The sequence below is a fragment of the Tamandua tetradactyla genome, chromosome 12 (genome assembly GCF_023851605.1).
Source record: "Tamandua tetradactyla isolate mTamTet1 chromosome 12, mTamTet1.pri, whole genome shotgun sequence".
NCBI classification, from domain to species: domain Eukaryota; kingdom Metazoa; phylum Chordata; class Mammalia; order Pilosa; family Myrmecophagidae; genus Tamandua; species Tamandua tetradactyla.
In genome coordinates, this window is record NC_135338.1 from 21,221,002 (window position 1) to 21,289,348 (window position 68,347).

General features: G+C 42.7%; 1 protein-coding gene across 1 annotated transcript; it reads right to left on the reverse strand.

Moving 5' to 3' along the window:
• Positions 1-30,811: 30,811 nt before the first annotated feature.
• On the reverse strand, positions 30,812-60,723 carry LOC143651861 (neurexin-3-like). Its single transcript, XM_077122685.1, has 2 exons — positions 60,168-60,723; positions 30,812-31,034 (listed from the first exon to the last, which is right to left on the reverse strand). The coding sequence occupies exons 1-2, from the start codon at positions 60,301-60,303 to the stop codon at positions 30,835-30,837; spliced, it is 336 nt and encodes a 111-aa protein (XP_076978800.1). The 5' UTR covers positions 60,304-60,723; the 3' UTR covers positions 30,812-30,834.
• Between the last annotated feature and the right edge of the window lie 7,624 nt (positions 60,724-68,347).

Below are 68,347 nucleotides of genomic sequence, written 5' to 3' on the forward strand. Positions count from 1 at the left end.
GTGGATGACTAAGCAGGGACACAGCCCTTTCCCCAAAATTATTCTCCTCTTTTGCACAATCTGGACGTTACAGTCCCTCTGTCATTCCCAAATAAAAAAGAGACTCTAAATCAAGACTGAACACTTGGAGCAGAGGTAGACAGCTACAGAAACTTCTGTAGGAAGAAACAACAACAAAACCTACAAAATATGAGCAGCGATTTTGTGCATTAAAGAGGAATGTAGCACAGAATGAGTTTGAGCTACTTGTTTAAGAACATGAACTGTGGAATGAGAGTGGCCTTGGATTCATGTTCATTTTCTAGACGTATGCCCTTGGCGAGGTCACTTATGCATGCCTCAATTTCCTGGCCTAAGGAATGGAAAGAATAGTTCCTGCTTCTCAGGGTTATTTTGAGAATTAAACATGATAATGTATGTAGCCCTTTTTGTCTTCGGCAAAGTAAATAGTAAATGTTTATTTACTCAGTAAATAAATGCTCAGTAAATAGTAGCCATATTAATCTTATGATTTAACATGTATCATTCCAATTCCATGGTGTAAATGTAGTTATTAGGAATATCCATGCATCCACACTTATCGAAAGAGTAAAGAACTCTATAAGAATTCATGTTACAGAAATGAAGTACTATTTTTAAGTGAAGCTGTTAATCTATAAGTAAGAAATTTTAAAAACTGATCCTACTATGGCCTAAAGGCTGAACAGCATTTAAGATAGACTTTCTGAAAAAACTGCTAAGATAGACAGGTATTTTAAAGACATTTTTAACGAAAAAAAATTTACTACAAGAAACAAAATTAATAGGATTAAAGACTTTGCTCTTGATCACAAAGCTTCCATTCTATACCCTTAATAGCAGAGACAAAGGGGAAAGAAAAGGTTTGTCTTACTCCTATTTTATTCACCATAGTAGTCATTCTATATCTAATATGTAACATCTGAGCTTCATCAGTATATCTAACCTAGATCCAAAATCACTCTATAATTAATATTGCTCAATGCAAAGTTCACTTAGCCTTCCCCTTGGCTTCCAAAACAGATATTTAGCCTTAGGCTTCAAGAAATCAACTTCAAAATATGCTGCCTAACCCAATATAAGTCTCCAAATTGCAAAAGCAAGATTTAACAGCTATGCAAATATCTATTTTCTGGAATACTATCCCGTGACATATCAACTTGTGAAAGTAGGTCTTCCCTAAAGGTTTAAGTGCAAACAATTGAAATATTTCAATACAAGATTGCATCAAAAACAAGCCCGAGGAACAGAGCCTTCAATGTCTGAGGCCAGAGAGGCTTCTAGAGTAGCTCCTGTCTCCAGGTCTAGAGATGGTAGGGCCGGGAACAATGGGCTCAACCACAGGTAGGTATTTCTCAAAGGACACTTGCTTTTTCTAAAGGAATCCAAGAAGGGTGTTATATGAGAGTGTTCCTTATTCATATTAAGTAGGCAACATTCTCAAGAGGGAAAAAACCACAGAAGTACAGAATCAAAGGACTGGGGCAAAATTTTTTCAGGTTTCACCTATACACTAGCTTGCCAGCTGCCAGGTGCACTTGAGAGGCCCAGAGTGGCCATTATTCACAGTCGGATCCCCATTAAATCCCCAAATCTATACAATTTCTAAACCCAACAAAGAGGGCCTTAGATATCAGGTGGAGAGACATTTCTTTTCCTTTTAATAGAAACGTGGCTGCTACTTCTAACCCACAGGTCATTTGCTCCTGAACTGAAAGGGAGGGAGAGCTCAGAGTCAAGAGTAGAAATGCTGTCATTCTGAAGAAGCCATTGCAAATCAAGCATCCTAAATAAGGGGGCAAAGAAGGTGCAGTTGCAGGCTCCCTTTGCATTCCTGTTGCAGGTCTCCTTATTTCTCACCCATCCCCCAGTCAAAGCTTCTTAGTTAGGGATGGGGGTGGACAGCAGATGGCGATATAGGTTAACAAGTTAGCCAAAACAATGACTTCATTGAATCCAAAAAGAGGTTTCAGGGGAGACAGTGGCTGACTACTTTGTGGCCGCTGTAATGTTCCATAGAGCTCTCTGCAGTACCAAGGAAGGAAATGTAGATCTCCTGCGGGTTGCAGCAAAGAGACGCTATCCCTGTCGATCCAACCAAAACCTTTGCCTCTATAGCCAATGGTCGGCTTGATTTTAGCCAAAGCTGCAAGTCTCTGCAGTAATGGAACTGTCCCATTCACACCACATGGATGATACATAAAAGGCAGCAAATCGTGCAGTGAATTAAAATGAGACAAAACTGGACATCGTGAAATAAACGTATGCTGTTTTCTGTTCCTCTGATTTTCTTCTCTTCCTGAGGATTCCAAATTGTAGCAATCGCTTGGGAACATGATATTACTAAATTTTAGATTAGAGTTTCTCTAGATGTGGGGCCCAGACAACACTGCTCAGAAACACTGAGCATGTTCATTAACATGCACATTCTCTGGTCTCACCCTACGGACCTAATCAGATGCTCTGGGTGTAGAGCTGAGAAAACTGCATCTTAGCCAGCCCCTCACTTAGACAATAAAATTGTTCTTCGTATTGTATATCTCACTGAGCAGCTTACCAAGAAATAGGTGCAATCACTTTTGTCTAATTTCATATTAATTTGCAAGGAGACAGCAGAAATTGGGATTTATAAGGAGAAAGTTAATTCTTCCTTTTTATCCCCACAATATGACAGATAAAAGAATAAGTAGCATTCTCTTTCCTTTTTTCCTATCTTGTCTATTTCCTGAAACTCCCTGATCTGGAAAATTTGTAAGCATCTTAACTTTTTCAAGTGCATACAATTCTAATACTTAGGTATCTTGCACGAAATAGACAAATTTTGGAAGAGAAATTAAAAATGGATTAAAATTTGGTAAGGGATGGTGGCGATGATGGTACAACATTGTGAACATAATTAACAGCACAGCATTACATATTTGCATGGGGTTTAAAGGGGGGAAATTTGAGGTTGATCATACGATACCAGAATAAAAATGAAAAAGATACAAACTGAAACCACGGACTGTAACAACACAAGAAATGCACCCTAATGTAAACCAAGGACTATAGTTAATCATACAATTAGAAAAATATTCTTTCATCAATTGTAACAAACGTACCACACTAATGCATGGTGTTAATAATAGGGTAGTATGTGGAAACTGTTTTTATGCATGATTTTTCTGTAAACCTACAACTTACCTAATACAAAAAAAAAAATGGATTCCAGTTATAGTCTGTCTAGGAAGACCACAAACTTGACAACTTGTAGGGTCATCGCCACAGTGCTTTGGGGGAAAAATGAAATGAGAAAAAAAACAACTGTAATTGGAGGTATGGTGGCTGGAGGAGACTTCATTATGAAATTCTGAGAACTTATGTAAGGTCATTTCTTTCTGAGGAGGAAATACACTACATGGAGATAAGAAACTTCACGTTTTCTTCACAAGAGGGGCTTAGCACCTTCGAGGGGTGGGGCTTTTTATTAAAAGCTGCATTTACTTATACTACATTATTATACCCAGCGTTTTGAGGCACTGGGTATAATAATGTACCAAGAGGCACTTGGTAAATGATGGTCCTGCATTAGACCAAAGCATTGTTACAAGGTCGAGAGCTTTGCAAAGCTGAGTTCCCCCAAATGAAGGTACAACAGAGGAAAAAGCTTATGGATGCAGTGAACTCCAGCAAGGAAAAAAAAAAGACAGACACACAGTGGGTGGGAAATATAACCACTTCTCATCCCTTATCCCTCCACCTCATTCAAAAAGAAAAAGAAAAAAAAATTAAACTGGTTGAAAACTTCTCAGATCATAGTTTAAAACAAACGCAGACAACCCACAATGTGGGGGGTCTTAATAGGCTGTGATGAGTCTGATCTCCCGGCGTGGGAGTCGGCCATGCGCCAAGCCTGTGGCATCCAATTCGTTCTCTGAAGGTGTGGTCGGCCCACTGCCGCAGCCACCAGCCCCCACCAACTGCGGGAGCAGCTGGCCGAATACATTTCAGCAGAGAATCTTAGTGAAGTGCGTAAATCCCATACGGAGAGGCTGCTAGCAGAGCTACCATCAGCCTGGCAAAGCTATTTTTGGAATCATCTTAACTGATTGCCGCCCCCCTCCCCAGCTATTCTTTACTTCTGCTTTCCTTTCCCAGCCCACCCTCCCTCCCAGCCTGAGACATCCAGGATTGAATGATCAATAATATGATAAAGAGCAGACAGCCCAAGGGAGCCGGTAAACAACTGACAGAAGTAGATAGATTTAGGAGTGGTACACAATGCAGAGAACGTGATTAAGGCTGGGGTGTCTTTAGACAGAGAGGCTGTATAAGAATCAGGCATCACAGATGGGCTGGAGGTGGGGTGGGAGAAGGGAGGGGAGGCTCCAACACACAAAAAATGTCTTAACGAGGTTTCTCTCTCTTTTTCTCCCAACACATGCTGTAGGTGGGTTTTTGATTTAGCAGGACAGGGTAAAGTGTTCAATGGACACCTTGCTCCTTGTCTTCTAAAGCATATTACTTTCTGCACTGTTTAGCAGGTGCTAGTGGGCCCCGCAGTGGCCAGACCGTTTAGGTTATGAGCAAGAAGAAAGAGAAATCAGCAACCGAGCTTCAGTAGACCAAAAACCAATGGACTCTCCTCCTTGCTCCTGGGGAACCAGAAACAAAGCTTTTCTCTTTTCAGCAGAATGTTTTAGGTAGGAGCCTTCTCATCATAACCTGACAGAACAGGGGTTCAACAGCGACACTACCAGGACACCCAGGCTGTGCCACTCAAAGGCACCTGCCACCCACTTTCCAAGGAGTTGGTGCTCACTACCCTGTTAAATTCTCCTACAATAGTGGAACCTGTGACTTTAGCTTTTTACAGTCTGATTTCCCTCTCCTCTCATCATCTGCCTTCTTTCTTTCCAATCTCTTAATAAGTATTAGGAAAAACAGCATGGCGTGCTGGCAATAGGTTGAAGGCAGAGAGACCTAGGCTTGAGTATCAGGTGAGAAATCTAATCCACTCCTTTCTTTATCTTTGTCCCAACCTCACCTTGAGCAACAATCTCTTTGTGGCCACACAGTAGCTAGAGGAAACTTTGGAAAATGTAAATGGAATCACATCACTCTTCCACTTAAAACCTGCTCAGAGCTTCCTATTGCTCTTAGAATAAGATCCACCCTCTTTGTCTTGACCAACCAGACCCTGCCTGGCCCTCTCCTATTTTCTTATCCCCTTCCCTGCCTAATCATTGTCCAGCCACACATGCTTTCTTTCTCTCCAGCAAACACACCAACATGGCTTCCCACGTTTACACTGACAAAACCCTGTCTGTATTGCTTCTCCCTAGATCTCCACAATGTGGCGTCCCTTTCCTCTCTCAGGTCTCTGTGCAAACGGCTCCTCCTCAGGGACAGCTTCCCCAGCCACCCTCCCATCCCCACACATGCTCAACACCATCACCTAACCTTGATCTCTTCAGACCACATTACCCATGAAATTAGGCTATTTGTTGACTTGCTAATTGCCTGTCTCCCCTCTGTGAAATATAAGCTCTTTACCCCAGTTATATTACCAGCACTTAGAAATATGGGTACTCAATAAATATTGGATGCATGTCATTGAATGCGTTTAAGTTTCCTCATCTCAAATGGGAATAATAGCACCTCCTCAGTAGGGTTGCTGGGAGGACTTAAGAGAAAATAGAACATAAATTGTGGACCACAGTGTCTGGTCTTAAAATGTCTGGATTTTTTCCAAGTTATTTTAATGCTTTTCTTATTAAAATACTCTAGAAAGAGCAGCAAGTGAAAAACATTACTTGATTTGTTCAGATCACATAAGGGGGCAAAGCCAAATGCTCAGTCTAATATCCATATGGCCATGCATGAAGGAGAGATGGACACACTACAAGTTCCCCTATAAATGGTAATAGGGAATGTGGAAAGGAAGGTTCTATAAACCTCATAAGGCTAGAAATCTTGAAGCTTCCTGACATTTACTGGTGAGCTAGACTGGAGCTCCAGGGTTTCCTGATAAAGATATTTACTCAAAACACATGAGGTCCTATAACAGACAAAAATAAAAAATAAGAATTGTAAACTGTGGGTAACGAGGAGCATGGTTCAACTTACAGTGCACTGATTTCAATTTTTTTTTTTTGAAGAGAAACCATTTTATTTACGAAGTAGCAGAAACAGCAGAACTTGAGAGAAAGAAGCAGAGACACAGCCATTATTGGCACGGGGATGGGAGAGAGCCGTGGCTTCACTGAGGTCCATTTCCAATGGGTTGAATACAGAGCTTCAGGGGCAAAATATTTCCCTCTTTCTCAGGAAGCAGTTTCTTGTGTAAACCTAGATTGTAAGTTCCACATAGGACCTGGAAACTACTCTTGTATCTTACATAGTCCTCAGTGCGTCTTCAGTGGGCCTAGCACTTTACAACTGATGTGTGGACTCCATTTCAAAACCCTACACTATAAAATAGTTCTCATTTGTCTTTAGTGATGAGGGAGAAGCAGCAGCACTAAAATCACTAAATCATGTAAATACTAAGAATACCCAGTTTTCTCAAATTCTGATGTTTGACGTCATATTCTTTAGACCTACAGCTGAGGTGCCTTAGTCTTCAACGCTTAGGGGAAAATGTCCAAGGAGGTGCCTCCTACACTAACCCTCATGTCTTCCTCTCCTTCTCCGCTGCAAAGTAGGCTGGTATCATCCACGGTTGTATATCATGTCATGGAAGGAGCTTGTCCAAAGTAAATAGTCGCCATAACCTCATTCCTACCTGCAAAATCTCATGTCATGTGCCATCTTATAATCAGCTATTAGTTTATCAGTAATTATGAAATATCTGGATTCTGTATAATTATAGCTATTTTTCATGAACGGCTGTTTCCTTGTAAAGTAAAATATGCAGCTAAGTAGTAACACCTGGAATCTGGAAGGATCATCTTTTTTATGGTAGGAACAACCACACAGAACAGTTGATTGTGTCCATACCTTGTGTGGGCATCTTGAGGCTCCCCTATTATCTGTTAAGCAGGCATGATTACATGCAGCAGGAAAGCTTGATAACGATTTTTGATTCAGGAGACAAAGCTAAATATCCCTCAGTTCGAAACAATTTTCTGAAATACATATTTTAGTGGAATTTCTAATTTCAAGGCCAGGGGAGGTAGAAAGCTGTCTTTCATAGCAGCAATGTCATGTTATCCTGAACAAGAGCAAACAATGAGAAAGAGGAATTTTACCTATGTAAGTGATAGCCCCATTATTTATAAAAACAATCAAATGTAAATATTACTAATGTAATTGCATCAGTTTTTGCTCACCATCGCTATAGAAAAAGAGAAAGTGAATCGTGACTGCAGCAGAATTCCAAGTGCCAGGACTTCTCAGGATACCGATCAACAGCAATCATATTCATTGCTGAAAACAATGCTGTAATTGCAAATAAGTGAAAGTGCTAGTGTCCTATCCATTTGCAGAGGGGACTTACTTCATCGAGTTTCTCACACCTGTCTGCTTGAGTTTGGAGATCAAATGGCTGAGTTTTTTCACCAGCTTATGCCACAGGAGCAAATCATATGGCCTGGGCCTTGCACATAGCTAGTGGGGAAAATAATTTCTCCACCATTCTGTTCTGCAAGAATGTGGCAAGCTGCTCAGAAAGTTACTGGCTGACTCTCCTTCCATGTCATATCAAGATCTATTTCTTACTTTTTTCATCACATTGAAATTTCCAGACCAGGAAATACTCTTCAAAGTGTGATCCCAGATTGTATGAATATGTGAAATGTTTTAAAATATTTGCTATGCATTTGATGCTATTCAATAAAACTCCTATAGAGTCTAAAGTAGCATTATTTTATAGCTGTCAGATGAATGTGTTGAATGTGGCATATCAAATGGAAACTCTGATGGATATGGCACTAGATGTGATTAAGATCCATATTTCAAAAATGTTCCCTTTATAGCAGTTGCTGCTGCCAAGTCTTAGGGAAGAGATTCGGGATGCTTTGAAGGAATACATTATATCCTCTTAGTAAAAGGGGAAAAAAATAAATGGAGTCATCAAATAATATTTTATTGTTCAATAATGTTCTCGTATGCTCCCAGGTAGGTGGCATTAGACTAGTTCCACAGAAAAACATCAGGAAAGAATAATTACATTAATCCCGGGTTAACATTTTAAAAATTAAATTAAATTAAAAAGCCTAATCTTGTGCCAAGACAAAGTAGAGGAAAAAATGCCCCATGCTACAAAACGCTTCTACCCTTTACATTCCTCCAACTAATCAAGTATTTGGAAATCCTGTAAATACATTAGCGGAGATGCTGCATTTATATTTCTACTGGCAATAAAATGTTATAAATTTGGAATTTGTAGCAGAATCTATGTTGAAGTATACTTTTATGCTACCCTTAAAGAATGGGTATCAGAACTAAATTAAAATATCTAAAAGGATTTGCTAAGCTCATTTACATTGCTTATCAAAAACTTTTTAAGCATGCTACAAATAACTTAGAACAGATATTTTCTTTTAATCAAATAAAATGCAAATAATAAGCCAGGCTTATATAGTCTCTAAGACATTTATTAGGGTGGAGCTATACAGCACACACATACACCCACCCCACACATATACCTTAGACTAGTTATTGTCTGTATATGAGAGAAATTTTATTTTGAAAAGGTGCACAACTTATTCTTTCATTATTTTAGGCTCATTTCCCCCTCTAGGTATCTGAAATTCTACCATGTTACTACTCACAGTGTTTAAATCTCTTCTGCCAATACTTAACAACACTAGACTTGTTTAGCTTTCATCTGAAACATTGTTATCAAACTCCATTGCCTAGAAAACTAACTTGTCTTTCAAAGCAAGACACTCTAAAGCCTGAGCAGGACTTACTCTGTTGAACCATTTTCTCAAATCCTACTTAACTGAGGCAAGGACTTGATTTTGAGTCAAATTAACTACAGATATTTTATTTAGATAAAGGCAATTCTGCTTGGGTTAGTGTTTTCACAACCCCAAACAACAGTGGTGGATTAAAAATAATTTCATTTTCAAAGCTTTATAAAATCACCATACAATACAGGACCAGATGTACTATTTTCTGTAAAACAGTTGATCTTTTAGGGTAGGATAAGAGCTATTTTTCCTATTCTACCAAATACCATCAAGTGATTAGCTTTGGACTTCTAAGCATACATACTGAAATTCCTACTATTCAAGCTGTTTTAGCCAATAGAGTGAATAAATATCAATTACTACTGTGAGATCCTCTCTCTTGCTCAAATGATTAGCCCTTTGGAGCTGATGTACGGCTTCCTTAAGACCCCAAATCATATCTTTAAATATGGTTCCAACACTGACTTAACTATCTCTAAACTGAAGCACTGGCTTGCTTCCAGTTTAATAATAGTGAATTCATAAGAGTGAAAATATAATTTGTGAAAATTATATTTTGATATCAAACACTTGATGGAGGTAACTGTAAACTGCCCCTCCAAGTAAATAAACAACAATAAAACAAAGGATGACTGTGGATCATAAAGAGAGCACCTTAATTCACAAGCACTTTTCCGACGGCAGAGTCAAATAGCCACGGTAGCCACCCTCGTGCCCACAAAACCTAAAATATTTACTACCTGGTCATTTATAGAAAAAGTTAGTCAACCCCTGGCTAGACTTTTAGAATGAACTACGAAGACCTCAAATCTTGATGAAAACACTGAGATGAAGTTTGTTCAATGCCACGGACCCTCATATTTATTTAAGGACCTCATTATATTTAGTTGAAGTAATATTTTCTTCAAAAGAGATGAGTCTGAAAGTTAACCTGCCTCCCAAACACATAGCTTACCACCAACAGAATTACTCACTGGTAGCACTTGGATCAATAATAATTGAACTATAAAGTAAATGGTGATTTAGAAGGGAAAGCTAAACCAACATGTAATCACATAAAAAAGGTGATGAAATTCTCCATCAATAAACATTTGCTGCCTTCAGGTAATTGTAATGTTAACAACGGACTGAGTGCAAGGCGTCCAAGTTAACTGGTTCTTGGTTAAATTGATTTGAGTGCAAGGACATCACCGCTCTCTCTTTCGGAGAGTAAATATGTGCCTTCAAAGGTGGTGACGCTTAAGTATGTTGCTGCATAGAATGAAGTATACTGTAAGAACAAGGAAATGCTTTCCCATGAATACAAATACTACATGCAGCCTAACTCAATTCCCCGAAGGGAAGTTGTCATCCAGTCTGACATTGTTTTGAGTAAAAGCTTGCCGTGAAGCTGAGATGGCCAAATAGCTCCGCATGCCAGTTCCCATGGCAGTGCCCCAGATCAGAAAGAAGGCAGGGACAAGGCAAGCCAGCAAAATGACTCAGTGGAAGCCTACATAAATTATTCTTTCCAGCAAGACGTTGAAAAAATGGCATGGCCTGGCAGCCCTTAAGAACAGAAGTCATTACAGCCACAGTGAGTGTTTCACTCTCACTTATTAACTGGAAACTAATTTGCTTCTGCTCTGTTCCAAACATTCTGTGGAGCTGGTTTCAAAGGATGGAGATTTTCCTTTAAAATAGTCTGTCCCTGGTTTTCTGACCCAGTAGCTTTCGCCTTGTCCATTTTCTTTGGAGAGGATTCACTTGATTTATCATCAGTCATTTTGGTAAAGTTAAATCTAGAATAAATCAGAAACCAAGTCTTTGGATACCATTGTTCTAGAGATGGTAAGTGGGCAATTATTCCTGTAATGTTCTTTCCTTTCCCCCCTCTCAGCTGACCCGAAGGATTTCCATGGTAGCTCTGGGGGCCCATTATCACACATTAGTGTGACAATATCTCAATGCTGTTTCCAGTTGCTGATGATCCATTAGAGAAATGAATGGTAATTTAGACCCTTGAAGACTGAAGTTCAGTAAAACTGGACAAGGATTTTGACATTGTTCATAACTGGGTACCAGAGGAAAATAATCTCTGGGAAAGGGAAGTGTAGACATCATGATATGAACAAGGGTAACTATTTAAGATCACATCCACTCAGGGAGAATGTATTTTGCTAGCAAAATTACACTAGTCATAGGCTCCAGGCCCTCAAATATCAACGTTCAGAAATAAAGCATTTTTCTGTTGGCCAGGAAAATGTGATGGACCATCTCATGTCATTTTGCCACACATTAAAGGAAAAGTAGTTTATAGGAGTCAAGATTTGTCTCTGACCTCAAGGGAAGACATCCAGGAACAATTTGGAATTTATAAAATGCAGTATTCAAAATCTACCAAAATTTAGAACAAGTCAAGTTGTATATAATAGGCATAGTAAGTTTTAGTCATTTTGCAGTGGACCAAAAACCAAAAACCAAAACTTTGTTTCTGGTAGTTATGGTTTCCTCATCTATAAAATTCAGATAATAATATTGGGTATAATAGGGTCAAGGCAGGCTTCAGAGTGCTAAGACTAATGCAATAGCCTTGAGGGCCTATGCTTGGGGTTAATGCTTTGTAGCTGCTGTTTTGAAATTCTTAAGAATGCTTTCCTTGAATTTGTGCTTTAAGTGAAGTTTAACGGGACAATAGAGCATGAGCCAAGGAAGTGTTGCCTTGGTCCATGAGTAGTCTTGCTTCCCCAGGGCTCACAGCTTCATCCCCAAACACGAAGTCATGGGGACAGGTCCTGGGTGTTTGGGAGGGTCTGTACTGGCCCCATGAGTATCCCTATGTTTGAGGGAGCAAGACATTAAGTAGCAAATATAAAACATCATAGCAGGTCAAGCCAGAGACTGTGAAAGAAAGGGAAAACCTTTCTTTTTGTCTTTTGAGTAAGGGACTTGCATTTCTATTTTGCACAAATCCCCACCAATTGTGTAGTGATCTCTGCCTACTGTGCACAGTTGTTGTGAGGATTAAAGGGGATGTTACATGTAATAACTGAGCATATCAATTGGCACACACATGTTCATTAGATGTCAGCCAATGTTAGTTCTGTTGTTTCTTCTGCCCATGTCTCATCATGAGCAAAGACACAAACGCATGTCACTCATACATTCAACTTTACCAAGGATAGCTGAACCCCTCTGGCATTGAAATCCTGTGCCTTTGGTAGATGAGGATACTCACTGTTAATGCAACCTTATTTGGAGTGAAGCAAAAAGCCCTGAGTTCCTTCCATACAAGATTCTAAACCAGCTGCCATAACCTACCCCCCACCCTCACTAAGACACTGAACGTTATCTCGGGTACACTCAACATTGTCAAACACTGATTCCTGTCTTGTCTCCTCTGAAACATCTTACAAAAGAAGCAATTCCCTTTGACAAATCAGAAAGGTCAGACAAGTATCCAGGAGGCCTGGGAAAACTGATGTTTCTATTGCCCATGTTCAAATGATCAACAAGGAATTCAGTCTCTGAGATGTGAGGGCCAGCCAAAAGAGAGCCCATGGTTTTGGGCACCTGTTAACTACTGGGTGGTGATCACATGGTCAGGATCTAGGCTGCTGTTTGTATATATTTTTTCTTCATCAAATTATGCTACAGCTATTGGCATTCTAATGGTGGCTTGGGGAAGTTGCCTCAGGACCCAAATCTAATTGTGTTTAACTGAACTCAAAGGTTCTGTTCTTTCCACCGTACCAACTATGGTGGTGATGGTGCTGCTGTTGGTGTTCATTTTTCTTTCATTTTTTTGGATTTGAATCATCTTTTTTGCTCTTCTCCAGGATCAGGCTGAAGCTTAAAGAGACCCATAAACATAATACAGAGATAGATATAGAATTCTATGCAGGGTGGGTGTGAAAGAAAACCTACCCAATTTTACTTGTACAGAAAAATACTGCACAAGGATGAGATGAAATGAGCCTTCCGTCCTGTTTGAATTGCCACCATTTAGGCAAAAGAAGTATCATATTGGTTTGAAATGAAATATTTCCTAATATTTAAATTTAACCTTCTATCATGGTGACATTTGGTTTGGATTTCTAAAAAAGATTTCTCTTCAGAAGCTGGACAAATATCCTTATCAGGATAATCCATTGCATTTTTATCTGATCTGCTGAGAGTGCCCTGTTTATTAACTTGGAATAATTTCCTCCTACTAAGAAACCTGTATTCAGGCATCACTTTCTCCTGTGGACTCACACATTGGAGTCATTAAAATGACAATTATTAATTAAGTCACTCTATGCCTGACACTGTGCTAGGCAGGGAGAATAAAAGGACATAATCTCTAAGCATGAGGAGTTCAGAGATTAGTGCAGGAGATCCAGCTGGATGAGCGCTCTGCCAGGTGTGCATTCCAAGCACTATGGGACCTTTGAGGTGGATGGGCCTAGATATGCCTGTGGAAGGTGGGTGAGCTTTGCACAAGTGATGACCTCAGAGATGTCCTGAAGGATGAGGCGCAGTTGGCTATACAGGCCCAGGGAAGAATGGTGTGCAGGCCACAGTAAACCATGGTGCAGGAACAGAGATGAGCAGAGCTTGGGGACTTGGGGAACCACAGCAATTTGCAAAGTCGAGACCACTGGGACTTAAAGGGAGTGAAGCAGGAGAGAAAGAACACTGATATCACCAAGGGAAGGCCAATAAAGCATGGCCACGGGGAGAGTGATTCAGCAATGAGGAAGATGAAGGCAATTATACCCTCTTCTTATCAGCTCTATGCCAGGAAGAAAACTCTTGATTCATTCTCCACACATTCCTAAATGCCAAGTACCTTTCAATCACAGAAATGCACAGTGCCTTAGAGATTAGGTACAAACAAGAATAGGACACTACTATGACTAAGGAGCTGAGCTGAGAAAGCCTCGCTTTGGAAAGGTCAAGGTTTTGGAAGGATTTCTTAGCGACTAGAAGTGGTCTCTTCCTTGAGAACCCTCAAGCACTTATCCTGGACTGTGTTGGATTGTGTTCACTTAAGCACCAACATGTTCAGCATCTGAACAGAAGAGGAGTAGGTACAGTGATTAGGGGCTTGGGTTTTGGAATCAAATAGACAAAACATGAACCTAAAATGAGGATAATACCACTGGCCTTCTAAGATTGTGGTGAGAATTTAACAAGGTAATGCAATCAAACTGCACAGCCCAATCAATGCCTAGCAAACAGAAAGCACTAGCTCGATATTCACCGTTATTTTTACTGGAATTAGTAGTCATCTGTAGAGTCAATGCACTTTCTATAACAAAAGCAAAGGTTGTCAATTATCGTAAATGCCCTCATGTAGGGGCTCAGGATCCAATTTTTTGCTGTGACAAAGGAGGGAAACGGTCCAGGGAAAAATTAGGGGAAGGGATGGAATACTTACTTGGTGTTTAATTTAATTTTCATGCCTTTAAAATGCAACTCATGAGGTTTTTTTTTTTACCAGGTATGCAGAAGTGTGATTAAACAGTTATGGATAAGTATCTGTGTACTTATCTAGTCATTATGGGGATACAATGTCTAACATTTCTATTTCTGGCAATTGTTAACTTTCTTTATTTGGTTCCTTTATCAAAAAGGGGTTTGCTTGTGAATAACAATAAGTGAACTCAACAATTAAGTTAAACATTCCAACTATTTGCAGGCATATTTATGCAGTGTGAGTTTAATTTCAGCCATCAATTTCTTCTCATAAGGAGATAACTAACCCAATGGCCTCCTCTATTTTCTCTATCCATCTTCCTTTGTGTTTCTTTTTCTCTGTGGGACTAGAAGCATAACAAAAAGTTTTTACAGTAATAAAATGCATTGCTACTCTTATGGCTTTGTGGCTATGCTACAAATATTTGTTTGGGCCCCCTTTCCCTTTGTCTTTGCCTTTCTCTCTTGGTCACATTAGTTCTTGCCATCTGCTGTTTCTGCTTCTTTTGTGTTCTCTCTCTTTGCTGCTCTAACTAACCCATTCCTGTGGCTTCCTCTCTCGGGTATATGAGGTAGTTCCTTTGGTAGGTGAGGTAGTTCCTTCCCCTTGGGTTCTGGGGAAGAAATGAAGGAAAGGGCTTCCTGACACACTGTCACAGGAAAACCACTCACCAGAAATAAACAGATCAGTGTTGGCATTTCCTTGTCTTACTTCTTATCATCCCTGGAACATAGAAGTAGCACTCTGTTTTTGCTTTAGATTTTATCCTGCCTGCAACTTGTGGATAACAACAATTTCATTTCTTGATCACAAATCTCATTCTACTTATACTGCTGGACATCCTCAAAGTAAAAATTTAGGCTATAATATGCTCTCTAATTTGGTGCCTTTGTAATGATTCTCATTTCTTTTTTCAAAAACTAATTTTGAAGAAAAACATCCAATGTCATCATTGAAAGATGGTCTGATTCAGGTAACAAAAGACTGCTTATTGACTAGAAATCAGAAAACTAAATTCATGGTCATACAGCTGCCACTAAAGACCCTGAGACCTTATGCCACTCATTTGGCTGCCATGAGCCTTGGTTTCCCCATTCATAATATGTGGATAACAAACAGGTGACACAACAGTCCCGCTGGGAGGATCCTGAGCTCATAAATATTCAAAGACTTCGCTTCAGGGGAAATGATCTCTATTACATTTTGCTTCTCTTTTGGAATCCGTATGCCTTTTAATATTTTTCTACTGCAATGTAATTTCAGCCTCTCAGAAAGATGGACACTTAGGTTATCATAACTGACTATCACAGCTCTTGTTTGCACCCCTTGCTGTGCCCTATGGCTTTCCATTCCCTACCTGAGTCCCTTGCATTAACCATCAAGAGCCATGCTGCTGATAAAGGGTTGGCATACAGCATTGAGGATGACAGCATAATGATTCTGCATATAGATATTACATATTCAGGTCTACCCTGAAACAACTTCACTTTGAGAAGGAAAATATGTAGCTATGCTTAAGGTATATTTCCCTAACTTTCAATAAACCCAGAGTTAGGAACCTATATGATTCTAGCCATCCAGACAACTGAATGGCCAGAAATTTCCTGCATTTCTTTAGAAGTAATGTCCCCTGGACATCATGTTTTCTTCCCAAAATTGATTCTAAAGTTTAGAAAAACTATGCTTGCTGAGATACCCTGAATCAGTTGGGAGGCTTGTACTTCATGGTTAATTGTTCTGGAATCTCTATAATTCAAATTATAATTTTATTCTGTATAAAATATGGATGAGAACTTCTGAAATATCAAAAATATGTTATATGTAGAATGCAAAATGAAGTGCATTCACAGCTGCACTTATGTTGTTACCAAACAGAAATGGAGAGTTTGGGTTAATAATATTAGCTTGTCAAATGTTCTCATGCCACATCTATATGACAAAGTGGCCCCTCTCAGTTTCCAGAATACAAACAGCTCTTAACACTATTACTTATTAAATTTGTCACATTGCAAATCTGACTATGGGAATTAGACAAATAAAATGGAGTAGAATACATAAAGAAATCTTCAAAGGGTAGAGGGAAAAACAGAAATCCCACTTTTTACCCAAAATTACACTGCCCAAAATATCATCTATTGAACAGAGAGCAGGAGCTTGTGTGGCTCCAAGCAAGTGGTCAGGTGATGGAGGGGAAACAAACAAACAAAAAGAAAATCAGGAACAAGACATGGCTCACATATCTTAAAGAAAGAAATCATATTGGTCTGAATGTGAAATGGACGAGGCCTGACTAAAATCTGAAACTCATCTGACTTTAGAGATGCATGCATAAGAAGTCCAATTTCTCTAAGAGAAACAGGAGATGGGGGAAATATAAAAAGGACTGGGTGTGGGGAAAGCTGCCTAGTATATCACTGTTTCTGCATTTTCTTTGGCAATTTATAGTATAAATCCCAAAAACTGATATACAATGCCTGGAAAAGTATTGATTCTCAGTTAAATTTCATGAAATAAGTAAATGAAGATCAAGAAGAGTGACAACAAGTAACATTTATTGACACACATTCATCTCTTTTCATGAAATTTCCCTGATTCTAATTGTTCTGCTTTGCTAGCTGCCAGAATGCAATATACCAGAAATGGAATGGCCTTTCCATTTGGAATTCCCTTTAAAAAAGGGAATTTAATAAGTTGCTAGTTTATAGTTCTAAGGCCAAGAAAATGTCCCAGTTAAAACAAGTCTATAGAAATGTCCAATCAAACACATCCAGGGAAAGATACCTTGGTTCAAGAAGGCTGATGAAATTCAGGATTTCTCTCTCAAGTGAGAAGGCACATGGTGAACACAGTCAGGGTTTCTCTCTCAGCTTGAAGGGCACATGGCAAGAAAGGCATCATCTGCTAGCTTTCTCCCCTGGCTTTCTGTTCCATGAAGCTCCCAGGGAGGTGTTTTCCTTCTTCATCTCCAAAGGTCGCTGACTTGTGAGCTCTTTGCTTCTTGTGACTATGTCATTCTGCTCTGCTCTCTCTGAATCTCTCATTCTCCAAAATGTTTCCTCTTTTATAGGACTCCAGGAAACCAATCAAGGCCCACCAAAGCCCAGAGATCAATTTGAAGCCCCTGAAAAAACTGGTTTAGCTAAAGTCACTCAAGGGCAGATTTCTTCTTCTGTCCATATCTCTTTCATCCTGCTCTCAAAGGACATTCTCAAAAGCTGGGGATGAATGGTACTATACCTCTAACTGCAAATCATTATTCATTTCCTACATTGTTGGGTATCATGTATGGATCTGATGAGGACTGAGATACCAGCATATGCCATGTATAATTTCCATTACCCTGAAGAGGGCCAGGTATGAATCTCTTAACATACTAACTCGGCATATAAATTATGCTTCCACAAACTGAAACTGAAATACAAGATCTCGTGAGGACTAACCCCTTCTCCTCTTGATGAAGTAGGCTTCCTTTCTCACCATGTCTGCATGAACTTGGTGACTTTTAAAACCATAAGCACAATTGTGCCAAGAGAGTCAAAAAGTCAATAATGTTCTTAGACAAAAGTCTACACCCTTCCTGCAGAAACTCTTACTTGTCTGCTTCTATTTTATTTTAGTTCCTATTTAGACTATACTAAGCTAACATTAGAAGGTATTAAAGTCACAATACGATGATGCCATCTAATCAGATCTGTGCATTTTAAAGATGATATTTTCATCTTAGAAGAACTCCTGAAGTCAAAATGTTTTGATTAGTTCCAGGTTAACCTCAAGCGTTTGTTTATCATATTGCACTGAGGAAAAAGAAATCCCAACATGACCTAAAGATGGTCTCATCAACAGTTTTTTTGGAATGTTACTGATGCAGAGACTGCAGCATGACTGTGATGGTCTAGGAAGGGAGTCTATTATTATTACTCTGAGTAATTGACTGGAGAAAACAGGAATGCTCATTTCTTTGGCTTCTATTAAACCACTGACAAAGAATGGTTCTAAGAATATATTGCTCTCTGCTCTTGAACAACTATAGCTCTCAAAAGAGCATCTTGTCAGTTAAGGTACTTTGCTACTATTCTTCATCATCATCACCATCACAGATTTAGCATGTTTTATGTGGCAGGGTCTGTTCTTACTCATAGAGAAAGGCACAAATTCATTAATGGCATAGCAAGGGTTGAACCAGGCTGCTTGGGTCCAGAATCCTCCTCGCCCTTTTAAATTACACTATGATGTCCTTCTCTGCTGGGATCCAAACACATATAAAAGGAAATATAGAGTAAATCACATAAAGAAAAAAGGAACTATAACATAAGCTACTTTATTCCAACATTCCTGTTAACTGAGGAGGTATTAACATATAAACTGCTAATATGGCAGATTTCTAAGAAAAGATTTCCATTATAAGTGGTCGCCAAAGTCCTGAATGATGGTGGTCTCCACATATACTTGAGGAAGTGATAGGATAGAAGGAGAAAATTTATGGATGATAATGGCTCTTGTATAATTATATAATAGCAACTTTTTGAAAACATATTTTGATAAAATGAACAAAAAGTTTGACAACACACTGTGTTTTGCAAGGGTGGAGAGAAAAAAACACTCTCATACATTACTGGTAATTATGTAAGTTTGTACAACCTCTTTGGACTGCAATTTGGCAATATCAAAATTTATAATGGACTTATCCTTTGACCCAGAAATTTTGCTTTTAGGGATTTATTTAACAGACATTTTTGTACATGTACATAAAGACAAATGGGCAAAAATATACATTTTCCTTCTGTAGTAGCAAAAAGCTAAGAAAAAAATCAAACTGTATATCATGATGGTACTGACTAAATAAATTATGATATGCCCATAAAACAGGATTTTATGTGACTATTAAAAAGAATAAAGTAGACCTATATATTCTTGCATGCAATATTCCCTAAGTTGTATAAATTGAAAAAGCAAGATGCAGAAGAGTGTGTTAACATTTGTGTCAAGATAAAAAGGAGGAGGAGGAGGTGGAGGACATGGTTCTAAGTATACGTTGCTTACTCAAAGCGCTGATAATTTTGGTTGTCTCTGAGAAAGGGAATTTAGAGACAAGAATCAGAAGTAAGAGGGGAAATTTTTACTATTTTGCCATTTGTTCCATGTACAATTTTAAAAATTATTTTTAAAAGTCCAAACAGAATTAATATTAATTAAGGAAAGTATAAGGTTAAATTTTTAGGAATCATCCTACTATTATTTGCAGGTCATTCTATTATTGATATTGTTAATATACTTTAGACTTTAGCAGTCCTATTTGTTATAAGAAGGCAAAAAGTTCCATAGAGAAACAAAACTACATACTATTTCTTAATTAGATTTTTGAGAAAAAATGAAATAACTGTAATCATTTCATATGGAGATAGTCTCAGGTGTTCTACCCATAGCCAAAGATAATAAATTATCATACATAGGCTCCTGCTTTGTGATTTTTTTCCATCTCCCCTGAAACTCTAAAATGTGAAGCAACATGCTGGCAGTAATGGGTACCAGACCCTTGGAATGGATACTAAAGAATATTCCATAATTTCCATCCTAACAGACTTTTTTTGGGGGGTGGGCAGGCTCTGGGAATCAAACTTGGGTCTTTGGCATGGCCGGCAAGAATTCTGTCACTGAGCCACCATTGCATCACCCCCCAACAGACTTTTAAAAGTGAAGAAATTAGCCTTCTTGGTTGACCTGGGACAAGTGTTTCTAAATTAACAGGTTGAATATATAATTCAGTTCTGGTATTCTCAGATAAATCAGAACTACGAATGTAGTCACACATTCAAGCAGCATAGAGTAGGACAGAGGAAAAGAAAGAAAAGAAAATCAGAAGTATAGTGTAACAGTTTGCAGCTCACCAAGCTATGCCTAAATTAAACAAGAATCACCTACAGGCTGTTGACTTTGCCAAAACACTGGAAAGCAAATCTGCTTAGAAACTAAAGGCAGAGAAGGTAGGTCAAAAGTCAAAAGGCAGGCATTAGAGAAGCAGATGCGAGGGAAGAAGTTTAGGTAGGAGAAAAAGAGAAAAAATACTCATCTAAACACGAATCGCCTTCAGAGGTATGATTTGGAGAGGCCAAAGCCTCCCAATGCTGCTTTATTCATCTCTGACACAGCTGTGCACCTTGGAGATGATTCTGGGACAGCAGGATGCATGGGACAGAGACAAGGTCACCAAAGCCGTGCTCTAACAGAAACAGCTCCATTGTAGCCATTTAAGTGATTTAAGACTACATATTTTTGCACGATACTCTATTCCTTTTTTCCTCTATATGCAAGAAGAAAATATGACCTTGTTACAGATAAATTAGTAAAACTTCAAACTCAAATTAATTAGGAATGATGGGTGAGTTTTTATACAAGTCTAAATAATCGGGCATATATACAGACTCATTATCTCCATGCCATATATTCACCCTGTACTTGTTTGGATAGTATTCTCTCAAAACTCATGACTAGCTGGGATCTCTGACTGCAACCTTATTTGGAAATAGTGACTTGAAAAATACCATCAAATCAAGATGAAATAATTTTGGATTAGGGCAAGCACTAATCCAGTGTGACAGGTGTCTTTATGGGAAGAAGGAAATTTGGGCAGTCAGACAGGGGGCACCATGTGAAAACAGAATCAGAGACCGGCGGGATGCACCTACAAGCCAAGGGATGATAAGGATGGCCGGCAACCACCAGAGGCCAGGAGAGAGGCATGGACTAGATTCTCCTCCAGAAACTTCAGAGTGAGTGTGGCCCTGCCCACACCTTGATTTCATACTGCTAGCCTCCAGAACTGTGAGAGAATACACTTCTGCTGTTTTAAGCAACTATTGTATGGTACTTTGTGATGGCAACCCCAGGAAACCCATATTAGCAAGACTGAGAAAATGGCCACAACTCAGAGGAGTTAGCCTTTAGAGAGGAGGGAGAGAAGATTGATATTTCCTTAATAAGTGCTGACTATATTCATTCATACAGCATTCATATTTAATCAGTATGTGTTCACTATATTCCCTTCATACCATACTTCTGTTTAATTCATAAGAGCTCAATATATTCATTCATACTGAACATGGCTTGAATGGGATAGAAGGAAGGAGGGGAAAGGGAATCATAGGGCAGGTTCAGTCAGACAAGCTAAAAGAAAACAAACCATTTTCCAGACTTTCATTTAAGCAAACTCCCATGAGACCAATGAGAGGTTCATACCTGCTTCCAATCTGTAGGAACTGGAACCATGAGGAACAGGTGGTTTCCTCCAGAAATTCTTCAGAAAACAGTAGTTTCCTTTAATATTGCTCCAAGTTATCCTGGAGTTCAAGTCACCATGATGACTGCCAACTCTGTTGCTCTTTTGCAACTTAAAAATAAGTTCTAGGATTGAACTTTCCTTATAAACGAGCTTCAAATACATTGCTGCTTGATGAATCAAATCCAGCAATGGCTTTGACTAAACCAAAGACCTTGATTTGCACACAGAGGTTTATGGTATGGAGCTGTTGGGGGATTTGGGAAGCAGGGGTAGTAAGACTTGGAAGGAGCAATGCTAAGTCTTACTCCTTGTAGGTATTATGGAGAGAGATGAAGTATTGGAAAGAGAACATAGGAAGGGGAGAAAGACAGACACTGACTAGAAGATTGTTTCTGTTTCTTGGTAGGAGATCTCCGGCATGGAGCTCAGCCACAGTCACTGTCAGAAGAACAGAAAAGCCAAAGAACAAAGAAAGAAGACTAGAAGAAAACTCTGCTGTTATGTCAAGATCATTGCCCTTATCATGGCCAGTTGCTCTCTATTTAGCTGGAAAATCATTTTTTTTCATGTTCTTCTCTCAATTAGAAAAAGTGGCACATAAGCCCTTAAAAACAACTATTTACCAGAACAAGTAACATTTTGTGGCAGATAAACAGGAAAAGAGCAGTTGATATCACTCAGTATTTTACATGAGTGACTTTTCAGAGGACAGATATCTTGGAAAAACATACCCAAGAATTACCGGAAAAGTTCCCGAACTTGTATTCAAACTAAATTCAGCATGTCCTTTCAAGGGGTAAAAAAGCTCTGTGTTAAAGTTTGAGCAACAAAAGCGTATGATTTCTACTGAAATTAAAGCAGGAGACAAGGCTAAGGGGGGTGAGAGAAAAGTCTCTTCCTTCTCAAACTCAGGCTACAAATCAGTCCTATTTCTTGCATTCTCACACACACAAAAAATCAGGTAAGATGATGGGCCTGCACACCTATTACAGAAACATCTTGCTGTTCTATGAACTCCGGCCTAAAGTCAACAATAAGACTTGTTTAGAAGCTCCAATCACTGGTTCCTGCTTTCTCTCTTAGTTCATTCAGTTGCACAATCTTCTCAAACTTTTCTACCACAGCCACCACCACCAGACATAAATGACTATATATGGTATGCTTCCATTTGTATGAATGTCTAGAAAAGGCAAAAAACAAATCAGTAGTTGCCTAGGTCTGAGGGTGGGGGAGCAGGGATTAATTGTAAATGGGCATAAAGGAAATTTGGGAGGTGATCAAACAGTTCTAAAATGGGATTGTGGTGATATTTGGACAGCTCTATAAATTTACAAATATGACTGAATTGTACACTTACAGTGGGTGAATTATGAATTTACTTTAATAAAACTGCTTACAAAAAAGAGAAAACTCCAGGCTTTGGAAGGAAAAAAAAAGATGTCTCAATTAAGCTTTTAATGATCTAAATATCATGAGAAATTTCTGGCTAATTAGAAATGTGTAAACAGAGCAAAATAAGACATTGCTTAAAATAACTGAAAGCGATGCCAAGACAAGACTCTACTTTATGAAGGGATTGTTTATGCAGGTTTTTAAAATTTCTTTTTCTTCTTTTTCTTGTTAATATATAACAATATCTACCAAAAAGAAAAAAAAAATGGATCTGTGCTTTATTAGTCATTCTGATAATACATCTGCCAGCAGATAAAAAAGTTAAAAGATTGAATTTGATGGAATAAACAAGTAAATGAAAGGTTAGATTTGGAGTAATTCCTTTTCCTTCTCTGAGATTGTTCCTACAGAAAGACCCAACAAGAAAAGAACCAACAGTGATGCGATCATACTAAGAATTATGTGCGTCAGATGCTCACCCAAGCCCACTTTCTTTTTTGGCATGCACAGGTAAACTACATTTCCCAGCATCCCCTGGCTTCTTTGGCAAATAGAATATGGGCAGAAGAGATGTATGTCCCTTCTAAACAAGGCAGTAAAACATGCTGCACCATCTCCCAACTTCTCTCTCTCTTTCCTATGGATACAGCTGGACGTGAAAACCCCTCAGGTGGTGAAGCTGGCTGATAGAAAAAGCCTGCATCTCTGAATTAGTCCATTGTAGAGAGCTAACCAGGAGAGTTGTGCACAGTCAGCTTTGGACTTTGAGCAAGAAATAAATCTTTCTTCTATAGAGCTACTGAGATTTGGGGACGGTTACAGCAGTTAGTGTTAATTACTCCAAGTAATATATTATGCTACAGGACAAAAAGCATAGTTCTTCTTTATTCCTTTCATCATTTAGGCTTATTCTTTCCCTCAGGCTCATCCTTCCTTTCTCTTGTCCCATTCTTCTTCCATGGTGACTCCAGGAAATGGTCATTTTTGAGACACAGGATGATGTGTGTGAGCACTATTAAAGCTACACCTCATTAAGATATTTCTTCAAGAACTGGGATATGTGAATGGGAGACAATGAACTTAATAGGTTACAATTCTTCCTTCTGCAAAGCCAGAGTGTCTCTCATGTCTCTGGTTAAAACACTGCATTACCACCAAGAGCAATGCTTCACCCACCCTCCTGAAAACCTCTTAAAAGGATAAATGCCAATAAGAAATGCCAGAGCTGGCAGCCACCTTCTGGGTCATGAACTTTGCTTTTATCATTTGAAGATTTTGGTGGTGGAGAAGTGCATGCTGATTGCTCAGAAGCTTTTTGTTTACCCATGAGAGTGTTTTTCCAAAGACAACAGATTACCATTTCAATTAATTTTCAAGTTATTTCATTATCCAGGTGTCTTTTCCTCCTTTTCTGCATATAGAGCAAATGCAAGGAAAGAAGACAGGACCTGCCCCAGTTCAGAAACATACCCAAGCCATCCCATCAGCCTTTACCATCACCCCACCCCTTCTTGTCAACCCCAGTTCCCCCAACTCTATAATAAAAAAATAATAATAATTCAAATTAAAAACAGCTCATAAAACAGTAAGCAAAATAAAGTAAGTTTTCTTTTCTTTCTTGTTTTTAAAGAACAAAATGAAACTTGAGGGAAAACTTACTGGAGTTACAGTTTATCCTGATACAGTCTAGATGGGGAAAAATAAATGAAAGATGAAATTGCATCCTTCAAGGTAACAGCTGCAGACATCCAAAACTACCCTTCTGGGGAAAGACACATGCAAGAAATGTGGCCATTTTATTTTATATATATACACGGTATGTACAAGTTTAAGGGTGGGTGTATATGTACAGTATATTATTTAGTAAAGTTGGGTACATATATACACACACACACACACACATATATACACATATGTATAGAGATATATACTGGTATACATATATATCCACAATAGACATGAAGTATGCTTCCTTCTTTTTTCAAAAAAATACTATTCACTAATATAGATTAATTCAAACCTGAACTTTTAAATATTAATTTTGTTAAACTTGGCAAATGAATCAAAAACTCCTCCACAACTTATATTCTATTTTCCACTATGGTTGGTTTTCTTAAAATTTAATTCTTAAAGTAGCATGAATATGATTTTTTGTATTAGTATTCCAAAGATACATTACCAGTCTGAAATATTGTATCATTAAAAAATTCTGTCATGGAGTTTCTCAGTGTAGTTTTTAACCCTTTCTCTTTTTCTAAAATCAAACTCCCTCCACCCTCTCCTTTGATTGGGCCCCAAGTACTATAAAAATTTGCATAGGCAGACTTGCCTTCACCCCCTAGAGATAAGGAAAGGGTTAACACCACCCGGTCATTTCCTGTCATAAAATGGCCACTTGCAAACAGCTAACCATACAAACACCTATCCCAGATTTTAGAGAGGTAGGGTTCCATGTTGGGGTAGAAGGATTTTTATGATGTTATCACAATTGATTGGGCTCTCGAATTGCTGCTGTTTCAAAGGCTCCCAGACCAAGCCACTCACAAACGCCATCTTCGTCTTCCTGCCTGAATGCAGGGACTGAATCAGGTGCTCAGAGCATGCAGGGAGAAGGCGAGACAGGCACACGTGGAGGTGGTCTCAGGTCCCTCTGAGAGCCCTGCCTACCTTATTCTGTGATTCCAGGAACTTGTGGAGGGAAAATCCTTCATGTTTTGTGCGTGTGTGTTTTAGGTGGTTTAAAGAAGGAAGAAGAGGGCGGCTCACTTTCCAATGCTGGTAACCAGACAAGTTATTCTGTACTAGAGATCAGAGCAGCTATCATTTTATATCTCTTTGAGAGTCCTAGATACTGTCTCCCCCCAACCTGCATTGAGTAAATGCAACATTTACTCAAGAAAAAAAGTTCTGGAGTAGAGTCACTGGGTACTGCTAGTGGAATTGGGCAGAAATAGTTCAAATAAGAACCATAGAGAAATGGTTCAAGTAAAACATTACCAAGCTGCCCCAATGGAACTTATGGTTGGTTTATACCAGAGGAAATTCCAATAAGAATTTTCTTTAAGTCAGGTATTAACAGGGAGAAGTAAAATGATAACAAGGAATATGGTTACAAACGTATACCTTTCTACTCTTTTCCTGCCTAAGGCTGATCCCATAGTTTCTGTAGGACATGTTGAGGGCTGAACACCACCAGGTGAATTTCCCAAAGTAAACCATTTTCAGTGAGCAAGTGAGAAAGGGACCAGTGGCAAACAATGGGGGAGGGTAAAAGGATGTGAAATTTGGATGGGAGCAATTTTAACACCCAATCCTTCTGAGGAAGGAGCTGGCAAGCTTATGTATTCCCCAGAAGAACATCTCTTGAGAAAAATCTGGGTTTGGTTTCGTGCAGTTGGGTTTGTCATGTGTTGTCAACCGCAACAGAAAAGTGGGAGCAAACAGCCCTGGAGCAACTGGGATGATCACCAGACAGAGAAGACCATGCCCCTGGTGAGAACTGGGAGGAGGGAGGGCAGAGGGGCTGCAGCTCCTGTTTGCACCTACCATCACTCTTGAGCATGCTTAAAGGAGAAGGACTGAACCTAAAGCAACAACCTCAAGAACTGTGAACAAGGAGTGGTTTTCCTTGGTTTCTATGCAGCTGGGGATTTTATTCTTAGACAAGGACCTGGTCTAGAGTGAGGTGTTGGGTGGGCCTGTCTGTGCTTCTTGGTTCATCTAAACAGTTCTACACGAAGCTGAATAGTGTCTTCACATCAATGGAAGGACTTAGAGCTCTCAAGATGGCAAAAAATTTGGTTATTTTAAGTCAAAAGTCCATAAGTACTTTATTATTTTACTGAAGAATAAGTGGTTGAGGAGAAAGTCCATTCTAGTCTTTTGTTCCTAAGCTCTGGGAAGGGTGGGCCTAAGAGTGAGGATTTTCTTTTAATGAAAAATTTGTCAGGGGGGTTGGCTTAAAGATAATTTCATTTACATTGAGCTTCTGTAGCAGACAAATTTCTCTTCATTTAAAATTTCAGAAATTGCCTGAAAAGTCCTGCATAAGTCTTGGTGCGGTGTTTGAAGTATGTCCATATGTTTTTGTTTTTTGTTTTTTGGGGGTATACATGGTTTGGAAATTGAACCTGGGTCTCCTGCATGGAAGGCGGGCATTCTAACCACCAAACCACCCATGTGTGGATGTTTGTGGGGTTTTTTTTGTTTAAAGTAGTTGTGTTATATTTTAGTAAATAAGGAGAAATTATTATTTTCTATATTGATGAGCTTTAGCGCAAGCACAGAAGAGGTGAATGTTCTTAGGATTTGCGTGTCTTCAATGCAGCATATGGTAAATAATAGTCAGCAAGCCATGTGTTCAGATAGAACACCCTAAGGAATTCGAATGCAATTAACCAACCTCTATATCACTCCCTCAGTGCCTCTGCCATGGAGGAAGGGCTCCCTTGCACTCTTCTGAGGATTCTAAAGGGCCACAACTGAGGCTGTACCAATACTCACTGACTTTCCTTCCACAAGCCTCAACTGAAACTGAACACTAAGAAAAGATTCCCACTGTGCACGTTTAAAGAGTGACCACCATGAAGCAGTTAGAATTCATTAAGAGTGTCCCATCCACAATATTGATAAATGGAGCTAAGCAATCCCCTACCCTTGATCAAAAAGTTTACAGCCATCAGTTCTAGTCCCAACTATGCTACCAAGTTTTCGTGTGAACTGTTAAAAGTCATACCTTTCTCTCTTTGTTTCCACATCTGTAAAAAAAAACTAACAACTTTATAAACACTAGGTGTGTGTTATACTACCTAAGACATTTCTCATGCCTGCTATTACCACATATGACTATTTCAGAAAACAAGGTTCTTGGAAAAGACTAATCTCCTTGACACTTGGAAAATATGTTACATTAGAGAAATACATATATTCGACTCTCATGTCTTGAGCTTTAATGTATGGCCAGTTTGAAATAAATCAGAGTAACAATTTGTGTGTGCTAGAGACTCAACTAAATGGAATGAAGGGACAAAGTAACAATTTGAAATTAGTTCTTGTGGAATTCATGAGAATGCAAACTCTCCTTGGAGATGTTTTCTTCCACAACCAAGAAAAAGGAAATATCAATTCATGGCACAAGAAAGAAAGCATTTATGAAGGGATATACTTGCGGGGAGGAGGTAGAAGGAGAACTTTTAAACAAAGCATGAATCTAAAGAGTAGTGTATACAAGACAAGGAATTTAAAGTTCAGTTTTCCATGTTAGGTTTGAAAGAAAGTTATGTAAATTCAAACCAGTAATTGTGGCTAACTGTAGCCTTCATGGGAGGAAAAATAAAAAAAAAAAGAAAACAAAAACTACCACTTCTGGAGATGCCTAGTGCTCTCTAGGGAGTGGCTGCTTTACCTAGGTTGTTTCAACTTAGGGGAAGCTGGTTTGAATTGATGGTGCGCTGAAGAAAGCTCAAAGGCAAAACCGGTGCCCTTTGGAAAAGTACCTCTCCCATATTTTGGCCAGAGTTTAAAATACAAAAAAGAATGCTTCTAGGAATACACACAGGATCTGTGACTCACTCTGTGTGTCTGTGTGTGCACACACACATGAGAGAGAGACAGAGATGGGGGGAGGAAGAGAGAAATAGAGGGAGAGAAATGGTGCAAAAGAGATAGAGAGACAGAGAGAGAGAGAAGCTAGCCATCTCTTCCTTTATTTCCTTTATCTCCTCCCAATTTCTCCTTCTAAGTAAGCTGTGGGGCCTGTCACAGTGGGCTTTCTAAATGTTACAAAACACTATCAAATAAAGAAAAAAAGTATCTGTTTAAAGACACAATGTGTACTTCTCCAGAACCCCATGGGGCAGATTTACCCTTCTATCTATGTGTCTCTCCTTGTACTTTGAAATAGATGCAGAGGTAAAAAAAAAAAAAAAAGTCTTCATTTTCTTTTTTGTGAGCTAGTGAGGAGGTTATGCTTGGTTTTTAGTTTTGAGGTTTGATTTCTTCCGTTGTTTTATGGACAGGTAGACAATTGGCTACTGGTTGTTGGTTTTAGGTCTTGTACTCAGCTGTTGGCCTGTTTTAGAGGGAGAGGATGGTGTGGGGAGGGGAAGGTGGGAGGGGCAGGGGTATGCCAGCCCCTGCAGGCTGCTCAGTACATTCTGTGCTCAAGGCTGTTTGCTATGCCGGCTGCAGGCTTTGGGCGTTTGAAGGGTTGAATACCATCTTTTGATTTACCATGGTTGATGGTAGGGAGGACTTGTAAACTCAATAACACAGAAAAAGATCCAGCAAAAAAGAAAAAACAAAACCCAAAATAACCAAACACACACTCAAACAAAAGAAAAACCAAGACACACTGACAACAGAAATCAAATGAGTTTGGACAAGAAAAAAGGGGCATAGTGTTATAAAAGTTGCAAACTGGAAGAAAAAAAAATGACATAACTGAACAAGCCACTGCTCAAAACAGTCCTCTGTGTCCTAGAGATTTTAGGATTGTAGCATAGGCACTTTCCAAGTGTGACCAGCTGACCTGAGATCAGATAAGCCTGGTATGGATCCACAAACCTCACCTTCCCAAGGGGCCTTCTAGGGCTTTGTATGGAGCTGGTACACTTGACCATCATGTCTTCTCCATGCTTCTGCAAGCCATTCTACTGAGATCTTTATAAAGGGGCTCTGGATCCAGACATATTCAAGATATCCAAACAAATCCAAAGACTTAGGTGGTTTGGGATCTGCTATACCACTAATTCTGTCAACCCTGGGCACTGATATTGTAATGCTCAGTAATCTTCAAAAGGACTTTCTGCGAAGTAGAAATAGCAGACTTAGGGTTTATTCCTTCCCAAACCAGAAGACCCCTATCTCCATAGAAGTTTGGGCAGAATTTAGTAAACAGGGTCAGTAACAGCACAGACTTCGAGGCCATGTAAAGGAGAAGTTCCAAAATATCTAACACAGGGAATTACAGTGAAAGAACAGAGAAGCTCTCCCAGTAAAGTTAGGAATTTGAGGTTGTCACAATTACTTAAAAGAAGAATTGACATGTGTTACACTAGGAGGACAGATTACTTGCTGAGTAATAATGTAACTTTTAACATCTTCACAAAATGGGGTGCTGGATGACAGGTAAGAATATCAGGAAGGACACATTTCAGAAGCCACTGTGTCCTTCCATAGGTCAGAGCCTAGCAATTTATGAATTTTTTCTCCAATGGGATGACAGAAAAGATCTACCTTTGTCCCCCCCACTAGGAAAAATTATGGGGAAATATCAGTGTCATCAAGGCTGCCAAAACTCCCCATCTGAATAGTCATTGTGGGGCAGGAAGCAATGCATTTTTCACCCTACTAATAGAGTTTAGTTTTCTCCTGTCTCACCCTCCCATTTTGCCTCAATTTTCTGCCCTGTCCATGCCCTCAGCGTTGACTGTTTTGAGTGGCAACCAAGGAGTTGGACTCAATGGTGATGCAATTGATCAAAAGATAGACCAAAATAGTGTGTTTTACACAAAGCTAAACGGTTCCAGAAATCCAAGAAAGGAAACTTAGAAAACAAATAATCTAGTAAAGAAAATGCCACTGTTAAAAAACCAGAAATTGACATCAAAACCTCATGCAGAAACAAGGAGAAAGAGGTGTTATGTTGATGTTGGGTTTTATCCTTGGTCTATTAACCAAAGATGAGCTGCTAACTTTCAAGAAACAAACAAACAAAAGAATTCAATCAAACCAATGAAAACCAGAAAAGAAAAGGAAGACAAGCCCAAACAGAGTGGCAGAGGGTACTTCATACGATACCTAAGTTAACCATGAGCTTGACTCGCACCCCCATCCAGCCCCAGGCGCAGGGTGTCAGCCGAGTCCCTGGAGGTGGTCGCCACCAGCAGCCCGTGAGCCCGCCGGGGCATGAAGCGGAAGGACACATCCTCTGCCTCGGTGTGCATCACCATGGGCATGATGATCTTCACGTACATGCTGCCGTCGTAGCTCAGGATGGACGCCTCTGCCAGAGAAGGAAGGAAGGGGGAGATCATTAAGATGAAGGGTATCGGAGCTTCCAAATACCCCCTTTGTTTCCAGGGTCAACAGGGTGGAGAAAAAACGGAACCTATAGCCCAGGATCTTGTATCTGCTGTTAACTACCTGAGCCTGGGCGGGTGACTGAGATTCCGAGGCTTTCTTTCAGCGTCTGCAAAAGGCGGACGATTGTCCTGGTCACTGCCCCAACAAATCCTCATAAATTTATCCAGAGTGAATGAAATGATGGATGTGAAAGCATTTTGCAGAAGTGGATACTGCCCCCCCCCAAACAGTCATAATGGTCACTCTGTATGCTGTGAATAAAACCAAAGTACATAAAACAAGATTATGAGTATTGCATGAAAAGTAGGAGTAAGCCAACCATTTAAAGTCACCATAGTAGGCAAAGGGGTATTGGACAGAGAATGTCAACTTCTAGAAGAAGGCAGAAGTAGCAGCAGCAGCATGATCAGACCCCCACAACACCCCTGGCGGCCAGGTATTGTGAGGATTTGCTTGGTCAATTCAAAGGAGGCTGATTGAGCCTGATCTAGAAAACAAAAATAAAAGCTAATGTCACCTGCAAGAATGATCAGTCTTCTCTTTATTCATAGCATCTCTTTATAGAAGGAAGAAAACTCGCTCCTGGTAGTTGATACCTTCTCCAGTTCAAACACTTGGTTATCTTCTCCCCATATTATCTTACTTAATATTACAGTGTGGGTCTATTATTCCTATTCTCGAACAAGAAAACTGAGGTTCTTAGAGGGAGAAGCAAATATCCAACAACAACAGTCTGGATTTTAATCTAGTGTATCTGGTCCCAAATTCAGGGTCTATTCTGCAAAACAACTCAAAACATGAATTTGTGGGAACATTCATTTTACAGATAAGTATAGAGAACATGGGAAGAGAATATCACTCTTTCTTATGAAGCCAGCTTGTCACTGGGTTCAAAACTGGTGATGGGTTGGTCTTCCTTAAATATTTGGTGTTGTCAAATAATTGCTATCTACATATGTTGCAGAAAGTATAAGGGTGAAACAGACAAGACCCCTGTTCTGAAGGTAGACACTACGTGTGCTAGTATATGTAACAGAAGAACCCGGATCAAGTAACATAGCAAAGATAGGACAATAAAGCTAGTGGCATTGAGAGGAGAGAGGTTGTGGGGATGTAGGTGAATAAAGTAGATGCGCACAGATTGTAGAGTCTCAGAGGGTCCTGATTGATGAGTGGGATTTCTAATGGAAGAAGTGAAGGCATTGAACTTGACAGGTAGAGAAAATAGCATCCATTAGAAATAAAGGAAGGAGAGAGAGGCATGCTTAGGTGAAAACAAACTATTCAATTTAACAGACACATCAGGCAGATTTTGGGAAGTAGTTACACAAAGGTAGCTTGAGATTGAAATAAAATCAATGGACTTTGGTAGATACTGAGGAATAAGTGAATGGCTTTAGATTAAGAGGTGCTATGATACATTCACTGTGTCCCAGGCACTCTTCTAGGTGTTGAGGGCAAAGTAGTGAACAGAAGATACAAACATTGAGGCCCTCGTGTGTACAAGGAATCAGAATAAGGGAAGATAAGAGGCAGGAAAACCACTTAGAGGATTCCCAAATTAGTCTGTGTCATCATCATCCCTCTCCTGCCCTCATTTATACAGCACATAAAAATTCCATCAAAAAAAGTATAAATAGAGTTATATTCCTAGAAAGAACCATCACGTTGGCAAAACCTATGACACGTGTACACTAAAAGTTGCAAACTCTAAAGGTGTGACCATTGCAGACACTGTTAGAATAAAAAAATGTAGTATAAGATCCACTTCTGGATGGGAAGCACACCCTAAATTTAACATGCAAGCCAGTTGTGGAAGAAACTTTATCTCTTGGAGGAGCAGAATCCAAAGACCAATAATAATATCTACAACTTACTGATCACCTGCTATTTGCTTGGTGCTTTCTAACATGCATTAAGTCAGTTGATCCTCACAAGAACACCATGAGGAAGGTGGCAATATTATATTTTATGGGTACCATGTCACACAGCTAATAAAGGGCAGAGTTCAATGCCAGCAGACTGACTCTTGAGCTTGTATACTTAACTCTTCCTCCAAACTGTACGTCACAGAGCTTTATCCAGGGCACACCCATGTTTCTAAGCACCCAAACATATCCCTAAGGCTGCATGGTAGTGTGTGCTGTTCTCAGGTGTATGTGTGTCTGTGTACATATGCACAATGTCATTTTAAAGTTATTTCATAAACAAAAAATCAGATAAACATGGATAATACATATATTTATATTAATGCATATTTTCTCAATGAATATACCCGATGTGCTCTGTGTGTTGATGTAAGTATGAACACCATTCATCATTAGGCACCTTCTACTCTCCACATTCACCATTTTTAGAAGGTATTAGGGCATTCAGTGAGCCATAAAATGCTTCCTTTAATGCTTCACCTTAGATACTTTCCAAAATTAATGGCTGCATTTGTCCCTCTGGATATGTGTAGTGCCAGGACATATGTATAAATGAATGCATTTTTATGCCAATATTTGTAGTATCAGAGAAAAAATATCAGAGAATAAATCTCAGTTAAACAGCTGATGGTACAAAATAAAGTTCGTTGGGCGGGCCGCGGTGGCTCAGCGGGCAAAGTGCTTGCCTGCTATGCCGGAGGACCTCGGTTCGATTCCCGGCCCCAGCCCATGTAACAAAAACGGAGAAACAGAATACAATAAAACAAGAAAATGTAAAAAAAAAAATAAAAAAAAAAAAAAATAAATAAATAAAGTTCGTATTTCATCGTGTACCTTTGTGTGTCCCTCTGTGAGTATATTAACCTCATATTTTTAAGAGGAGTGTAATGAAGCAGGAAATTTAATATAGGAATCAGTTGAAACAAGATCTGTTCCATGGATTCATATTAATTTTCTTAAAAGATTTCAAAAACAAAGAGTGCCATGAATAGTTTAGTCATTCAAGGGGGAAAATAAGGCTAATAAGGAAAATTGGTCAATCTAAAATCTGTTAGATTATTGGGTGTGCACATGACGGTTTGCATATAGTCCCCCTGTTTTTTTCCTCTTTAATTCCTTGCCTCCTTTTTTCTTAAGTGAATACTTTCTAGTGTACCATTTTAGTGCCTTTAATGATTTTTAACTATGTTTTTAGTTATTTGTTTTACAACTTTCCTTAGTGCTTACAATGGGTACTTAATTTATCAGAATCTACCTCGGTACTTAATTTATCAGAATCTACCTCATATTCATACTAGCTTAATTCCAAAAAGATGTAGACATTTTACTCTTACATATTAGTTTCTATTGTCTGCTTTTACTCCTGTCACATTTTCTTGGTCTCTGATCAGGTCCTAATTTTTGTAGAAACTGGACATTTAAATGATACACTGTAGCAAGTTGGGATACAGGTTGTCCCACCAGGGCTTCTTCTTGTTTGTTTAGTCACGGGTTTAGTTAAATGACTTGGATGAATTCTGTGATGTGCATTTTCCCAGCAGTATGCAAGTTCTGATGTCCCTGCTCAGATATTTTCTCCTGTTTTTATCTTTAGCCTGACTTCTTAGGCATCGCCCCTGGGTCAGTATAAACCACCAGTAGTCCAACATTATGCTTAAGCTCCTTAAGTCAGTTACATTTTCACCTTTTACCTGTTGGATGTGTGTGGCTTGGGGACTGCTTCCACAGTTGAAGGAGTTTATGATATTGCCTCCAGGTTTTGCCAGGGTCTAGTAGCTTGGAAGTTGTCCCTCGTGGCACCCCTGATTTTCCAAGGGTAAGAGGATGGGAGCAGGTCATGATTTAAATGCCACAGACTCTCACTTTTCTCACTGAGATTTAGTAGATTTCTTGAAAAAAATGTTTCTCTATTTACTTTATGCCCTTAGGACAATTTTCAGAGTTTATTTAAAAAAAAAACACCACAATAAATTTCATCAATTAAATCATAGTTTTCCTGAGGAAAGTGTCTGCCAAGATTCTCATTTCAAAGTCTTCTTATTTGGCATTACATATGTCTCACATATCATTCTCCACAGTTATTTTCCTTGGCCCTGAGTAGTCTATATTTAGAATAGTAGATCTATTTCTGTTTCTAGAGGGGTATAAGTAATTAACATCACTTAATCTTTGTGACATGTAAAAATACATTTTAGCACTGATTTATTTTCTTATTGTCTAATATTTACATATTGCCTAATTGTTCTTCAATCTCAATAATTGATGGCTTCTTTCTCCATTCCCACGTTCTAGCAGCTGTACTTTCACTGACATTGCAAGGTTCCTCCAAAAAAGGAAAGGGAGTGGCACTGGAACATTGAGCAACATGATAGAAACTTTGTATGTATCTCTTGTGTTAGAGAAAAATTGATAGTATTAACTTGATTTGGGCATACTTTTGTCAATACTACACATCAACCCCCTAGAATAAGGGCATAATTCCAAGCATATGTTAAACTAGTCTCAGGGAGTTATGATTTCTCAGTTTTTTATACTCCTCTCCCTCTTTTTAGAGAAAAAAAATCACATTATTGATTATATATACATGTGCATACACACACACACACACACATAATTAAACATTTCAAATCACACCGACAAGAAATAACCTCATTAACATTAGGAAGCATATTTTCCTAGCACATATACAAATAGGAGAATAAATAAAAGTACTTTTAAAATTCTATCTATGCTATTTTAATTAAAGTTAGCTTTAATTTTCCATGAAGTTAACAAAAGAAAATATCCAAATTTCAAATAAATTGTTTTTTTTATGAGGTATTGTTTTTTAGGCAATCTCATTAAAATTTACAAAAGACATTATGAAAAACATGAAAAGAATGGCGCTTTATTTTTAACCTTATGCTTCAAATTTAGCCAATAAAGTGAAAAAATTATTATTACACTTTGTCCTTTGTCTCTGAGTTTTTGTTATTTCATTATTTTTATTAAACCTTGGGCAGGAAAAGGTCACTCAGCAGAACTGAGAGGTTCAAATTCTACGCATTACCAAGAAGGGCCTGTCCTCGTGACTGGACCTTCACCTGCTCCTGGGAAGAGGGTTCTTGGAAAATTCTGACTAAGAGTCCTTTGTATCCTAGCACATACTGTACTAGTTGGTTTAGATAATTGATACTCACAAGGTGATTTCAAAAGTAAACACTGACTTTCCCTCTGAGGGCCTAGAGCATTAGCCCCTCCATCTTCCTGAGTTTCTGAGGTCAGCCTCTCAACTAGAATATGCTAGATGACTGATCCCCAATTGAAACCCCGGACCCACACATTCAGGTGAGTTCCGTGGTCTTCAAAACTTAGCATATGTTGTCACATATCGTGCTGGAGGAATTAGTACATTTTTATGATTCCACTGGGAAAGGAATCTTGGAAGCTGTGCTTAGTTTCTTCCAGATTTCACCCCATGTACTCTTTCCCTTTGCTGATTTTACTCTGTATCCTTTTGCTTTAATAAATCAGAACCATGGATATAAGAATTTCTAAGTCCTGTAAGTTTTTATAAAGAAGTATCCAGACTGGGGATGGTCTTGGGGACCTTGATATGCATGTATAATCTGTCCTGTATTGATAATGTATACACTAATCATCTATTTGCATTATAATGGATGTTATCACAATTCTCACCAGTCTTTTATCACAGTTTCTCTATTTCTGAGTAATTTTACTTCATCTCTAAATGCTTGGATTTCATGATGACATTGCTCTTTTAAAAAGAAAACACTCAGTGTTACATTATCAAAACGCATTCAGGTCTGTGAATGTCTGCCCGTGCTCATGTTTACATTTGGATTTCATTGGGGTTGCATATGATTCTTGAGTCACACTTCATTTTATGAAGAACTTTATAGACATTTCTTTATTGCACTTGAGACTGTAAAATGCTGCTGATGTGATTTTTCTCCTTCATAGGTGGAAAATTATGTAATTTTTTTCTATATGCCTGAAGAATATTACTTTAATACTTAAAGTTCAATGACATAATTGATACACAGCTCAGTGTTAAGCACATTACATCACATTTTCTTGGAACCTAGTATGCTCTTCTGAACTGCAGAGTCAGTTCTTTGTAATTTTCAGTAATTAAAAAATATCTACTTTTCTAACTTTGAATAATTTCTTTGTTAAAGTGCTCAGCTTTTCTAATTCAGGGATCCAGTTATCCTGTCTGTGATCCATATCTCTTAGTTTTACTGTGGATTTAATCTCCTTGACTTTTCCATTAGCATTCACTGTGATTGTCTCAAGCATTCTACACCTTTGGCCATAATTTAATTTGTAGCCATAGCTTCTTCATTCCCTATTGTTACTAATTATTTCAAATTAATTATGTGATGGTATTGATTTGGTTCTCTTTTCTTCCCCCTTTGGTCTACAATCTCCCTCTTCATTTCACCCAGTTAATTTTTTCTATGAATTCTTAAGGTATTAATTAAATTTTCTTAAGTTATCCTATAACACAGATAGAGCTCGTAAGAGATTTTTCTGTTTCAGTTAGTTTTTTTCTAGATCAAGTTCTTAGACTTTTATAAGCTATGCACCTATCTCTGTTTTTGTATATTATTTTCCTGCTGTTTTGTATTTGCATTGCCATGTCATTATTTCTCATCTTGCTCATGCTAGATGACTCCATCCAGAGTTTAAATTATTGAGATAACAAGTAAATAAATTCTTTGTTTTTGTTGTTGTTTTTGCTGTTTGGGGGGGGGGAGAGGTGCACGGTCCAGGAATTGAATCCAGGTCTCCTGCATGGTTGGTGAGAATTCTCCCTTGCACTGCCCTGAATTTTTTACTTCTAGAGTTATCTATCATTTAATGGTTTAATGTTTGGAGTTTCATTTCCTTTCTTTCTGAAGCTTGAAAGATGGCACAGTATGGAAAGGGAGAGATGCAGACCTTGGTCTCAGCAGCATGTAGTCTTATTTAACTGTGTGGGCTCCATTCTCATTTCTGAAGTATTGTTAAGTGTACCAGAAGTCATTTCACCTGGCTAAACAGTGTGCCAAGTTAATGGAGAGGACACATGAGAACTTCTGATGTACTTAGCCCTGGAGGCTTCTCCTTCAATTTTCAGTCCTGTTGCCTATTTCCTTTATATGCATTTTTCCCCTTCAGTCAAAGTTGGGGTCAGCAGGAATATCTACTTACTTTGTTTCTGCCCGTATATGAAGGTATTAGGGATACTGCTGTGCATTTTTATCAACTAGACGTTACTGTAACCAAGGACCATAGGCAGGGTTGGCAGCTTGGCCATGCCTCTTGGCTTGGCTTCTTAGTTAACCCTCTTGTTGCTTAGTTATCACTTTTTGAGGCTTGTGACACTAATTTGTGCCCTTTTCCTACTTGGGGCTAATGATTTTCTTGATTGGCATAGTCTTTTTTGTTTAAGTTGAAAGATGGGGTTTCTGTCAATCTCCTTTTCCTACTATCTTCCTATTCCCGTCATTCCATGATCAGATAAGTACATCCGAGACCAAAGAAAAAAGTAGGAAATAATCAAAAGTCAAAATTCTGACTTCTACAATTCTATTATGAGCATATGTTATTTTAGATGTCATCAAGTTCTAATCAAGAAAAGAACTAATAACTAGAGGGAAAACCAAATTTAGGAGATGAATGATATAGAGGATCTTCTTGTCTAAATATACTACTGATCTGAAGGAAAAAGCCAGATTGACAGCTGGTAATCAGAAAGAGGTAAAGTAAAGTACTAGATGGCATCTTTGATGTTGTATTGCTAATAAATTCAGGAGATCCACTGACATTGATACTGTGTGATGAGCAACTAGCTCTGTTTATTTGTGCAGTGAACTTTGCCAGTTGTCACATTACACTTAGCACAGCAAGGAGACTTTCTTGCCTCAAAATCCCACCTGCCCCTAAGCCATCTATCTCCAAGGGAAAAAAGACACTAAGAGCACCTTGAAAACAAAGTAATTGTTTTAATAATTAATGCCCTTTGCTCTTGTCTCTTTTGTACCTTCATGGCATCCTAATGCTCACTCATGCAGCTATTGCCTCCCATGCTCCTCTTAAGCATGTTTTATTCTAATAACATTTCCAAAATACACAGATTGTTTCCCCCCACCAAAACCGGGATGATCTTAAACAGTGTGCAAATCTATGCAGGAATGCCTGCCAAGTTCTAAATCTGAATTTGCAGGAGTAGAAACAACATAAATTCCCAGCTCTGGGCAGACCAAATGGTAGCCAACAGTTCCAGGGAATCAACAAAACTGCTGTGGGTTGAAATCCTCCCTCTTGTGGTCAAGGCTGGGAACAACCAACTTTCCACATTTTCAACATAATGCTGTCCTTATATATAGTAATGTTGACTTCTCATCCCAAACAACTAGAACACTCTAAAGATATGAGAAAAGTTTTGATTGACATTCCCCACTTTAAGAAAAGTATATATGTACTTTCCCATATTATTTAACATTCAAAAGAAAAAAAGAAACATGGTATTCAGAAACACTGGTTTATAAAATGTATAATTTGGAGGAGAATCTTTATTTGACAAAATAATTCATGCAGCCTAGTTAAACAGCAATTTTTCCTACTGAATTCTAAATGTGATTTAATTTACAAAAATTAAATATAACATAGTTATTCAGAAATCTATCCACTGCATACAATAATACTATTCATTCAATGATTAATATATACTCTGTGTGAGACAGTGCTGAAAATGGAAGAGGGAAAAGCACAAATAATATGGTCTCTGCCTTTAATGAGCTTATAACACATTGGGGATAATAGTTGAGTTCATACATCAACTTAGTCAAGTTGTGGTGTCCAGTTATTTAGTTAAGGAACCACTGGCTTGAGTGTTACCATGAAGATATTATATAGATTTAAATGATCAGTCAGTTCATTGCATCTATGGTTGATTATATCTACAATCAATTGAGAAGAATGCCTTTAAGAGAAGTCTCATCCAAGCAGTTGAAGGTATTTATAGAAGTGATCATTTCAGCAGTCAGAAAAGAAAATTTACATCTCTACTTCAGCCAGCCAGCTTCTCTTGGGGAATCTTTCAAAAACTTTCATTGGAGCTCCTAGCTTGCGACCTGCCCTACAGAATTTGGACTTGCTCATCCCCATAGTCATATGAATCAATCCTTATTCTGATAAAGAAATAAAGATATATCTATATCTATATCTATATCTATATCTAAATCTAAATCTATATGTATCTATCTATCTATCTATCTATCCTGTCAGTTCTGTTTCCATAGAGATTGTTTCTGAGTTTTTGGGAATCACGTCTCTAACCTGATTAGATTCAAAGACACTAATGACTTTTTTCCAGCAATCAAGATAGCACACTAATAGTCCATGACATGAGCTGGTAAGAGACATACGCAAAATATTACCCCTGGATATGGCTACCTGAATGCTTATACAACCTATGGCTCTGGGTGAAAGTGTTTTTGACTCCTTGACAGAAATTTGTGGAGTTAAAAAGTATAATGATGTTGACTGGCTGTTCCTAAATGTGCTAGATCCAGCTGTAAAAGAAAGAAATGAGCTCAAGGCTTCAAATTCATAACTTAAGTGCTGCATGGAGGACATGCCACTTTTTAGATGTGCCTTGAAGAAAATTTATTTTGTATAGCCACGAACTTGAGATTTCTGAAAACCAGACCTAGAGTCTCTTTGTGCGAGCAGCTGAATTACAACATAAACTGAATTCCCAACCTTGAAGGTTGTCTTCTGTTGAACTGAGGGCATTTATTAGAAAGGAATGAGGTCCTGAAAACTGGAATAGGGACATACATGTTGATAGTAGCAATGGTTGGGACATTGAAACCTTAGATTTTGCTGAGTCTTTTCTAGATAAACTTGCAATGTTCTGCTCTAGGAATAAGCCTCCAATCTGCCCTCAGGAACCTGCAATCCAACTTTCCTCAAAAGAAATTAATTCTGCTGTGCCTGATAAACCTGTAACCACCTCCCTTAAGGAAAGAACCCTCATACCTCTGTATAAAGAGATTAATCCTGTTTCACCAGATCAAACTGCAATGGAATGCCCTGAGGTAATTATCTTGCAATACACCTCTAATTCTTCTCATGACCCACCCCTACTACCCCTCTTTTCTTCCAAACCTATAACTAGACTAAGTCCCAACAGACTCCAAAAGGTGAGGTATAAAGGTGAGGTATAAAGGAAGAGAGCTATGCTCCAAAAGAACTGCATGCTTTTCCAATTAATATAGCCATAAATCAGGGGATTTTTGTGGGAATGGATATTAAGGGTGTAGGGTAATCATGGAAAGAACATTAAATTGGATCAGGCTGAATTTATAGCAATGAGCTCACTAAGCAGAGATTCTGGATTCAATGCTCAAGCTCCAAGGCTTAGAAAGTGCTCTAATAGTTTGTACCAGTTGTCTGAAGCATGGACCACAACGTGGGCTACACTGCCTGAGGATGAAATGCCAGAACTTCCCTGGTATAATGTAGAATAGGAGATCCAAAGGCTTAGAGAGATTGAAATGGTAGAATGCATTTATCATATAAGACCTGCTTGCCTGCCCCAGGAATGTCCAAAAGACACACTTTCACCAGGACTGTGAAGAATACATTTGTGAGATAACTCCAACTCTAAAGAGTTCTGTGGTTGCTCTTCTCTGTAGGTCAGATATTGCTGTGAGAATCATTGTCACCCAACTTGGATCCTTAAATACATGGGCATGATCAGATACTGAGTTGGCAGGAGCCAAGTGTCAGCACTTAATTGCCAAAGACAAGGTAGATGTGGCTACCATAATGGATGGTAAAGTCAGAGCAGTAATCAGAATAGTTTGATTTACAGAGACATATGGATAGTTGACTTAAGGTACCTAGAAGTAAAATAGATGGGCAGTCTACTAAATTCTTGTTTGATCTGTATAAGCAGAAGAGTTCTAGGTAAAATGAGCAAAATTAAACTTGAATTTCAAAAACAGAGTTATAGCCCCTTAATCAATTCTCAGACATGAGATAGTATACAGAGCCAAAAACCCTTCAATGAAGGAAGGGTTCCTTTGGGGAAGAACCCTGCTTACTGCCAAAAAAGCATACTGTTAATCTTCCTCCCAGCCTTCCTCAGAGATCTATGCCCTTTTACCAGGTAACTGTGCATTGGAGAAAAGGAAACGATCAGACATTTGAGGATTATGAGACACCAGCTTGGAAGAGACATTAATTCCAGGAGACACAAAATGTCACTGTAGTCCAGCAGTCAGAGCAGGAGTTTATGAATGGTCAGGTTCTGAGAAGGGATATGATTGGAAAATTGGTGACAAAAAGGTCTGGGGTAGAGGTATATGGATAGACCTTCCTGAGTTGGCAAAAATTATAGAGATATTTGTGTCCCATGTCAATGCTCACCAGCGGATGACTTCAGCAGAGGAAATTTTTAATATTTAAGGGGATAGGGTGACCTGTTATGTGGATACCACCTGGCCTCTTTCTCCATCCATGCCTATCATTGTCCAATGAGCTCTTGAACAAAGTGATCATGGTAGTAAGGATGGAGGTTATGCATAGGCTTAGCAACATGGACTTCCATTCACCAAGGCTGACATAACTACAGCCACTGCTCAGTGACCAACCTACCAGCAGCAGAGAGAGACCAACACTCAGTTTTCCAAAATAGCACTATTCTCATCTGGTGGCAGATTTATTACATTGGACCACTTTCATCATGGAAGGGGTATTATTTTGTTCTAACTTGATCAGACACGTACTCTGGATATGGGTTTGCATTCCCTGCACACAATGCTTCTGCACCAAAACTACCAACCATGGCCTTACAGAATGCCTTATCCACCATCATGGTATTCCACACAGAATTGTTTCTAATCAAGGAACAGACTACATGACAAATGAACTGTGGGAATGGGTAAATGCTCATGGGATTCACTGGTCTTACCATGTTCCCCATCATCCTGAAGAAACTGAAATTATGGAACAGTGGAATGGACTTTTGAAAACTCAGTTACAGCACCAACTGAGTAGCAATACCTTGCAGGGCTGGGGCAGTGTTCTCCAAGAAGTGGTATATATTCTAAATCAGCATCCACACTATGGAGCTGTTTCTCCCATAGCCAAGATTCATGGGTCCAGGAATCAAGGAGTAGAAATGGGAGAGGCACTACTCACTATTACCCCAAGTGATCCACTAGAAAATTTTTTACTTCCTGGTCATTCAAACTTAATCTCTGCTGGTCTACAGGTTTTAGTTCCAAAAGGAGGTCTTCCACTAGGAAGTACAATAATGACCCTATTAAACTGGAAGCTAAGACTGCCACCTGGTAACATTGGGCTACTCCTGCCTCTGAATCAATAGGCAAAGAAGGGAATTGACCCCGACTATCAATAAGAAATAGGATTGCTATTACACAATGGGAGTAAAGAAGAGTTTTCCTGCAAAACAGGAGATCCCCTATGGTATCTTTTAGCACTACTATGCCTGGCAATTAAAGTTAGTGGAAAACTCCAACAACACAATCCAGGCAGGAATACTAGTTACCCAGAAACTTTAGGAATGAAGGTTTGGGTCATCCCACAAGGCAAAGAACCCTGGCCAGCAGAAATGCTTGCTGAGGATAAAGGAAATATAGAACAAGGAGTGGAAGAAGGTAGTTTATAAATGTTACCTAATGACCTCACCACCAGTTACAGAAATGAGGACTGTAATGATTATGGATATTTCTTCCTTGTTTTGTTATGGGTATGTTTGTATATAAACATAAAGCAAATATCTTTGTTTTCTCCCCTATCTTATCCCCTTAACATATGATGTAAGTTAACTTCATATCACAGTATTTAAGGTATAGGATATCAAGTTTAAGAGAGAATATTATCTGCATTATTCAGGATTATTTAAGGAAATAGAACCACATGAGATAAATAAAAATATTATCAGATTTTTATAAAAATTGTCTCATGGACTGTGGGGATATTCAAGTCCAAATTTTGTAGTACAGGCTGAGAACTGGAAACTCCAATGAGAAGGTTTTTGATGGATCCCCCAGGAGAAGCTGGATGACTGAAGTAGAGATGGAAATTCTCTCTTCTGAAGTTATGATACACAGTTTGGTCAAGGAAGCACTGGCCTGATTGTTACTATGAGAATATTTTATGGATTTAAAGCACCAATAAGTTGATTACATCTATGGTTGATTATACCTAATATCAACTGAGGAAATTGCCTTCAGCAATGCAAGAAGTCTCATGCAATCAGTTGAAGACCTTAGAAATAGAAGTGATGATTTCAGCAGTCAGAAGGGAGAATTTCCATGTCTACTTCAGCCAGCCAGCTTCTCCCAGAGAATTCATCAAAAACCTTTATTAGAGTTTCTAGTTTCTAGAATTTGGACTTGCTCATCCCCATGGTCCCAAGATCCAATTTCTATTTTAAAATCTCATAATATTTACATTATAAACACATATATCTCCTGCCTATTCTGTTTGCCTAGAGATCCCTAACCAATACATCGAGGTTTAGACACAAACAGGGAAATTGTTATATACTTGAAAGATGAAAATGTTGTGAGAATTAAGCTTAGGTGTCTATATCTTTACAGAGAGTCTTGGGGGGAGATGTGTCATTTGTGTTATAAGGATGAGAAAGAGTGAACCACAAAGAGAGGAGTCGGTGGCACTCCACCTGAGGGAACAGCCTCTATATGGACCCAAAGCTGACCAGAGTATGAAATGAAATCTCATATTTAATACTGTGCTTAGCCCCAGAATCTTATAAACTATAGTTTAATGCAGCAAATTCAAGGAATAGGAGGAGTTCAATGTGACTAGAGTAGGATTTTTTAACAGCAACACTGTTGTTTTGCACCAGATCATTCTTTGTTGAGGGGAATCTGTGCAATATTGGATGTTTAGCAGCATCCCTAGTTTCTTAACCACTAGATTCCAGCAGCCCATCTTCAGCTGTGACAACCAAAAATCTGTCCAGGAATTGCCTAATGCCATCTTGCAGAAAAAAAAACACTCCTCAGTGAGAATGACTGGGAGAATGACTGGGCTGGAGCTTATGGACTGCAGTGGTAAAAGTTAAGGCTACAGGTGCAAAGTAGTTCAGTGGTAGAATTCTCACCTGCCATGCAAGAGACCTGGGTTTGATTCCCACCCCACGCACTTCCAAAAAAATTTCAGTAAATGCTGCAATAATAGGATAGTCACATAAAAAAAGAATGAAATGTGACCCACACTACACAGCATACAAAAAAGAAAGAAAAAGTTAAGGCCAAAGGGATATATAGTGGGTCCATTATAAAAGACCTAATAAACTTGATTTAAAAGTTTTTATATTGGTTAATATAGAGGATTTTTAGACAGGAAGTAACATGATCAAACTGGCTTTTTAGGCTAACTCTGGTATGGAAGTTAGGCTAACTTGTATGCAGGAAAAACAGAATGGTGTGTTCAGAGACCAGACGCAATCTTATCCAATTTTCTTCCAGATATCATTGCCTTTGCTTTATTTTCCAAACATGTTATGAAATTACAAAACATAGTCTTCATAAATGACAGCGGTCTGTTTCTGAGAATATCTTTGACTCTGAGTCAACTCAAGAAAGCTCTATTGTGCAGACTTTAATTATACATATGGATCCAAATCCGTGCTTACTGTGCTGTCACTGTGAGTGTATAAACTTGGAATTAGAAAACTTGAGTGGAATCCTAGATCTACAAATTATTTAACTGTGAAACCATGTTGGGCCTTAGTTACCCCGTCCATAAAATATGTGATAATAACACTGAATCAATCAGGCAGGATGCTAATAGGAAGCGGATGGTCCATTCAAATGGCCTTGATGAAAGTTTAATAAAGGTAATATCTTTACAAAAGCATAGTTAGGGAATAATGAATCCCCCAGGGATCATGTAGTATCAAGGTTATTAATTGCAGAGTCCTTTTGCCACCCCAAGGTGTGAAGGGGAAAGGATATGGTCACTTACCAGAACCCTAGGAAGAAACAGAGAGAGTTCTATGTAAAGGAGGTTGTCTTACAAGAACTGTGATGTTAAGTAACCAATTTGTAGTCTGTCCACACTTCCAAAAAGATATCCAGACCTCAATCTCATCTCCCATTGGTGCTTCAAACTCAATCTGAAGCCAGAGGGAAAAGGAGCCTGTTAATGCAATTCCTGTAGGATAACCTTCCTGGGTGAAAGTGGAGTAGAGGAGAGAGTAGGGGTTGGAGAATGGACTCAGAATCGCAAACAGAAGGTACCCAGCACAAAAATGAACCGTGAAGCATGCATGTGAATATATCCAAATAGCGCCTGATATTAATGGGTGCTCAACAAATATTGTGTATGTGTGTGCAAGAGTGTGTAGAGATGACCCATTGCTTCCATGGAGGATACTTCCATGTGGCAGGTAGCACTGCTCAGTAGAAAGAGCCATGGCCTGTGTGCAGGAGGCCAACATCCAACTCCAAGTTCTACTTCTTACAAGTGTGCAATCTTGGGAAAGCCCACTTTCTCTGACCTTCTTTTTTCCCATCTGTAAATCTTGAATATTATTCAAAAATCATCAAAGATTTTATGTATAAAACAGCTCTGCAAACTGTAAAGTGGAACAGAGTTGTAAAGGATTAATTACAGTGTTTTGTCTGTCTTCCTCTTCATTACAATGTCTACTTTGATTGAAGAAATAAGGAGGACAGTGTCCTTTCTTCTGTCCTCAAATTCCTTATCCAATGGATCTGATTCTATTTCTGCAAACAGAGATGATACTCAAGAACCCTAGAGTTAGATCTTTGATATTTACCTTTGATGATAAGCATGGTTTATAACAGTCACGAGCAGAATATGTTCAGTGATGGAACCTAATATCAATATCCAGTCCAGTCATACCCCACATACGAAAAGACTGACAGCACTATTCTGTGAACTTTCAATTTTTGCCTGAGGCTTTCTGTCTCACTCTGCCATACTGTTCTTATCAGTATTACAAAGGACATATTTGCTTTCTCACTCTTAATGATACATAGTTAGTAAAATTCAAATAAAGGTTTTAGTCCTGAGCATAGACAAAGATGTTTGATTTCAGGTATGGCTTTGCAGTGAATGGATTTGTTTGCCTACCACCTTTGCTTTATTCTAGAATACTGTTACACAATAGTATGAGAAGTAGGTCATTAACATGACCAAACATCAAAGTCTATGAATGTAAAGTAAACTTTCTAGAAAAGTCAAGTCAACAAATAAGTTTTCAGAACTTGGTGAACTGATTCACATAGAATCAATCTCTTATGATAATATCAGAAAACAATACCATGAAGTTATCATGCTAGTCCCTCAGAATTGCCCAGAAATTTAGAGTTAGAAAGAAACCTAAAATTTATCTGGATTTAAATATTTTCATTTCTTACTGAGAAACTGAGGTAATATTTTAAGTCCTTGAATGTTTTCTTACTGAAATAATAAAAATAAATTATAAAAATAAACAAAAATAAACACCTTGCTTACCTTTTCTTTCTATTTAGAGTCCTGCTTCCAAAACCAAATTTCATGAAATCAAAAGTGTTCTGGACCAGGTGGTTCAACAGATCTTTAAGTATTTTATTTACATGCCCTATTTTCAATAAAACTTAAGCAGAGTTAGCTATGGAATGAAAATATAAATGAATTGTGACAGTTTGAGACAGCACGTACAATCCACACAGGACATAAAATAAAAATATTTCTTCTTGTAGATGTGACTAAGAACAAAAAAAGAATCAAAAGGGGGGAACTCATTTAACACTACATTTGTGCACAGTAGAATCTAGCATCACTTCGATTAATTCATTGCCTCTGGGATTCAATCCCATATACTTTTGCAGCTCTCATTGTTAAAATGAGCCTATATAATGTCTCAGTGGCTGACACACCAGTTTATGGAGACTTGGGCCAATTCTCAGTCGAATATGCTCTTCCTAGGAGGCTACATTATTTGTAGTATTAGTTTCCAAACCATTAGGGCAGATTACCATGTGTTCTTGTTTGCTAGCTGCCGGAATGCAACACAGCAGATATGGATTGGCTTTTAATAAAAGGGGGTTTACTTTGTTAGTTCTTCAGAGGAAAGGCAGCTAACTTTCCACTGAGGTTCTTTCTTATGTGGGAAGGCACAGGATGGTCTCTACTGGCCTTCTCTCCAGGTCCCTGGCTTCCAACAACTTTCCCCAGGGCCTGGGCTGAGCTGCGAGTGCTGAAATGCAGAATGCTGAGCTGCATGGGCTGTGCTATGTTGTGGTCTCTCATTTAAGCACCAGCCAATTAAGTCAAACGTCCTTCATTGCAGCAGGCACGCCTCCTAGCCAACTGCAGATGTAATTAGCAACAGATGAGGTTCACGTACCATTTGCTCATGTCCACAGCAACAGAACTAGGTGCCTTCACCTGGCCAAGTTGACAACTGAATCTAACTACCACGCCTGTAAATACTTGAATATACTCAGTCAACTCATAGCTTTCAAATACTTATATGTTTTCTAGGAACTGTTCCAGACACTGAGCATCTAGCAGTGGATAAAACAAATTTCTTGCCTTCATGGAGCTTCCATTTTAGTTCAAGTCACCTGGAGTAATGGCTGAATAAACTTGTTATTCCTAGTCATATGAATAGCAAATTGCTATTGTAATACGTTTGGAGGAAATAAAAAAACACACCCATCATTTCACTGCATATGTAGCAGTGACATATCTCAGATTTCCCCTATCCTAAGCCTTCTAGCAATATCGTTTTACATTAACTATCTAGAAGAGCCAAGCACCAAATAATTTTATCAAAGTATAAGCCATGGCCATGGGGAGCTCAACAATTACATCGCAATTCTTTTGTCTTGTGTCACTAAAGGTGGAGTGGATCCTAAGCCCATACTGCCGAAGATATTAGGATCCTGGGGTGGATACTAGGCAAAGCCCAATGTTGTGCTTAGTTCTCCTGGCAGATGGCCAGCACGCATCAAACACAGGCCACTACTGGAGCAACAATGGGGGGCACAGTTAAAGTCAAGCCATAAACACTTCTACTTTTCAGGGCTCCATTTCCCTGCAAACAGAAAGCTGTTTCATAGGCAAAGTATATTGTAATTTATATTACCAGCCCACATCTGATGAGTTTATAAGTCTGCAGGGAACAGGTTATCTGGCTCTGTCCCCACACTTGGTTTGCCAAAACTGCATGTGAGGCACACCAGTCAGAGAGACGTTGCTACAGCTTAGAAGAGTGGGCCAAGAATAGCACAGGAGCAGAAGAGGGAAGTGCATAGTACATGGCAGCATTTTTCCCCAAGTTGTCTTTCTGGAGGTGTCTTTATGACTCATTGATACTGTTCAGTAGTCCTTGAGCCAACAATTAATTATATTATAATGTACTAGATAATTAGGAGTGTATCTGAAGAAAGGGCGGACAGTTTCTGATAAAAATAAAAGTCCCCTCATCTTATTGTTCCACCCCCAAAATGTTTCTGATTTCTTGTTTATTTCTCTAACTGGCAAAAGGTATCTTTATTTTTCTTCAGTTTATTTTCCTTTTCATTTTTTCTTTTTTATTTTCCTCCTAAACATGGGCTAGAGCCATTTTTCTAAAACAAATCCAGTCATGCATGCCACTTTTTTGGGGGGGAGGTGCATGGTCGGGGAATCAAACCCAGGTCCCTGCATGGAAGGTGAGCACTCTACCACTGAACCACCTGTGCACCCTGCAAGCCATTTTTAAGTTAAGTCCTTTCAGTGGCACCATAGCACCTACTCTGCAATGCTGCATTCTAAATCTTAGATGATCTGGCCCTAGTTACTATCTCTGTCCCCACTGTGCTCTTTCACTTTTGCAACTCTTAGGATACACCCTGCCTCTGTGACTTAGCTCATGCTCTTCCCTTTGTGTGAAATGCCCTCTACTCCTTTGGAACCTGGCAACCCCCCACCTATCTGCTAAGGGAAACAAGGGTCATTGCCTCTGCCTTCAAACGGAATGTGAATCTGCTCAGTTCACATTTTCCATGTCCTCCCCCTCATCCCAAGACCCCATCCTCTTTCTTATAATGAGGTTTCTACAGTAGTCTCCAGATTTCTCCCCCTACTTCCATTCTTTCCCCTCTATACTCTGTTCTCCACAATGCAGCAGAGTGATGACTTCCTTCCCTTTTACACCTTCCCATGCCTTCCCATTGTTAGACTTTATGGACACTCCTTGTCTAGGGTCACAGAGCCCCACGATTTGCTCCCTCTCGATAGGGTGATGGCATGTCCAGGTTTGTACCATTTTACTCCCATTGTCCTGATATAATTATTACTAGCAGCACCTTTCACTCTCAAAAGTGTGCCAGGTTGGACTTAAAGCCACCTGGTCATCCTACTTCTATTAACTCATCTTAACCCATCTTCTATTCTTCCCTACTTGTCCATTACAGCCCAGCACACTGGCCTCCCTTTGTTTCCTTGAACACAAAGACATCAATTCATTCTTGGATTCAAGTATTCAGAGTGGAACTACCTGCTCCTCATCATCCTGAATGGCTGACTCCTCCTTCAGGCCCCAGCCCAAAGAGCTTAAGTATCACCTTCTCAGAGAGACCTTCTCCATCACCCTAACTGTACCCCCCTCCCCACCAGGGACATTCTATCAGATCGGCCCATTTGTTCTGCATTTAAATATCTGATATATTCTGCCTCATATGTTTCTCTGACTTCTCCTACTAGAATATAAGTTTGAATAGAAGGCATATAATATAAGAATATAAGGCATATTGTTTGCCACTATATGCCTATTTTCCAGAGGAGTACCTGGCACATAGTAAATACTAAATAAAATAGATGGTGTACAAACAGAAAAACAGAGGAGCATCTTTTATACAAAGTCTATCATGTCCACCTGCACTCCCTTTCCAGGTAAGACTGAGCACCCCTTCTCCCTGGCCCCATCTTACTTGGTACAAACATGTCACCGGCAGGGTTTGCAGGACTGTTCCTGCATGTGTGTGCATTTATTTCGAATTACATATTTGTTTTATCTGTGAGTTAACCTCAAGGTCAAATCTATTTCTAGTTTATTTTGTTCTGGTTTGGTTGTGGTTTTAAACTTTTTTATTTTGAACCATTTTAGTCTTAACAGGAGCAAAAATTGTTAGAATTCTCTTATATCTCTCCTTCCTCTGCTTTCCCCTCAAGCTGATATCTTATATAACCACAGTAGAAAAATAATATTTGTACAATACTGTTAAATGAATTACAGATCTTATATAAATTCCACCAATTTTTCCACATTTTTCCCTATTCCAGGATCCCATGTGGCATTTAGCTTTTATTTCTTCTTAGACTCCTCCAACCTATTACAGTTCTTCAGTCTTTCTGATATTTTTAAGGAGTAGTCATCAGATGTTTTATTAAATATCTCAATTTTGATTTTTTTCAATGTTTTCTCAAGATTAGAGTGAAATTATGAATTTTTGGCAAGAATACCATGAAAATTACATTGTGTCCACCTTAGTGCATTATATTGTGGGGTTCCTGATGTTGGTATGTCTCATGCATTAGTTTGCAAGCTGCTGGAATGTAATATACCAGAATTGAAATGGCTTTTATAAAGGGAATTGATTAAGTTACAAGTTTACAGTTCTAAGCATATAAAACTGTCCAAACCAAGGCATCCAGGGAAAATGCCTTAATTCAAGGAAGGTTGATGGGTCTACAATACCTCTGTCGGCTGGGAAGTCATGTGGCTGGCATCTACTGGTCCTTTACTCCTGGGCTCTGTTGTTCTCAGCCTCTGCTATAAGTGGGAGGTCCTCTCTTTCTTTCTCCAGGGCTGGTTTTCATCTCTTGACTTCCCTTAGCTCTCTCAGTTTCTGGCTTGCTTAATGTCTCATGGCAACATCTGCTGGGCTCCAAGCATCTCCAAATATTTGTGTCTCTATTCTCCAAGTGTTGGCATCAGTGTCAGCTCTGCTTCCTCCAAAATGTTTCCTCTTTTAAAAGACTCTGGTAAACTAATCAAGACCCAGCCTGAATGGGTGGATTCACATCTCCATCTATTCAAAAGGTCACACCCACAATTGGGCACAATACTCTCTGGGGAGATAATCTAAGCAAGCATTTCTACCCTATAGTATTAAATTAGGATTGAAATATGGCTTTTCTGGGGTATATAATATTTTCAAACCAGCACATTCAACCCTCTGGACCCCAAAAAAGACACATTTTTTTCCATATGGAAAATGCATTCATTCCATCACAATATCACAAAAGAACCATTTTTTAAACCATTTAAACCATTTCAGTAACAATACAACTATAATATGAAGTTAAAATCAGTACAAAATCTCATCAAAATCAGCTATAGGCATAGTCTGTTCTAAGGCAAAAATTCTCCTCTGGCTGTGGACCTGTAAAGCTCAAAACAAATCATCTGCTGCCAATATACAAAGGAAGAATAGTTATTGGATACATATCCTCACTTTCACAGGGAGAAATTGGAAGGAACACAAGGGTCACCAGATCCAAATAGTTCTAGAAACCTGCAGGGCAAACTCCATTAGATTTCAAAGTCTGAGAGTCATTTTTTCTCAGGGCTTTAGAAAGCCATTGTCCTACCCTTTCCAAAGGCTTACACAGTGATCCAGTTCTCTCTGAGTGCAACATTGGGGGACATTGAGGAAAGTACCTTTTTTCTCGGCTCTACCCTCTCCACACACTGGGCTGCACCCAGGCTCTCTGCCAACTCCAGGGCATATGCTCAACTCCTCCAGAACAATGGGTGACAGCCAGGCTCTTCCCAATCCCCAAGGAGTATACTTCACCCTCTTCAAGGCATAAGGTGGCACAATGCTTCCTGAGCAACTAGGTAAAAGGCCCACCCTCTACCTTTGGGGCAAACTCACCCTCTCCAACTGCTTAGTGGATCTGCTTTCCTGGCCTGAGGTTTCATGACTTCAGAGTTTAGCTTCCATGGTTCTGCCTCTGAACTTATTTTTCCTCCAATTTCTGTCCCTTTTAGTCCAGTGGTTTCGTTTATACAGGTCTCATAAAACTCTTGTTGGTTTTCTAGGCAGTACACTAGGATCATGCCCATTAGACAAAAGGACTTTCCACAAATCCTTCCTGGATAACTCCATCTCCAATCCTGGCTTTTTTGAAATGGCTGACTGGTTCCATGTTTGGTTAAATCCTCATGTGGGGCACTATTCTCTGGGGCCTCTCTTTCTGGGAGACCAGAATTTTCCAACCATCAATCTCTCATTTCTTTGTACTGAAGAGTTCAGGTTTTAGCTTATCTCTTTCCAGTCACATTTTACTATATGCTGCAAGGAGAAGCCAGGCTACCTTTTCCACATTTAGTTTGGAGATTTTCTCAGCTAAATATCCTGGGTCATCATCTTTAAATTCTAACTTCTATCCAACAGCCATACTGAATTTGGCCAATTATTTGCAATGTTAAAATGAGGGTTGCTTTCCTTCCAGTTTGCAATAACACATGCATCATTTCTGTCTAAGGCCTTATCAGACGTATCATTAGAGTCTACATTTCTATCAACAGTCTCTTCAAGACATTCAAAGCCTTCTCTATCAAGCTCCTCACAACTCTTCCAGAACCTTCCCCCATCCATTTGAAAAAACATCCCAACATACTTGGCATTTGCAAGTTGCAGCATCACCCCACTCTTGGTATGAAAATGTTTATTAGTTTGCAAGTTGACAAAATGTAATACACCAATGGTTTTCATAAAGGGAATTTAATAAGTTACAAGTTTACAGTTCTAAGCCTATAAGAATGTCCAACTGTGGCATTCACAGAAAGACACCTTAATTCAAGGAAGGCAGATGGGTCATGAACACCTCTATCAGCTGAGTAGTCATGCAGCTGGCATCTGCTGGTCCCTTGCTTCTGGGCTCCAATGTTTTTAGCCTCTGCTCCTGTTGGGGCTTCTCACTTTGCTTCTCCAGGGCTGGTTTTCATCTCTTGGTTTCCCTTGGCTCTCCAGGTTCTGGCTTGCTTAATATCTCATGGCCACGCCTGCTGGGTTCCAAGCATCTCCAAATAGGCATGTCTCTATTCTCCAAGAGTCAGCATCTGTGTCAGCTCTGCTCTATCCAAAATGTTTCCTCTTTGGTCACACCCACAATTGGATGCCCTGCATCTCTGCAGAGATAAGCCAGTTAAAATTTCTACCCTACAGTATTGAATTAGGATTAAAACATGGTATCATTGCTTGAGCAAATCAGCACATTTCCTGGTACCTGGTATACAGCTATTGTTCTGGTAAATTTTTTTTTCTTTTTTTCCTCAGTAACTGTCAGATATAAACAATTTGCATTCACTGTCAAGGCCAGCAGTATACCATCACTGTCCTGTCTCAGGGCCATGTCAACTCTTCAGCCTTATATCACAATCTTGTATGCAGGAAACTTGATCTTTTCTTCCTAGCACAAGACATCATACTGGTCCATTATATGGATGATATCATGTTGATTGGACCTAGTAAGCAGAAGTAGGAACTACTCTACACTTATTGGTAAGGCACTTGCATGTCAGGAGATGGGAGATAAATCCAACAAAAATACAGTGGACTTCCACCTCAGCGAAATTTCTAGGTGTCCAGTAGTGTGGGGCATGTTGAGATAGCCTTCTAAGGTGAAGGATAAGCTGTTGAATCTGGCCCCTCCTACAACTGAAAAAGAGGCACCATGCCTAGTTTGCCTCTCTGGATTTTGGAGACAACATATTCCCCATTTGGGTGTGCTACTCTGGCCCATTTACCAGTGACCAGAAAAACTGCTAGTTTTGAGTAGGGGCCAGAACAAGCTGTGCAACTTCTCTGCCACTTCGGTCATATGATTGGCAGATCAAATGATGCTGGAAATCTCATGGCAAATAGGAATACTGCCTGGAGCCTTTGGCAGGTCCCTATAGGAATACAACAATGAAGACCCTTTGGATTTTGGAGTAAAGCCAAGGTCAAAGGACACTCAGGAGCTGTTCTCTGGGCCAGCACCCCCAAGCCTGGTGGCCGGGACTCATCACACACGCAGGGCGCCACCCTAACCACAGCCAGGCCCATCGGCCCTGCTTGGTGATTGTGCTGGCTTGAAGCTATCAGGTACCCAGAAAAGCCATGTTTTAATCTTGATCCAATCTTGTGGGGCCAGACCCATTGTTTAGAGTGGGAAACTTTGATTGGACTGGTTCCATGGAGATATGACACATCCAGTTGTGGTGTGACCTTCAGGTTAAATTCCTTCCGTGGAAATACAATCCACTCAATTGTGGGTATGACCTTTTGCTTAGAAGGAGCTGTGACTCCACCCATTCAAGGTGGGTCTTGATTAGTTCACTGGAGCCCTTCAAAGGAGGAGACATTTTGGAGAAACCTCAGCTTCAGACACTTGGAGAGCAGTTGTTTGAGAGCTGACAGAGGCATGATGTCTGGAGATGCCTGGAGTGGGACAGGGAGAGCAGATGCCTAGACATAGGCAGAGCCCAGCTGACATGGCCATGTGCCTCCCGTGAGATGCTAAAGCAAGCCAGAACTCCGAGCTGTGTCCCGGAAGAGCTAAGTGAAGCCTTAGAGAAGAAGCCACTGGCATCAGAAGCTGGAAGCAATGGAACTGGGAAAAGGACCAGCAGACACTGGCCATGTGCCTTCCCATGTGCTGACGTGGGCCTCTCCTGAGTCAAGGCATCTTTCCCTGGATGTGTCCCAGGACAGGGGCCTCTCACCCACAGGAGAGGCCACATGACTCTAAGAGCACACGCTCCTTCCCCTCCCCCTCCTCCCTCGCAGGAGAGAAAGGGCACCGCATGGGACCAGACAGGCAGACAAGGGCAGCTTTGTGGTCTAGGGCAGGCTGGAAGCCCCAGTGTGCACTTCCGCCCCAGTGCTGGGATGCCTGGGAGCTGCGGGGTGGCTGGTGTGCTGCCCACCCACAGGCGGGGGACACCGTGAGCCACTGGCCATGCTCTCAGGTCTCTCTGCTGCTGCTTCCCTGGGGCGGCCTTTGGTCCCCTCAGCCAGCACGGAGGACCTGCTGTTCAGTATGCGTAAAACCACCTGCAGGCCAACTCCACCTCCCTTTCCCCCGGTTTCACTTCCTCCACATTGCCCAGTGTCCTGTCCTTCTTCAACCCCTTGCCTGAGTTTCCCTAAGTGTCATGATCCTCTTTGGATCAGGACAAGGTTTTAAGAAGAAAACCATGGCCCCCTAAACTGAGTGCTGTGAACACAGGGGTTTTGTTGTGGGCCAGGCGGTCAGTGGCAAATGAGGTGGACATGCCCGACATGTGGCTGAGGGACCCGGGGCCTGGGGGCCTCTGCTCCCACCACTTCTGCTGGGAGGAAACGGGGAGCCCAAGCTCAGAACCAGGAAGGCTGCAGGGAAGGTGAGTGAGTGCTGTCTCCTTAGGGCACCAGCGGGGTTTATATCTGCAGCTGCCATAGCACCATCAACCTCCCAGGACATGGGGCTGGATGTTGGTCAGTTTCTGAATGTTGGTTAGGAAGGAGGCACAGGAGTGGATGGCAAGGGCTCTGCACAGGCTGGAGGTGATGCTGTGCAGCCTCGGAGTTGGTGACGCCGAGGCGGGTGAGTGTGTGCACACAAGATGGACAAGTGGACAGGCAGACAGGTGACAGAGGGGCCAGGAGGTCAAGTTAGAAGCCGGTTTGTGGATCCAGTTGGCTCAGTGTCTCTCCTCACTTCCTCTGTCTCAACTCCTCTCTCACATACAGGAAATTGTTTTGCTCATCGCTTTTCACCGAGTTCAATTCCTGTGGAAAACCACTTCTATTTTAGTGCTCGTGCTTAGCCTCATTCCCTGAAGGGGCTTCCATACTGTGGAGTGGCCTGGGGTCTCTGAAATGGGTGGAATTTACCCTGGAGCTCCACCCAGGTCTGGAGAAAATGGGCCCAAACAAAACCCAACCTCGGGACCCTGCTGCAGGTGGGAGACAGCCCAGCTTCCCAGGCCTCCCTGTTTGGTCAGGAATTCAGAAGTGGGGTCCCCGAGCTGAGCTCCCCTCGGCCGCTGCTGTCTGAACTGCATCAGGTGGTGGTTCTAAAGGATGTCCCCTGTCACCTTGACTTACCAGGAATGGAAAAATGGACACTATTAAATACAGCAGCTGCTGGACACGCTGCTGCCCATGATGCTGCCTCGGGGTTGGGGAGACACTGGAGTGGCCAGGGAGCCCCTGCCCGCTGCGTCCGGCCACCCATACACTGAGGGGCCAGCACCCGGCACGGTGCCCTCAGCAATGGCCAACTTTCTCGCACTTCAAAGATTTTTCAAAAGACCTAATAAAGCTGTTTCCTGCTTTTTGATGTGTTTAAGTCAAAGAACATCATCTTGTTAGAAGAGCGAAAGCCCTGGGAATCAGGAACAGGTTTTAGTGAAAAGCAAGATTCTCTGTGATTTACAGCCCTAGCTACAAGAATAAAAAAGCTTTAACATGATCTAAATATGTGTATCAGTTGCCTTTTAATTATGGCAAAAAGGGGAAAAATGGTTTCATTTGCTCAAAGAAGGGTAAAATGTTCCGGGGACTTTAAAAAGCAGCCCGGCCATCTCTCCAGCTGGTTAGCCTCTTGCTGCCCAGCTCCCCTGCACCAGGTAAGACCCTCAACCCCTGACCTACTGGGACATATGACCAAGGGAGACAAAGGCTCCAGGGCCCCTTGGACCCCCACCAGCTCCCACAGAGTAGGCCTATGAAGAGCGGGGGCAGGGTGCCTGGGGGCTCTGGGGCACACAGGCTGTGTGGCTCCCCCATCCCTTATCCCCTGCAGTGGTGGGTGCCCCCCACTGTATGTGCCCCACACGGGGGTGGCGATAGGCTCAAGGTCCCCAGTACTCCTCCCTGATGCTAGACCAAGCACCACCCGCCTGGATGCTGGGTTTGGCCACCTGGTCTGGGACGCCGGGGTAGAGGTGCTCGGTGCCCCTCAGTGCCACCCACTGCCCGCCCATGTCCCTGGGCTCTTGCTGCCACACACCATTCTCAGGGCCATTCTAGAGAAGGCCAGGATTTAACAGACAACTGGAGGTGCCTGTGTGCAGCTCCCTTTCTGTCTTCTTGTAGGGTCCCTGTCCTGGCCCTGAGGCGGCTGTTTCCCTGGCAGGGGCCTAGCGCTCTGGGCACCGCCCTCTGCTCACACATCGGGGCCTGAGCAGGTCCCTTCGCCAGTGGTCCTGGACCTGCAGCTGGGGCTCCCCAAGGACCCCATTCTCTGGGGTTCTGGGGCCTCCCCACCTTCTCCTCCTCCACAGGGGTGTGAGCAGAGCACTGGGCACAGACTTGGCCCTCTCCTACCCACCAGCACTGCCCACTGCTCCTGGGTGCAGAGGCCACTGGGTGGCCACCACCTTGATGCCCCTCCAGGTGCCCACCCCATGGGCCACCTCTGTGGCTTCAGTCCCTGCCTGCTTCCTTGGGGCCCCACAGTGCCCTGTGCCTACCATATGGGGTGGGGGATGCATTGGATGTGGCCCACCTGCCCCTTCGGGGTCATCCTGGGAATCGGCCACTAGAGAAAGGGTCACGGTGCCCCTCCCGCCATGCCCGGGCTGGTCAGCCCCCAGGCGTCCTGAGGCTCAGCAGGCCAACTGTCCCAAGGCTTCGGGGCCCCCTTCTCCCGGCCTGCCTCCTCGCCTGCTGCTGCTCTGGCCGTGGCCGCCCCGGCTTTCTGGGAGGAAAGCCTTCCCCTTCTCTCTATGAACACACGTGGGTCTGATCCGCTGAGGGCACTGAGCATCCCCAAGTCCTCTCCCCTCAGCTCGGGGCCCCTGTGGGGCAGCCCTCGGGGAGGGTCAGCAGCTCCTGCCTCCTCCATCAGTCAGGCACTGCCGCTGCGTGGCCAGCAGTCAGGGAGTGACCAAGGCCTCAGGGCCAAGAACCATTTGGCAGGAACCCACGCGGCCCCTTGGATGGCTGCCACCCCTCACTGTGTCCATGCACAAGTGTCCGCAGGCCAGTGCTGGGGCCCGGACCCCTGGCTAGGCCTCAGAACCCAATGGAGTCATTCCAGGAAGGCAAAGCAGACTGGTTTCAGGTGCCGCCTTGTGAGGTGTCAGCACACAGGGATTGGTGGGCTGTGGTGGGGTGGGTGGGGCCCCGGGGACACCCCCAGACCAGGCACAGCCGGCAAGCAGGAGCAGGCAGGCCCTGGCCATGGGCTCTGATGCCTGACAGCCTAAGTTCCTGGGAAAGGGGTCGCCCTTGGGTGATCTCTGCTGCTTCCCCCCACATCTGGGACTGAAGACGGAACCCAGTGGGGATGAGCCCTACTGCTCAGGTGGGGTGGCCTCAGGCCACAGCACAGACAGCAGTTGCTCCGAGAGTCAGAGCCGGTGTCAGGGGCCGGATCTGCTGGCTCCCCATATGCTTGGCCCCACAGCAGCTTGACAGGACAGGTCTGCATGCCCCATGCTGCCCACTCACAGGACCTGGGGCCGCAAGGGCTTCACAAGCAGCACCCCAGCACTTGCTGGCCACCCTCTAGAGGCTGTGTCCAGGCCCGACCCTGGGCTTTTACTGAAATGCTTTCACTAGAGAAGGTGTGGGCTCACAGAAAAACCCCACATCAACACGGGGTTCTGGGGCCCCACATAGTGCCCACATTTTTGGTGGGTGTGGAACTGATGAAGGATCATTAAAATAGTACTATTATCTACAGCGCAGAGTTTACGGGAGGTGTGTGTCTCCCCATTGTTAACACCTCATGTTGGTGTCATACGTTTGCTCTAGCTCATGAAAGAACATTCTGGTCCCTGCAGCCCACCGTCTATGGTGAGGGCACTGCACAATGCAGTCCTGCACGGCGCCCGTCTGTCTCAATCCTGCAGCCTGTGTGGCCTGCAGCTTTGTCTTCAACCACATCCACCTGACTCGCCCCAGGCATTTCCCGCCTTTCCTGCCAGCCTGCACAGGCATCTGGACGAGCTCAGCATCAACTCCCTGTACCCCAAGACACTGGATTTTAACTCTTGCCTCTCATCTTGCATTTTCCAGAGTGACAGCTACAAGCCAAGCCCAGCGATCGATGCACTTACCCCCAGGAGCCCATCATCTCACCTCCCAGCTGCTCCTTCCCTGGGTGCCCCCATCTCCTGGCTGTCCCAGCATGAGTGTGAGCCGACTGCTGGGCCAGCCTGTGCTGCCAGCAGACTTCTCCACCATCACCACTGCCTCCTGTCCCTCCACCTGACATAGGAAGGGAGACGCCCTCATGTTCCTCAAGAGGGTGAGAGCCTGAGAGGGAGTGGGATCCACAGCCTGCAGGGCTTCATGTCCACCTCGGGTCACAAAGGGCTGCCATGGCCACCAGTGGGGTCGGGCTCACCACAGGTGAAGGGGCTGGGCCAACTTAAATGCTGACTTCTCTGTCTTCTCCACTCTGGGAGGTTTCCCGCAATCTGAACACTTTTTAAATCAGCGTGGTGGGACTTTGGACCCTTCCAGAAGTAGGTGGAGCTCCATTTTCCTTATCCTGAAAATGGGGTGCTGTCTCCAGGGAGCTCACCCCAGCAGGCAGGTGAGAGTGCAGCAAGAGGATATGTTTGAGGGTTGCTGTGAGCCACCCAGAAATCAGCAAGTCACAAGCTGGGGTGACAGGCACAGGATGGCGACACCCCTCTGAACCCTGTTACTCCGATCCTGGGGAACAGCAAAGGGACAGTGACATCCTGCTGAAGCCCTGAGTCTGTCCTCCAGGTCTCCTGTCCCCCAGCCCTGGCCTGCTGAGGCCTGCAGCACAGGCCAGGTGCCTCCCTGACTGCCCTGGGTGCCCACGGGCCATGGTGCTGCCTGGCCACGAGCCTAGACCCTGGACCCTGACATGTCACCTGGGAGCTCAGGAAGGCAGGGGGACTGCTGCACAGGGGGTCCATGGATCCCACCTGCTGATTCAGGGATGTGTCCATCAACTCCACTCCCAAGATTGACCTTAAAACTTCCTAAGACACTCACTGTTGACAAAGGTGACAAAAATCTCTCCTTTAAGAGATTAAAGGATAATAAAGCCCTTAAATCAAGATGTTCTTGATGTCACCAGTGCCTAAAGGGGACACGGGATGGTATGCAAGGCAGCACCTACCAGGGCAGGGCCCTGACTGCCTCTCCAAGGAGAGGACTCTTGCCAAGCCTTCCCTTCTTCCAGCCATGAGCCAAGAGGTTTTGCTAAATCTCTGACAGCCCCACTACATGAGGTGGAAAAAACCAGACCAGAACTGAAGGCAAAGATGGAATGGGGTCCGCCCATCGGTGAGAGGTGGCCTTGGCTACCTGGGACTTGTTGGTGTAGGGTGACCTGCAACCCCTGACCCGTCAGCGAGGGGCAACTCATGATCCCAGGCTTATCAGCTAGGATGACGTGTGACCCCTGGGCCCATCAGTGTGGGTGATCTGTGACCCCTGACTCATCAGCGAGGGTGACCCGCAACCCTGGGCCCATCAGTGAGGGTCATGAACCTCGTTCCCCAGCAGGGCAGAGATATAGGCTTCAGAGGCACTGCAGATGGCTGTCAGGTCATGGCCTCCTCTGAGGGCCAGGATGATCCGGCCGCCAGCCAGGCCCATCAGCTGCTTCGTCAGCTACCCGAAACCTGCAGCGGGAACAGGACGTGCACACGGGGCCGAGGAGGCCATGGAGCCGGCGCCCAGCCAGGTTCACAGCCCGTGAGATGTATTACATCCAGCCAGCGCTCATCTGAACAAACTCATCTCAGAGTTTGCTTTTGGAGTTTCTTTGCAATCTGTGTGAGAATAGTCATGGTTTCAATGCTTTGAAATTTGAATGCAGCAGATAATCTCATTTAGGGACTGGGGACCCAAGCAGGTGAGCCCCAGTTCTCACAGCCACGTGCCTCCTGCCCTTCCCCTCCCCAGAGGGATCCAGGCCAGCACCCACCCCCCAGGGCCTGGGCCACCTGACGTGCTCTGTGTGTGCATGTGCCTGTGCTTTGTACATGAGAGGGCACGCACATGTGTGCACACACGTCAGGCACACACACATACCCATCAACTACTTTCCACAAGAGGACCAGCAACACACTGTTGGTGCCTGCCATAGGTTTCATGCATCCCAGGCTGGCTTCGGTCAGTACCATGGGGTCCCCATGGCACCCACCCACCCACCCACAGCAGAAGCAGGCTGGTGGAAGCTGAGGATTACACACACACGCACATCTGTTAGAGTGTGTGGCCCATCAGGGGTGTGCAGGGGGCCGTGACACCAGGCCTGCTTCTGTTGTGGGAATGGTGCCACTTGGGTGTGGCCGGCTGACACTTCAGCAAAGCTCAGAGCAGGGCAGCAGTGGACGCTGGGTCCAGGCTCCTGGGCAGCATTTGTATGAGCCGCTCTAGAGAGCAGAAGAGGCAGGGCCCTGTGCCCAGGGTCCTTGCTCCTGGGAGAGAAGCACAGCCATTGCCCAGTGCTAGTCTCAGCTGAGGGAACCCTGCTCTTGTGGTCTCTCCCCAAGTTAGGGGCTTGCTCCCTCCATCTGTGTGAGTGACACAGACAGGGCAGCCAGGGCACATGTCTCCCTGCATCTGCTCAGCTGCTGACCCTGCCGCTGTGTTCTGTGCCCAGAGCTGCCGTCTTTCAGGGGAATGACCGAGGAGACGTTCCTTCTGTCATCTAGGGGAGACCTGAACTGAGCACATGTGACCGGAAAAGCCAGCAGTTCCAGGGTGTCTTGGCAAAGGGCGCGCCTGACTCACACTTGGCGGAGAGGGTGTAGCCCCCGAGGGGCAGGGGATGGCCCTCCACAGCATCAAAGCCTGACGACAGCAGCATGACCTCCGGACCGAACTCACAGGCAGCCGGTATGACCACGACCCTGCAGGACAGGAGGGGGGTGGTCAGTGTGGGTGGGGCCAAGGACCTGCCCAGGGCTGGCAGCTCCTGTCCCCGCCTCGCAATCAAGGTCACCAGCTGAGAGCAGGCATGGTGGGCTGGGCACAGAACAGCTTGTAGTCCATAAGAAATCCACCCACTCAGGTGGTGGTGACTCAGGTGGTGACTCAGGTGTCCTAAAAGCCCTGACCTGAAAGCCCAGTGACAGCTGCAGCCACAGGTACTTCTTGTACCTGCTGACTGGGGCACAGATGTTCCCCAGCACACTGACCATGGGTGGCCCCCACAATCTGAGCAGCCCCCAGGCGACGTTCCACTGGCCATGATTGCCAACAGCCGTGGGGAGGAGCATGGGGGCCGGGAAGGCCAGCCCACCCCCGCAGAGCCATGGGGGGGCCCACCCCAGAGGGCCTGGGTCCCCATAGACAGAAGGCACACACTCAGGGCGGTTACAAGGGAAGGCTTGTAATGAATTAAAAAGAAGAGTTGACGTCTGTTGTGAGAAAAGGCAACACGTGAGATAGACAAACATTTCCAAAGGATGAGCAAAACCAAAGGCATGCAGAAGTTCAAGTCCGGCTCTTGGGCCAGCGGCGGGACCTGGTGGGGGCTCTCTCCAGGCATTCAGGATTGTCAGAGGGCAAAGCAAAGAGCAAATTTAAGGACAAATTGATGGGAGTAAGGAGCAGGTTACAACATCCATACCAGGTGGGCCGCACAGTGGTTACAGCACAGGTCAGGGAGCAGGGAGAAGGCTCTACTTGAAAAGTGGAGAAAACGCTTGTTAATGCAAAGCAGCCCCAGCATCCATACGTGAGCTGTCGTATCTGCGTGCCCTACAAAGTACATGCTTCTGGGATATAAACTGAATCTATTCTAAAATGCCTGGGTGTGAAACAGTTTCATCTGTAATTTAAGCTTGCTTTGGTGGGTGGGACTTTCAGTGCCTCCCCCACCTGTGGGAAGGAGAGCCCCATGGGCGGGTGGGGGCAAGGGGGCCAGGGATGGGGTGCAGCCCCCACAGCCTGAAAGGAGGTGGGGGTGCAGCTGCATGAAGCATGGGTCACAGGGTCCCTGCGAGCTGCACCGCCTGACCCCCAGCCATCCAGGAAGACTTGGCCCTCTCTGCTAAGCCCTGCCACCTGCCAGGGCCACCCCACACTGGCCGCATGCAGCTCCAGGCCCAGCACCCCACCCAGAGCCCAAGGGGCCCTGCAGTGCCTGAGAGAGCCAGACCTCTTTCCAGGCTGCAGGTCCCAGGAGCCACGGTGGGAGCTGCAGCCTGTCATCTAGCTGTCGTCCTGACACGAAGTTCACCATTTAAGTCAGCAGAATAAGCTTTGTGACTGGGCCAGACACACCAGAAGTGCTCAAAGCTGGATGTTCCCACTCCAGGCTGCAGTACTACTGAGAGCTTCCAGGTGGCGAACCCCAGAAAGCCCGAGCACTCTGCTGACCCTTGGAAAGGCCACAGTGGTGGTTCCCACCTGGGAAGGCCCAGAGACAGTGCTCCACTGGAAGGAGAATGCACAGCACTGTGCACGGTGAGCATTCATGAAGCCACCCCAAGGGCACGTGGACCTGGCACTGTCTCGTGTAGCTGGAGAGAGGAACTGTAACGGGCAGTCTGGGCCTCGGGGGCCAACAGCTACAGTCTAAGGGACACAGAATGTGGCTCTAGGCCGGGGCTCGGCCAATGTTTTCTGTAAAGGGCCAGAGAATAAATACTCAGGGCTTGGCAGGTTACTGTTGCTTCTGTCAATGCCACTCACCTTGGCTGCAAAGGTGACAGAGTGCAGTCAGGTGTGCTGGGCTGCGTGCAGCGAGCCTTGCTTACTAAGCCAGGCAGTGGGCTGGATGTGGCCTGAAGGCCAGAGTTCCGACCCCTGTGCAGACCTCCTGATATTCTACAACCATCACCTGTCCACAGGTCAGCGCTTCCTCGTGCCTCTGGACTACCACCACAGCTCCACCGCACTCCCTATGCACAAGGCATCAGGCACTGCGCACTGGGCGTCCTCTGTGTCTGAGTTGCCGCAGGGCCGGGAGCAGGAATTCTTATCTATCAGGAGTGAGGAGAGCACGTCCAAGGCTGGGCACTGCTGGTACCCACTGGTCCGGGCCCTGGGGACACACACACCGGGGCCTCTCTCGGGCATCCGGGAGGTTTGCAGGGGACCCAGGGCTTCTGCTTTACCAGCTGGAGGGTCCCAGCCACAGCCGCTCTCCAGCGAGGCTGCTACATGCTGATTTCAATGACACTCTTGTTGCATAAACTCCTCTGGGCAGAATAACCTGGTTTTGGACACGCGTTTGGTAAGATTTTAAAGCCAAGACTTTTTTCAATGAAAACCACAGGGATTTTGTGTGGACACCATCTCATTCACAAAGAACTGGAGCAGCCGTTCCAAAGCTGGGGCATGTGGTGGATTTTATTTCTCTGCTTTGAAGTATTGCTGAGCTATTTCATTTCTAATCCCTTCCAGAAGACAAAAAATGCAAAATCATCATTTACAGAAAGTGAGGACCGCCCCTGGTCTCTGTGTGGCATGGGGCACTGCTGAAGCCAGCGGAAGCCCGTGTCAAGGTCGACCCAGGGCTGGGGTGCAGGAAACAGCGGTCGGGACAGCGCTGATGCGCGCGCACTTGCTTTCACTTTCTTGGGATTTAAGCCCTCCTGGGGGTGCAGCTGCAGGTGCCTGCTGAGCCAGCCCAGGGGCAGTGTGTGCTGGGGTGCCAGGCTGCCACCTCCCTCCCAGGGCTCCGAGTCTTCACCTGGGAAAAGCGGGGCTGCACGAGGGAACAAGCCCCACTCCACAGAACACAGGGCGTGGTGCTAATAAAGCCACTTAGCAGATGTCACAAAGAAAATGGGGACTTACATTCTCTAGAAGTAAATCCTTTTCATAATCAACTTTGTCTTCAAAAATAGCATCTAAATATTTGCTGTGGGCTTTCTCTCAAATCATCACTTCAAGGGGCGGATACCTCTGAAGTGAGCTTTGCCTTCTGCAGGGCAACCCGTGGGCAGAGAATGGTGGGCCACAGCTCCCAATAGCACATCAGCCCAGCTTGGAGGTGGCAGAAATGGGTGAGGGGTTGGGCAACTGTCGAGGGAAGACATGGGAGGGGCCTCATAGTGTGTCCCAGCCCTGGGGAGGTCACCTCCAGGTCACACAACCCTGCCTGGTTTGGAGGTAGGCCCAGCGGCCGGTGGCATCTCTGAAGGGGTCCTCTGTGAAGCCACGGCACATTGCATGCTTCATTTCTGAGGCCCCCTCGGGATGCTCCTGATACCAACATGAGCTGCCAGGCCTGTCCGGCCCTGTCCACGGCCCTGTCCATGGCACCTGATGAATCTGCACTGTTGCCTGGGATGTGTAGTCATGTTCTCGCCTCAGGCCTCCCCAAGGGAAAAGCTGGACTGGGCTTCTGGGACAGGGCAAAGCCAGAATAATAGATGACTGGGAATTTTGGTTCAATTTCCTGACTTCTAGAGCCATTGTTTGTTCACAAGGTGACCCCTTCCCCAGCTGTTCTGTGGGAAAAGATGATGTCAGGCCATATGATGGCATCTGTGGCTGGCAGAATCGGTTTTCAAAAATTTTATTTAAAATAAACTATCTTATAGCATCGGATTATAGGGAATGGATCAAACACATATCTCCAAAACCCACAACTGGGAATCTAAACGCAGTAATTTATTCAAAAGCTGGTTCTGACATCTGGAATGAAACGACCTTTCAATTTGGTCCCAAACAAAACTAGCAAGCCACAGGCAATGTGGGGCTTGGAGCACATGTGGCTGGCTCAGACAAGGCGCCCGAGGGAGCTGTGGCTGCCAAGGCACCTGGGGACAGGGGCCACCCCCAGCCCCAGTCAGGACCTGCCACGCCTGCATCCTGGCTGCCTTTCTGACCTCTGAGTGCCCGGGGGCACCGTCCACAGAAAATGCTCCAAAAACACCTTGTTGATTCGTTTTTGGAGGGCTGCTTCGTGTCCTTGTGGGCACCCTCAGTGCGCTTCCTTCTTCACTGGGAGCGGATCCTGGGGCCTTGCAGCTAAGCTCAGCAGCACAGGTGCCACAGGAGCTGGACTCCAGCGAGGGCTTTCAGCATCAGATGGTGCCCCGTGGCAGAGCCACTTCACAGGAGGCTGTGCCCACACGGTCTGAACTCGAGCACTCTGAGAACCCAACAGCTCCTTCTGTTACGTGCCAAGGCCGTTCAGGCTTGAGAGCATGGCAGGGAGCTTGTGCCTGGCCTCTGTGACCTGGAACTACCCATGTACTGGGCTCCAAGCTCTGCTGTGGGGGTCCTGTCCTGCCTCCTCTTGAGAGCCTCCAAAACCCACCCACTTCCACCAAGCTACCAGGCAGTGGTTGGAGCCACCATGAGCTCTGGGACCAAATGCTCAGCCTGCCTGCCCCAGCAGCCATGCTGGCTACAGCTCCTGCCCACCCTCCAGCTTAGGCATGGCCCCTGGGAGGGCACTCGGCAGGCTACCAAGTGGCAACCAGATGGGGACAGTCAACTCCAATTTCTCTCCTCAGGAACCCCCTCTACCTGCTCCTCTGTACTGCTGCACTCTCTGGCCCAGCCGTCCCCAGATGGGCTGTGGGCTGTGCTTGGCCTTCTCAAGACTTGCCATGGTGAGATGGGGAGGCCCCTACTAGGACCCTCGTGGCTGTGCTCCTTGCAGAGTGGGCAGGGCCTGCTCCTGGGCTGCTGACTGTGCCCCTGCACCTGGCATCCTGGTACTCTGTGCTGCTGCTGCCGCACAATGTGAGCCTGGCTGCCGGCTTCTCCTGCCCTGGAGTGCCCACCCCCTCAAGCAGCCCTCCTCTTCCCATGTGGGGCCACCCTGTCTTCTCTCCATCACAAATGCTCTGACCTTGCAAGTGTCCCCAGGCCAGGTAGAGCTGGAGGCCGGGGGACCCCTAGCGTCTACCCAGGCAAAGCTCTTCCACTGACAGGTTCAAGGTCAAGTCCTCTAATGCTGCCCACAGCTGCGGCCAGCATCCCTGTGGCCACCCCTTCCCTGCTCTGCTGCCCAGTAGCATGGGTGCTGGCAGGTGCCTCCTTTCTTCAGGCCTCAGCCCCGCTGGTGGGCAGTGGCCCTCCACTGCCTCACCCCCAGCCTGCTGTGTCCTAGTGCCTGGTGGGTGAGCACCCTAGCCCATGCTGACTGTTCTCCGGGACAAGCATTGGGTTCACCCTCTCAGCCTCTCAGACACTGCCCAGGGCAGGCACAGCTAATGCTCACTACAGATGAGGCTTCCAGCAAGATTTCAGCTTTTATGCTCTGCTGCCAAAATCCTACACAAGTCTTCAAATAAATTTCCTTACTTCATATATTTGGAAACCCTTAAGAGAAAGATGCCTTTTGAAAATCAGAT

Excerpts from the sequence above, each read along its gene's own strand:
- LOC143651861 (XM_077122685.1), bottom strand. The coding sequence starts at position 60,303 with ATGTCAGGTGGAGGGACAGGAGGCAGTGGTGATGGTGGAGAAGTCTGC. Across the intron at positions 31,035-60,167 it reads AGGGAAGGAGCAGCTGGGAG|AGGCGTCCATCCTGAGCTAC; the intron begins GTGAGATGATGG and ends CTTCTCTGGCAG.